The 69,047-nt window shown below is 42.7% G+C and overlaps 6 protein-coding genes across 7 annotated transcripts; 3 read left to right on the top strand and 3 right to left on the bottom strand.

Annotated features, from left to right (window-relative positions):
• The first annotated feature begins 112 nt into the window (after positions 1 to 112).
• Positions 113 to 1,235, top strand: LOC101780437 (putative nuclease HARBI1). Its single transcript, XM_004971899.2, has 2 exons — positions 113 to 676; positions 760 to 1,235. The coding sequence occupies exons 1-2, from the start codon at positions 139 to 141 to the stop codon at positions 1,233 to 1,235; spliced, it is 1,014 nt and encodes a 337-aa protein (XP_004971956.1). The 5' UTR covers positions 113 to 138.
• Positions 1,236 to 3,011: 1,776 nt separating this feature from the next.
• LOC101755848 lies at positions 3,012 to 24,869 on the bottom strand. The gene is made up of 35 exons (XM_004968999.4): positions 23,917 to 24,869; positions 23,331 to 23,475; positions 22,630 to 22,902; positions 22,343 to 22,510; positions 22,054 to 22,269; positions 21,765 to 21,859; positions 21,276 to 21,450; positions 20,472 to 20,875; positions 19,476 to 19,599; positions 18,579 to 18,671; positions 18,418 to 18,489; positions 17,518 to 17,655; positions 17,068 to 17,218; positions 16,625 to 16,986; positions 15,129 to 15,595; positions 14,755 to 15,057; positions 13,966 to 14,281; positions 13,592 to 13,669; positions 13,193 to 13,483; positions 12,885 to 13,082; positions 12,238 to 12,720; positions 10,491 to 10,652; positions 10,081 to 10,410; positions 9,919 to 10,001; positions 9,055 to 9,159; positions 8,120 to 8,351; positions 7,419 to 7,763; positions 7,238 to 7,339; positions 6,666 to 6,809; positions 6,383 to 6,471; positions 5,400 to 5,482; positions 5,159 to 5,274; positions 4,773 to 4,858; positions 4,473 to 4,572; positions 3,012 to 3,675 (listed from the first exon to the last, which is right to left on the bottom strand). Exons 1-35 carry the CDS (start codon positions 24,630 to 24,632, stop codon positions 3,610 to 3,612), a joined length of 7,311 nt encoding a protein of 2,436 aa, XP_004969056.1. The 5' UTR covers positions 24,633 to 24,869; the 3' UTR covers positions 3,012 to 3,609.
• Positions 24,870 to 28,143: 3,274 nt separating this feature from the next.
• Positions 28,144 to 37,288, top strand: LOC101755435 (regulator of telomere elongation helicase 1). 2 transcript variants are annotated; one of them, XM_004968998.3, is made up of 23 exons: positions 28,147 to 28,342; positions 28,458 to 28,783; positions 28,989 to 29,128; positions 29,431 to 29,518; positions 29,626 to 29,776; positions 29,897 to 30,059; positions 30,217 to 30,393; positions 30,588 to 30,712; positions 30,879 to 30,930; positions 31,258 to 31,399; positions 31,516 to 31,670; positions 31,745 to 31,836; positions 31,915 to 32,022; positions 32,103 to 32,171; positions 32,822 to 32,908; positions 33,310 to 33,369; positions 33,449 to 33,564; positions 34,744 to 34,801; positions 34,874 to 34,973; positions 35,927 to 35,982; positions 36,065 to 36,547; positions 36,673 to 36,818; positions 36,931 to 37,288. In XM_004968998.3, the coding sequence occupies exons 1-23, from the start codon at positions 28,241 to 28,243 to the stop codon at positions 37,007 to 37,009; spliced, it is 3,075 nt and encodes a 1,024-aa protein (XP_004969055.1). In that variant the 5' UTR covers positions 28,147 to 28,240; the 3' UTR covers positions 37,010 to 37,288. The 2 variants fall into 2 exon arrangements, with proteins under 2 accessions (XP_022682055.1, XP_004969055.1); XM_022826320.1 differs by lacking the exons at positions 34,874 to 34,973; positions 36,673 to 36,818; positions 36,931 to 37,288 and having other exon boundaries at positions 28,144 to 28,342; positions 36,065 to 36,158.
• A 718-nt stretch (positions 37,289 to 38,006) lies between these two features.
• LOC101780029 (transcription repressor OFP14) lies at positions 38,007 to 38,690 on the bottom strand. The gene has a single exon (XM_004971898.2). It carries the CDS (start codon positions 38,662 to 38,664, stop codon positions 38,008 to 38,010), a length of 657 nt encoding a protein of 218 aa, XP_004971955.2. The 5' UTR covers positions 38,665 to 38,690; the 3' UTR covers position 38,007.
• Positions 38,691 to 49,330: 10,640 nt separating this feature from the next.
• LOC101779633 (laccase-15) lies at positions 49,331 to 53,432 on the top strand. The gene is made up of 6 exons (XM_022827182.1): positions 49,331 to 49,459; positions 49,636 to 49,787; positions 50,577 to 50,824; positions 51,023 to 51,142; positions 51,229 to 52,290; positions 52,579 to 53,432. The coding sequence occupies exons 1-6, from the start codon at positions 49,346 to 49,348 to the stop codon at positions 52,767 to 52,769; spliced, it is 1,887 nt and encodes a 628-aa protein (XP_022682917.1). The 5' UTR covers positions 49,331 to 49,345; the 3' UTR covers positions 52,770 to 53,432.
• Positions 53,433 to 60,001: 6,569 nt separating this feature from the next.
• Positions 60,002 to 62,332, bottom strand: LOC111257340 (aspartic proteinase Asp1-like). Its single transcript, XM_022826684.1, has 8 exons — positions 62,223 to 62,332; positions 61,754 to 61,871; positions 61,288 to 61,505; positions 60,931 to 61,161; positions 60,655 to 60,802; positions 60,375 to 60,572; positions 60,216 to 60,282; positions 60,002 to 60,114 (listed from the first exon to the last, which is right to left on the bottom strand). The coding sequence occupies exons 1-8, from the start codon at positions 62,330 to 62,332 to the stop codon at positions 60,002 to 60,004; spliced, it is 1,203 nt and encodes a 400-aa protein (XP_022682419.1).
• Between the last annotated feature and the right edge of the window lie 6,715 nt (positions 62,333 to 69,047).

Raw genomic sequence — 69,047 nt, 5'->3', positions numbered from 1 at the left:
TTGGGTGCTGCACAAATTGCACAAATATATTCTGACCTTTACCTTGTTAAAAACCCACCGAGGACATCTGGTGTAAGTGGAACAGGATGGCTGCTAGAGACAATGAAAAGTCCTGGAGAATGTCATAGACAACTACGTATGAACAATGAAATCTTCTTGGATCTTCATGGTGTGTTGGTGGGAAGGTATGGGCTGCGACCTTCTATGCACATTAGCACAAAAGAGATGCTTGCTATGTTTCTATACACATGTGCTGGAAATGAGTCTAATAGGAGAGCTCAAAATAGATTTAAGCATTCTGGCGAAACTATTAGTAGGAAATTTGATGAGGTGCTAAATGCTTTGATGGCTATGGCGAAAGATTTCATTCGACCAAAGAATCCCAACTTCCCCACAGTCCATAAGAGGATAAGAGATGACAAACGTGCATATCCACATTTCAAAGATTGCATTGGTGCACTTGATGGCACTCATATCCGTGTTGCTCTTTCACCTGATGAGCAAGTGAGATATATTGGAAAGACCGGGGTAGCCACTCAAAATGTACTAGCGGTATGCGACTTTGACATGCGTTTCACTTATGTTTCCACGGGACAACCTGGAGCTATGCATGATACAAGTGTGTTGTACAATGCACTCAGAGTGGATGAAGAATTTTTTCCACATCCTCCACAAGGTAACATGTGTTCAATTTGATATATGAATGTGATTAACATGTAGCATTAATCCATAACTCATATTATTTTTTTGTGAATATAGGCAAATACTACGTTGTGGATGCGGGATATCCTAATCGTCCTGGCTACCTCGCTCCTTACAAGGGTGAAAGGTATCATTTACCGGAATGGCATAGAGGTATTGAACCTAAGACGCCTATGGAAAGGTTCAATCGGGTTCACTCATCTATCCGCAATGTGATTGAGCGATCTTTTGGACTATTAAAAATGAAGTGGCAAATTCTTTGGAAGATGCCACCATATCCCATGTACAAGCAAAAGATGATTGTTGTAGCTACCATGGTCCTTCACAATTTTATTCGTGAGCATGGAGGTCAAGATGAAGACTTTGCTCGGTTTGATCGTGATCCCAATTTTGTTCCTACAATACCGGAAAGATATAACAAATATGCAGTTTCGCAAGCGGCGTCAGATGGGACAACTTCCGCACTCAACGCGCCAACTATGGATGTCTTTCGTGATGAGCTAGCCACCGCACTCTCTCTTGCTTGGAACTAGTTTGTATTGGAAAGATTGATTTTGTACCGTATTTGTTGCGACCTTTCATTCGGTACAATTTTATTTGGTTCAATATTTTTTGCCATGGGAAAAAAAACTAAAGAAAGTATTGTACGCTATTTTACTCGGAAACAAAAAAATCAAAAACACCCACGGTACGTAGTAGCGGTCCGGTTGTAGATGAAAAGTTAAAAAAGAAAAACAAAGGAGAAAAGAGCTGCACGTACGTACTGGTATTGTGCAGCGCACATGCACACGTACACCGCTGGCCAAAGCAAAGATGCTGTAGAGCGAGGCTAGTACTGTACCACCAAGCAAAAGTCTGGACGCAAGAGTTTGACGGGGAATGGCACACCGAAGTTTTGACCGACTGGTACACATATACGTGCGCGACGGAGCTCATGCAGTACTAATGGCCGGGTTACTGTAGCAGGGGAAAAAAAGATGTTCTTGATGCTACAAAGTCAACCGATCCAACCACCAAGGGCAAAATAGAACATTCCCACTAAAAACATATTTTTCTGAAGCTGGAGCACAACAATATGCCAAACACGTTCAACAACTCCACAGTTTTCTGGAGTTGGTGGAGTGGAGCTGCAAAAGTGTGGAGCTGGTGGAGTGGAGCTGATTTCAGAAAGGTGGAGTGCTGCCAAACACCCCCTAAGATTATCCGACTCAATAAGTGCTTATAAATTATCTCTTAATCGATTTCAAGATCCGACGACTTGATATCTCGGCGTAGCTTGGTCATGCTCTCAGGATGGGTTTCGGAAAAGACAATCCCTCGGAAAGAAAAAAGAAGGAATATAAAGTGAATGACAATTGGGTATTGTACGTGCGGTACAGACAAACGGTGTGATAGAGCGAGACGCAGGGCCCTGTCCACTAGCGAACGGTGATGTGCCCCTATACGGGCGGCTATACATGTATGACCAAGACGGGTGTAGTGTACCATGATGTATGTGGACACAGCGCTACACACCCACCCACCCCAGCTTGCCAGCCAATCCACGCCACGCTACGGTCAAACCGGAACGGGCGGTGCAGCAGAGAGCAGACGCGATGACGCCCCGCGCGCCCGAGCAGAGCACCACACGCCGCCGCTGCTGCTGGAATGGATTTACTGCGTACGCTGCCGTCCCGTCGCTTCCAGCCACCGACCTCACGTGTTTCGGGTGCGACGCAGCTGCTCGGTGCGGTGCGCCCGATCGTCAAAAGTTGCTACCCAGCGACCCGCCGCTAGTGCTGAATCCGGTTCCGATTGCCGGTTCTCTCCCAGCCTGAAAACTTGGCCTTTCTACACGCATGAAATCCGGAAGCTTCCCCTTTACTATTTTACGCGCGCAAGAAAACGTCTTTCACATCACCGACGGGAAAAAGGGGCGTGGGGGGCGAAATGGGCTCCGGTTTTCCGTGCTCGGTCCCTTGAGAGACAAGGTAGAGCGGAGGACTCTCGAGGTGATTTTCGGCAAAAGTAACTTTGGCGATTCACCACCATGATTCAGCTCACCACCACCGCACGGTTCGCCGCTAGTGCCGCACTACATCTACCACGGCAAATCCAATCCAGCACCAGCGGCAGCTGCGCCACCAGCAGCAGAATCGCGCGCTTTTCGCCTCGAACGCAGGCACGCAGCCGCGACCCCGCTGGAGGAGTGGAGCTACCGTGAAATCGTGTGTTTTCGAGGCCCTGGCCTAGTGGTTTATAGCTCGAGCAACCGCCGGCCTAGTGGTTTGTTACTGGAAAACCAAACGAAAAAAAGACACGAACAAGAATACTATAGAATACCTATCAACTAACCATAGAGTACCTCTCAACTATAAAGTTTGTAATTATATTCACAATTGTATGCACAATACAAAAATGGGTTCTCTCAAGACGAGGACTGTGGCAGCTGACTCAGGCATACAGCATGCTAACAGCCATCACTCTTATCAGCACCAGGACTCTTTCAAGCTACTGGAGAAACACGCAGATTGAGCGAGCGAATAGGCCAAAATCTTCACAAGGATCGGTGGGGGCAGAGGAAAACTTGGCACTGGACTCTTTATGGGCTAAGCGCTCAAGGTCAAAATGCTCATCTCACTGGATGGGTAAGCAATGTAACTACAACTTCACATCACAGACCAGAGATGCAGCCCTCTCCCTGTGCAGAATAGCCACCTCACGAGAGCATGTATGTATATACATGGAGACATGGTGCCACACAAATTGGTGGAAACATGTCAAAACCCAGGAACGAGAATTGAACACCTTGGCGCTCCGGGGTGGTCGTACCATCACAGAAGAATTCAGTTCCTTGTTTCCATGGGTTTGTTTTTCTGTCTTGATTTGAAAACTCTCGCAGCATCTATTGGGTGAAAGCAATTGGAATCACATGTACTGAGCCAGCCATTGCTTACACAGATCAAGAACCGGCAGTGCATTTGCATGTAACGCCTATAAAAAAGAGTAAATGAAGTCAGGAAACAGAACCGAATAAAATAAAAGGGGAAGTGTTATTAGTAATGACCTCACTGTCACTTAACAATATATATCGCTTAGTTTACTTGTATTCCATACCTATGAGAGAAGTCTTATGTTTAGAGACTGCTATGAGGGCAGATCTGTTTCAGGCCGTAAACTTTTCATGTGTGTTATTTTGAGACTTTAAGTCATGCGTAAATCAAAACTATTAGATAATGGTTGAGCAACAAAATAGGTGGCCTCACATGCGGACTTGAGAAACCTTCACAGGCTTTAGCATTTTCTAATGGATGTGACTAATGGCACCATCCTTAAAAGTTTATGGACCAAACTAGTACTCCCTCCTATTCAAAACATAGGTCGTTTTAGGATTCTAGTTAGCCAAACTTTTTTTAACTTGGCCCATCAATACAAGAAAAGTTACATCAATTGACAACACATAGCTCTGGTTACTAGATTCAAAATGGAAATAAAAACTAGATTCAAAATGGGAAAAAATACTTTCATTATACATAATATTATTTATTTCGAATAATATACTTTTACAAATATTGCAAGTTAAAGCGTCATATTGGACACCTTTGACTTACATTAGGAATCAGAGGGAGTAACCTAGAAAATGTTCGGACTGATATTATCATTAAGGGAATAGGGACCAAACCAGATACCCCCATTACTTCTAGCAACTGATAAGTGCAAGATGCAACATGAAACATAAATTTATACGATAGTTAAGTAGGAAATATCTGTAATCTGTGAAGAAAACCGACCTGATGAGCAACATATTGAACATCAGCAACACTTCCACTTCGTGAAGCTATTTGGAATGCACTTTTTAGACGCCCACAGACAACACAAGCAAGTACTTTCCTGCAGAGTTTAGAAATTATTTAGAAAAGCAAAGGTTCAGAAAACTAATGCATAAGCACCAACGCTTACTAACAGTAAGCATTGTTCAGGCATGAAACAGTGAGATCAGACTCCCACAGACAAAAATGCTGCAGTCTAGTTTATAAATTCATCAAAAATACAAATTAAAAAAAATTGTATCTACTGTTAACAATGGATACCTGTGATTGCTGATTAGCATGTCAATAAGGCGGTCTGGTCTTTCTTTATGCTTGTTCGCATAAACATTTATAGCAGCACCAAGAACCTAGTAAATGCAAGTGAACAAAAATATCAGCAAAGAAATCTGGTAAACCAATCGCATACTTCATAGAACATCAAATAAGGATATTATGCTAAATATTTGACATACTGGGTTAACAGTAAAACAGGTTTCATACATTTTGATAAAGCTAGTATGTTAACAAGCACAATTTAAAGTTTCAAATGCACGTGCCATGAATAATACAAAGAATTTATATATATATATATATATATATATATATATATATATATATATTATTCCCTAGATTCAAATCCTGCTAGGACTGTAAAAAAAAGGCATCACCTGATCCCATTCATCATCATCTATAGTTCCCCTTATGTTCTTCAAAAATTCTGTTAATTGGCCACCTTTTTTCCTTTCAGCAAGGGATGCAGCTACACCAGCATAAATATCAACAGCTGACCAAAACAAGCGGTAAGTTAATTTAAGTGTCGAGATTTATACTTCCAAACGTGTTTCAAAAAGCATAATTGCTGAGTACCAAATCAACAGAATGAGGAAAGGTTGAGTCCAATATTTATACCTGGGAGATCAAACTCATGAAGCATTCTGAAAGCTAAATCAAAATGCTTTTCAGCCAGAGTTTCAACAACCATGCACCTTCGCCTGCAATTAATAATTGTAATTTTTTAAAGGGCAAAGTCAACTAAGCGCGTCAAAATGATATAAACCATATACACGATATTAGAATAAAAATTAAAACAGTGAGTCCACATACAACAAAACTCTGTTCCAATAAATAAAGTTCATAAATAAAGTAACAGATAAACCAGACAGATCTAAGGTATTAGGCCCAGTCTGAATGGGATCAATGAGGAGGCTGAGCTAAATTCCAGGGATGGAGCTTATGGCCAGAGGTGTTCAGCACAGGTACATTAAAGCTGAACCACTGAAAAATGTGAAATCAACTTTGCTATTGCCCCTTTTGTGATAGGATGAGAAAACGATCCAGCACTCCTGGTGCCGTGTGTTTTTTGCCAAGCAGTTCTGGTTCAACTTACTCCAAATAGTCAGCCTGCAAGCCCTAACTCCAAAACATGAAGACACCTCTTTTAATGATTGGTAAGCAAGGATAAATACTGTAGTAGACAGAGAGGTTCACAAAAGGGCTTAATTCCCTCGTCATTTTAGAGGCTTGGTCAATTTGGAAACATCAAAATCGCTGTGTTTTTTATGGTATCCCCCCAAACTTAGTTGGAGGCGCTACTGTTTGCTAAGGAGGAAATGCATCTTTGGAGTATGGCCAGGGCCTGAGGCTTCTCAAAATCGCAGTCATCGCGCCAGAAGAGGATTGCGTTTTATTGTAGTCAGTGTTTGCTTAAGGAAAAGGCATGAATGTAATCTAAGATCTGTGGGTGTGGGTGTTGTAAGGGTTCTTATCCTTCGTATAATGATATGCAGCTCTACTGCATGTTCCAGAACTTAGCTACTGTAAGGTGTTGGGATGTAGCCGTCCCTAGAGAAATTCAAAGGATTCAGCCTTAAAAGGTAATAGATGACACAAACCTCAGAGTTTCAGGGTCAGTTGGATTCCCGAAAAGGGAAGTTTTCCACTGAGGACCATCTATACTGTTGAGAGCCTTCACAACATCCATCTACAATGCCAACATGTACAATCAGGTTAGGTTTTGAACCAAAAATTGCAAAATCACATGAATCTAGGGCTAACAGAATCTACATTTGCTCTAGCTTTACGCAAGACAGCTGGATACCTATCTCCAAAAGAACCAGTCTCATACGTTGACAATTATTTCAATGCATAAGGAAAAGAAGTCAACAGTTCCCTCACCTGATAGGAAACACGAGTAGAATACTTCATTATTGTTTCTCTGGTCATTTTTCCTGGGGTGCTCTTATTCCGAGCAGACCGCAATACCAACTTTGTAGCCTCAATTGTTCTATCTCGTACAGATAAGGCTTCTTCAAAATGTGTCTGCAATCATAAGAAGCCAAGGCATAAACACAACCAAATAGTTATTTTTGCATTGCACCACGGTCCACTATTTTTCCTTTACTTTTTTACTTTCCATTTCCTTTTGATTCATCATTTGTCAGACTTCATTATTTGGATACTCTAAACACAGGTGGTATTGGAACATGAAACTATATGTAGGTAGATTGAATCGAGAAAACAATCAGGAAACATTTCGGCTTATTGATTTAGAGTCAAAACTGTTTTGATTACAAACTTGCAATTGATATGTCCACAAGGATCCAGGGATCCTGTTCAGATCAGCAGGCTAGACAAAAATCATGCTCCAAAATACAAATCAACAACACATGGTTAGCTGTGCTTTCATACATGTATTCCAAATAGTGCATTAGAGTAGTAAAAATCATGAGCATAAGATGTGAATATACCTTGGCATGTCCCAAATGCCTCAAAGCCTCCTCTTGAGACATTGAATTCATAAATAATTGGATACAACAAAGGCCAGAAGCAACATGGTCATCTTTTAGAACCTGACACATGTTCCATTGTAACTATTAATTGCCACGAAAGTGATGAAACTATTAGAATTCAAATGGTTATTGACGGTACCAAAAAGTTGTAGAGATAATTAAAATGCCGATGTGTTTCACAATAGTTGCAAATGCGGGTAAGAACAGTGTTCATGTACTGGATCACAGGTGTCTCATGATATGCCGGCGATTGTGTTATTGCCCGTATTGTGTTCTCCAGAACAGCCATAGCACCATATCCAAGACATAGATCACACAAGTCATCAATTGTCCCATAGTCAGTTGTTAACGGATCACTCCATGGAACTGAAGACAAAGAAGTTTCCCCTTCAGTGGTCTGTTGACTAAAAGGGAAGAACAGAGAGCAGGCTTCAGAGAAATGGCCATGCCTGAACATGAAAGCAAGAATTTGTGGCCGAGCATACTGCAAATATCCAGAAGAAATAATTAATTCATAATTCAATATAAACTGATGAATTATCGAATCAAAACCAATTTCCTAAAATGGATCCAGGAGTAAACAAGACCAAAAGCTAAATAGGGTTCAAGATTGTGGCTCTGATTGCTGAGATTCTGTAGGAAATTGGTCACCCAAGAGATGAGTAGGGTGAGAAGAATACATGATTCAGATGTCTACAGAGAAATATAAAAAATTGGAGCTGTTGCACGGTGGAACCAGGAAATCTAGAAAGTGAAAAGAAAACTCTAGGGTGACACTGTAGAAACGAGTTTGATCAAGTAAAAAAAAGATATGTACATATCAATGAGTATAAATCTTACATCTTGCAAGTAATGAATACACTCGGCATATCGGACACTGTCAAGATTGCTGCGAGGACCATCTTCAAGGTATGAGGTAGCAGATGTGAATTGGTTGTCTATAGGATCTCTGGACTGTCGGGAGCTCTCAGATCGTGGAAATGTGGATGGCATGTACAGAACATTAAGATAAGCATCAGCAGAAAGGGAATCATCAAAGATGGTTGCCGCGCTCTTTGCCAAATGCTCATACCTGCATTTGTAAGTTCACTACTAGAGTCAGAAAAAAAAATAGGAACAAAATGCAACAATCATGCACACATTTAGATTGCAAAAAATGTAAAAAACCATGTGTTGATTTACTTCAAAAGGTAATTCTATAATATTATAATCTCACTGGATTCTGTAAATACATTACAGTGAAAATTAGCTGTCTAAGTTATATTTTGGAGGCATTTTTTACATTCAAAATGACATTTTATTGCATTAGGAGGTGTAAGTATGCAGCAAACCCAAGTGAACTATGAGTGCTAATTTCATATCCACAGGTTAAAGTGTCACTGTTTACAAATTCAGCATGTTGCAGTGTTTCAAATATTTATCAAAAAATCATGTATCATAAAAGTTCGGTAAACCTGCAAAAAGTTGTAATTCATCCTAGATGTCAAGAATCAAAATAAACAAGCTGTCAATTCAGTATTGTTCATGTGCTAATAGTAGAACTTGTGCTTTTTTTTCAAATTTCAATATCAAAGATGATTTTGAAATTAAATCTTTCTGTATGATTACTTATATTTAGGTCTACTGCTTACATGATTTTTTACAGAATTCTTAAAAAATTGCAACATACATAATAAATCATATTCTCAATAATGGGATGCCAGTTCTCCAGGGCACCAACAAATTGTAAAACCTAGGAAGAATAAACATGGAGACATTGATGTTAATGCCTTTACATGGAACGGACAGAAGAAACATCAACCGGAGGCCCTCCTTCAATTGTGTTGATGATTTCAGTAACAACAGTAGCTGCATCTCCTTTGTACTGTTGAAGTGCTTGCCTGGAAAGAAAATGAACAAATGCAAAGGTTATACATAACAAATAATGAAAAGCACAATCTTGGTTGACAAATTAATGAAATGCTCAAGTTAACAAAGAGGTGAAAGTCAGTGTGCTTGAGATCAGCTTTGCAACCTCATCTCTTTCACAGTATGGATGCAAGTTACTCAAACAAAATTTTCCTCATTCTATCTGGACTGTAACTTTTTAAGCCATCTTAGCTCAGTGACGAATTCAATTAAAGATATAAGCATTTCACCATCTTTCTGAAAAAGAAGGAAAAACACACACTAACAGCTGAAAATCTATATACACCATTCTCAATAAGCATTCTAGCAAGGACAACAGCAGGAAAAAAAGCAGTACATTTTCTGGTAGATGTAAACAGATTAGATTATACTTGCAAGTCAGGAAGATTGTTTGCAGACAGTGAAGAAATAAGGTGGGGCACAATAAATGCTTAATGATGATGTATAAGTAATTTTCTGCTAGAATTAGTGCTCTGTGTATATTCAATACCCTAAACTAAGAAAATGCTTGGGACAACAACACTTCCATCTGACAAAACACAACAAAGGAAAATGATAATTGGTTTTTGGCAACTCAGTGGAGAACCAAATGATCACATACATTATTAAGTTAATCATTTAACTTATGTCTCTTTTCTTCTAAATGGGAACCTATTTTGTGGTTCCCCTCAATATCTGTTCTTTTCATTCTGTAACATGTACAGTGAAAAAGCAGAGAAATTTTCCCTTACTTGAACTTCACTCGGGCTTGAGCATAGTGCTCCATTCGTACTAAAGCATGGCCCCAGGCAATCCATACTGGAAAAGCTTCAATCTGCAATTGGTCACAATATTACATTATCTTATTACCCTGTATACAGTAAGAACGAGAAATAAGTTGTAAGATTCAGTACCTTGCACTTTCTACAAGTATATACAGCCATGCTGTACCGTTCATCACTGACCAATCTGTTACGTAGACTAGTTGAAGATTCTTTGTCAGCGATATCATCAAGCGAGGCAATAATACCTGATCCCAACAGGCTTTGAAGAAGCTCTGCACGCCCCAACCACATGTCTGCTTGAGCCAGGAGATCAGACAGCTCATCTTGATACTGGCTCCCAGTGCTTGAACTGCCAGTGTCCACAGAAATATCATCAACATCCCTACTTCTTTCAGAACCACTTGACAAATCACTACTCCCAATGAGCTTCTTAAGTAGATTTTTTGCATAAGAGAGGGCCTGAAAAATATAAATTACTGAGTTACAATTAATCTAAAGTATGATACACAAAGTGTCATTTTGCTAGTCATTTTTCAAACCTGTACATAAGTTTCCGTCGCATGATAAGCTCGAGCTATGTTATCCATAGAGGCATCAAGGGGCAATTGTTGGGAGCTAAGCACAATCTTCATCTGAGTCATACACAGTTCAAGTGCACCTTTTGCAGCTACTGACTCATCAGTGCACAAGGAAATTAATGCCTACAAATAGATTCACAAAACATACAGAAAAGATATCATAAAAGTTTTACTGTAAATTTTGGAGACTATGTACAGTTTTATACTTCATACAATCAAGGGTTTAATAAGGCAAGAGAGAGTTGTGCCACATGCGAGTTAGCTAACCTAATCTGGATGGGCATATGGGCCAAGTTAGCTTTATAATAATTTTACTTAACAGACACTACCATTTATGTCCAAGTCATAAAATTAGACCATTTATAAATTTATTAGAAAAAATTATTGTAATAAAATACCCTTTTTCTAACTTTATCAATCTATTAGAAAAACCATTTATAGGAGCACTTGCTCAATTATCTTGCCTGGAGAACACAAATCACAATGTAAAGCCAGATAACAAATCTTTGGGGAAATAAATGAAATCATAACACAAATCACTAGTCATTATCTTGCCCTGTCTGATGTTTAGTGACTTTCAGGAACAAAATAACTGCAATCTGCAGATCCTCTTTAAACCATTAACCATATTTGATCATCTAATAACTATACAGATTTGCATTATATATTAGTAGTGGATGATTGGAAAGTGTATGAAAGGACATAAACTATACACGCATATACCCTAGTCTTATCTTAGGAAAATTCCTTTCATAGAACAAGACTGAAACACTATCTACCTATAAAATATCAAACTAAGGTTAAAAGATTTAAATTAGGTAACAGGAATTGTGTAACTCCGCCTATGTTTGTTTTTTTCTCGAACACGCAGGAGAGTTGTGTATCATTATATCAGGAGAGCTGTGTATCATTATATTAAGAAGAAGAAAGGGTTTGGAAACCCATACAACACCACACAATCACATCACACTCACATGCAGTACTCGCCTTTTATACAACAAATAACTTGACCTCGACCAGATGAGAATAAACACAGAACCTAACATAGTCCACACTTGGCACTAGAGCGAGGAGATGGGAAATTCCTGAGCCTCAGTCAAGAGAGAGTTGCGCCACATGCATTACATCGGCACCTGGGTGTAGTGAAAAATGAGAAAGGGTCTTCACATCTGACTCGGTGGGTGTGAAGGGTAAGGAAGCTAGTCGAACCAATTAGGATCCATTTGTGTAGTTGGAATGTAGGGTCTCTTACAGGTAAGTTAAGGAAGCTAGTTGATACAAAGATTAAGAGGGCGTAAATATCTTATACGTTCAAGAGACTAAATGGAAGGGTCAGAAGGCGAAGGAGGTGGACAATATGGTTCAAGCTTTGGTACACAGGGACAGATGCAAATAGAAATGGAGAGGAGTTTTGATTGATAAAAGCCTCAAGAATGGTGTGGTGGATGTGAGAAGGCAAGGAGAGTGGACAAGCTTGTCATTGGTGATATGGTCTTGAACGTAATTTGATGTTGATGTTGTTGAACAGAAATTGTGTTTGTGGATCAGCAACACCAAACTGAATATCACTAAACTCGTAAATTAAACAACGCCCTAAACTACAGACAATTCAGACCAACGCAAATTTAACTAATGAAGAATAGTAGCACTGGCAGAACATAAAAGCCTAAGACTTTGCAGATATGGAAGTATGGAACAAAAGACGTACCTTGAACAGTGTGATGTCAGGAGAGGTTTCATATCTATGAGATGAACGAGTTGCGTCATCCTTGTCAGGTTCTCCCGTCAACACCCACTCATCAGGAGCAGAGACGAAAGGAAGTTTATCTTGCCCCTCTGAAGGATATACAGGTGTGCGCTCCTCCTGTACACCAGGCAATGCATCCCAAGAGGATCTATCACCTCCTGAACCTGAACTTTTTCTTTTCCGAAGGCTATCTTTTGGGGGTGTTTTAGTGCCACTGTCACGGGGGACCCACGAGAATGCTTTCCGTGCTTCTCTCTGGAAGTTACCAAAACTCTGCACAAAATTTGTTTTAGCTGGAGTGGTGGCCTTTTTTTGTTTTGCTCTTGATGCAGAGATGCTCGGTCGACGTTCCTTGGGAGTTGAACTGACATTAATGGAGATTGCTTTCTTGGCATAAGAAATAATTAACCTATCATCCCTCAGTGTAGGAAATTCTTTCAAAATCTGCAGCCCAAAATATGGAATTTTCCATTAGCAAAATAGCATAAACAAATGAGCACAGACAAAGTTAAGCAGCTAAACAGGGCTTACATAAGAAATAAGATAATATTTTTCTCTAAGATTCAGTGGAGATGAGAACAAGAACAAAAATAGTTGAGATGGAATACCAAAGAAGCAGACTGGAATTGTTTCATCATCAATAGTACTTCTACGATCAACTGAGGGTGTTCATGAAGAGAAGAGCAACGCTGTTGCGATGGCAATGGCAATAAGGAAAGAACACGAAGACCTAATGCCCATGAATTAAGCCGTGCAATCTCAGCATCTGATAGACTCCCAACTGTACGCTTGAGGAAAAAATGTACCTGAAACACAATTAATCAGTATCATTCTAATATAATGTTCAAAAAAAGTATCATTCTAATAGGACACACTCTAGTGCATTTAGCCCATGTGATCAGATCTGGCAACATACAAGAAGCTGCTTTGAACGCAAGTCAGGTAATAGCTTCATAGCACCAATGGCTACAGGAAGAGCGTCATTGGAATCTCTTAAGGTTGACAGAAATCTTGAAGCTGCGGCTGGACCTCCACCATTAAGTGGATCAGTGGTTAGCAGTTTGACAAGCTGGCGGCCTTGCAACTCTCTCCGCAAATCAATTGATAAAGAGGCACTTTCAGCAACCTCTAAAGCAGCGGAAACAGCTCCTTTGGCAGCAAGACGGAGTGCCAAGCCCTCTGGATCAGCTTCACAATCGGCTTCAACCTAACAATATTTAACATTTTCAAATAACAATAGCTTATGACGAGAAAAGGCAATTTATATTTTCAAAGCCAGTCCCTATAATGCAGCAAAAGAATATATTCGGTTTACCTCTTGCCATCTGGTGTAGTGGTCATCAGCACTCATAATATGACCATAACGCTGTAAAGATTGCTTCATGTGCAGCACCTGTTACATCATGATGCAGCCAAAATTATCAAGAAAGAAATGCTAAAATCAGATTGATAGAGCTTAGATTTTGAAAAATAAAATAGTTGCCCGATGGCATGGTAGAGCAGCCTACAGCACCGAACCCCAGGTTGTTATGTGAAACATTATTATTAGCTAGATAGGTCATTTAAGCTATATGTATTGAAATTTCTTTTACTGGCATGTATAATCATGGTTCAATCAGACACAGCATACAGTACAATTTTCAAGATATAAAGTGCTGACTTCAAAATAATGAATCCAAGTCAAACTACCTCACTCCGCATGGGATCATTCTGAGTTAAGTGGCACATGCACATAGTAAGGACATTAGAGGCGGGATCAAGGTCCCAACTGCGCAGATACTTTAGAGCAAGCTGAACTGCAAGTTTTTTGTCTCTTAGCCTCAAGCAGTACTGCCAAGAATCACTCCCAAGATTGTGAGATCCATATGCACGAATTTGTCCTGTGCCCTGACTTCTGTCTTCCTTTTGTTCGATGAGCAATTGAAGCAATTTATCAGATGCTCCGTTGCGCAAACAACGATCAGATACAGCAAGAGCATCAGTTAGTTTTCCTTCAGTAATTAGCCTGCAGGAACACAGTAATCCAATCATCACATACAAATTAACATGGATAGCCTTTTAATAGCATGCTAATTTTTGGACAAACAGAAACTGAGCCCAGCTCAGTTGGTGGAACTGGATGTACACCCACACCATCCAGGTTTGAGTCCTCTTTGTCTCAAATTTGGCCAACCTAGTTCATTCTAGGTTGGTCGAGGTTTTTTTTGCAACAAATGGTTAGTTCTCGTTCTTCAAATGCCACATTTATCTATGGATGGACAGCTATGAAGAAACTGCATGATACCAAAATAATAGGCACAGCTTGTTCCAAAGGCTATTTCACCAAAGGACATTTTTGGCATTGCAGTTAAAATAATTAATAAAATAAAGGTGGCACCCATAAAAACAAATGTATACCCTTAGAAGTGGTACATCAAAGAAAGATTATATGGAGATGCACAAAAGAGCAAGTAGCTGCCAAACATGAAATCCTGTTACCTCTCAACAGCTTTTTCATATGGTCCTTCATTCTCCCAATCAAATGAAATAAAAGCGGTCGGCTCTAGTCTAGTGTCTTCATGTTTAGGGGATTCTAGCGGACCTGAAGTAGCGTTCCCGCTTATTATAATATCGTCAAGCTCCGATTCACCATCACTATCATGCTCGCGGGCTCGCTTCATAGAAAACTTTCCCTTGGATTGATGCAAAGAGACTTCATTTTCAGATTTATCTGTCACGGACGACTCAGATACTCGATGAAGATTAGACTGCATCTGTATCCACCGGTTCAAGGTTGGATATCTACAAAGAACTTAGATAATTAAAAAATGAAAAAGGTTAGCATGTGATAGTTTAAAATGTCTAACCATCACCTCTCTGATTGCTCGAGAGCAAATTCAAAAAATGATCTCTCAATTTCAGGGGCTTGTGTTGTATCTTTCACATAAGTAGGAGATGATTCATTGTCACCAGATAGTATGCTACTTCCAAATACACATGCCAAAACTGCTCTAACTGATGATAACTGGGCTAAATGCTTCACCAAATTTAACTGAAGAGGATAGAGGGGTTCTTGACGAGAAGACAATGATGAATCATGTGCACTCCATCCTTGAGCAGGAGGAAGGGACTTTGGAATGGCGCATGGTCTGTTTTCTGAACTAATATTACAAAGGATAGGTATAATGGGAATGCAAGCCCATCCATGTCCTGTTCGTGGAGGTAAAACAGGTGGCACACATGCTGATATAATCTCGTGCACAAAGTCAGCACCCATTGTGTCAGCTACCTTTGCAGCCGCATCAGTACTTCCACGCTCAAAAACTAAGCGAGTTAATAGCTGCATGCCAAAACAAAATTGTTGAGTTCTGAGTGGCATTGAGTAAAGTAACATGTATTAGCTAAGTAGTAATGCCAAGAATGGTATTCAAAGAGACAATAATTTAGCTTTATCGAAATGACTATATTGTAGTTTTGACATTAGAACAATGAAGTAAGAGTTCATTTTGTACAAAATGCCAATATATTTAATGTCTTCATAATCGTATCTCAGTTAGCAACCTTTTTAGATTTTTCAGATAATGTTTTCCAGAATGCTGAACTCAACCAACGTACACCATGATAATTATCAGATTTTTCATTCTGATGCATATAATTGCCATTGACATGTTCCATTAAATGCTACCTAGAGATTCACCCACGTAACCTTGTGCAGAAACCCTATCATTTGCTATGTTACCAAAAAAAAATGATGGTTTGATCTGAGATCCCAAATTCACTCAGGACAAAGACGTATCTCAATATCTGAAAGCCTAGAAAGTTAATCATCCATTGACATTGAAACATGGACCACTACTGCTCCAGTTTGTTAGCTACAAAAACTTCCTTACATGTACCTGCAATTAAAGAATATAGAAGGCAAGTGTTCCATTGCAATCGGGTAGGGAGAAAGAAAATATTCAATATCTGAAAACCTAGAATCTTATCTATCCCTTGCGACACGGAACCCTACAAAAGCTCTGATTTGTTTGCTACAAAAAAATCCTTATTCTTTACTGTTAATGAATGAAAGTCGAAGACAAATGCCATTACAACAGGGTAATGGTTGACTATATAGAGTTCAAATACATGTCATCCTCCATATCTTCCAACTAGGAATATTAACCCCCTCCCCTGTAGTACAAAACAAGGTATTCAATGCCCCCCCCCCCCACCCCGGTTTTGCTGACACAGTGCTGATCCCACATGTCATCTTTCAATGCCCCCCTCTCTCAAAAAATCATTTCAAATATGCATATGTTACGGACTTTCATTGAACATATGAGTACAAGAAAAAAAAACATTAAAAAAGGTACGAATTTGAGCTTACATCTTTTGGCCATTCGTAGACTAATGAGAAGTAGTTGAAATCATGAGTCGTGTCAGTTCCATCGACTATGTCACCAATGGTTGCAATATATATTATGAAGTTTGATAAATATGTTGATGGCTTGGTAGATAGAGGACCCATGTATCTATTTGTAGAACCTTTGTGTTCTGAACTGCTTTCCGGAACATTTGACGATGCAAGGTCACTCCTAGATGCTTGTTTCAGGATCCTAAGCCCATGACCAAGGACTACACCTTTCTCAGAACTCAAAACATCTTTCTTTTCTAAGTTGACACCTTCTTTTGCATAAACACTATCAAAGTCTTCATCAACAATAGCTCTAGCAACATTGTGAAGTTTACCTAAAACAGAAATGTCAAACGTGCTGCCAGAACATCACAACAAAATAATTTAACATTCAACTGAATCAACTGAGATATTACCACTCAAGAATTGCCGCTTTCCTTTGAAGGCGTCATCAATCATTTGGTGAAGAAGCCCAAGAGGACGTTGCTTTTGTCCAACTCTGCTAGATTCAGTTGACGAAGAGATGCTCATCTCGGTAAAAAACACTTGAAGATATGGAAGAGGTTCCTAAATGAGAACAAAAGGTATATTTAAAAGCAAGTATATGGTTGTTTAGCTGTATCAAATGCTGAACAGAAATAAAAGCCACAAATATAATCAATTTGTGCTGCTTTTTTATGTAAACTGTACATTGGATTATTCTAAGAAGTATGTAAAGAAGTGATAAGCCTTTAATATAAGCAAAGATGCTGAAAATGTCACTGTTTTTTTCATAGGCACAATAGACAGAAACTAAACAAGTGGGGAAGTCGAGCAGAAGATCAAAGATCCAGTAGTTCGTTGATTACTTACAAATAAAAGCTTACCAGATCCACGATGTCATGCAGACGCTGAAGGATGCGCTTTATCACTGATATCGTAGCAAGTTCTTGGATCTGATCCCAGTAAGCTGCGCCTTCTTTTGGGGAGCTGCCTGGAAATATTTCAGATAGCAAGCTTGTTGCCTGTATATGAGGAAAAGGAGTGTGAACTTATGTCGTCATGCCAAAAGCAACAAAACCATGCAATCGAGACTGGGCAGATAGAACAACACTGCAATTGGGACCACTATTATATAGCAAAATTGTGTAAAAGGAATTCAGGCACAAATAAAAAGGAAATAATTCAAAGGATTTGTTCGAATTGATAGCTGGACAGGCTTCAGCAGAAAAACGCTTGAAGTTGAGCACACTAGGTTTCACTGCTAACAACTGTAATTATTTACAGTCAGGCAACCTCCTAGTGTAGGATTATGACTAGCAAAATCATATGTCAATGGGGTAGGGTGTTAAACATAATATTTTAGATGATAAGTATATGAAATAATCAAATGCACAAGCCAGATAAGGGAACTAGTATTCCCGTTTACTGGCACATTCATTCCTCCATATGCTCAATCTTCCAAGAAAATAAAAATTAGTTATGGATGTCCTAGTGCACAAGCAAATGGATACACATGCATTCCTAGTTTTTCCTATTTTAAACGTATAGAAGACACCATGCATCAGTTTCCTTTTTTTGGATCCTTGGTGACAAAAAGAGAAAAAAAATAAAGATGAGGCACTATGCTACACTCATACTCCAAAGCAAGAGTGAAATTAGCAGCAAACCCAATCCACATTAGTCTAATGGTAGAGTACACACAAAAAAAAGAAGATACAACAACGGTCATTTCCAATACTATATGCGAGAGTATGATGCAGAAATGCACAGCTGATAATGCTTACCTCATCAAGAAGAAATCGGCACATATCACCTGACCTAGCAGATGTTGCAGCAACATCAACACAAAGTAGAATCTGAAAGTTCAGATATTATTTTTTGGCCAAATATCAAGAATGTGTATCATTGATATTACTCAATGCAGATAAAAGAGAAAATTCCTAACCGTAGTTAGAGAACCAAGCTGAGCACGTAATGACAAAATATCCAATTCCTGTCCCGCATTGTTATTGGTAGCACGATTCACCGCATCTTCAACCTGAAAAGGACAACAAAAGTAAGGAAATGAGATGCATCTGACCTTGATACAAAAATGACATGTTTGCTATAAATAATCACATTCAGCTGTTTTACAGTTATTTTTGAAATATTAACTGAGTACCTAAAATTTGAAATCCAAACATTCTAACCGAATATGAACAATTGCAGATCAAGGTTCCAAAACCTAAGAGCACATATCAATATTTAGCTCAGCAGAAAAGCGAACGAAAGAATGTAATACAGCAGAAAGATTTACATGACTCGATGGCTGAAGAAGTACTGAACATGGCATGCATTGAACAGATGAATATCAAGCTAGCAGTCAGCCAGTCACTTTGTCAGTCTTTACAAGAAACAAGATGTGAGTGCATTTTTTTTTTAAGAAAAACTAACATCATTGTATTTGGTATGCTGCATTTTATAGGACGCCTCAATTTTAATACCATGGTATTTTCAGCTCCTTATAAAAACTCCAAAAATACCACGTATCCAAACAGGCCGTTGATACGTTTTAAATATGCTACGATAAGAGTTTAGTAGCCAAGTATGCACTCTGGAGGATGTAAATGTCACTTTTTCTGTGAATGAAACCAAGGTAGCATATGGCAGTCCATAACTCTCAAGCTTTCCCTGTTGCCGACTTATCTTCCCCATACCTCTCCTCCCACTGTTTGTGAGAGAAACTTCCAGCACAAATGGCAGAGGAGTAACTTAGTTCCATGTGCAAAGTACATCGAGAAAAAAGAAAATCGAGCACATTGTATCTACAAAGCAACTAATAAAATTGCATGTGTAAGCATACCAATGCTCTTTTATATGCGCCAGCTACCCATTCGGCTAGTTCAAGAGAGGCTTTATCCTCGGCGGGTAAAGAAAATCTCTGTACAGCTTCTTCTCCTATATCATAGTTTTCCCTTTGCATGCATCTGTCACGAATTTGAATGGTGAGAAGTTCCCCACAACCATGTGTCATAACATATTGACATGCCACATAGACGCATGCATACATGCACGTACGCACATGCACAGAGAACAGAACTCAGAAACAAGATAAATAAAATCTCACAAAAGTAAAAGAGTAAGTTACATTATATTAAAGAAATATTAAAGGTGCAAACATTTAACAATGTCAAAGAAACAAAAGGAAAGGTCAGAGACTCTGGAGATCAATATTATATTTTTCCAGTATTTTCTTCAATACAATAATGCTTTTTTTCATATTAGTCCGCAATATATTATTGACCCATTGAGAAAGGTTATACATCTCAGTACCCTTGGCCCATGGAATGTAAGCAACTCCCAGGATTTGAGTACAATAGCCCATTATATAGGGTTCAGATGAGCAAACATGCCAAATTGGAGATGATTACAGAAAAGCTCTAGTGTTTCAGATGAGATTATACAAGTCTGAGAAAATAAGTGTCACGTTTAATGCCAAGCTACCATCAACTCTGCAGTGATATGCATTCCCATGCATTTATATTATCCTAAAAGTGCACAGCCTACTGATGCTGTGAAGCATCGATGTAACATAAAAATTAAAAACTATTTTAGAATGGTAAAAAGCTAGGCCAGGGCCACAGAGAATAGGCAGGGATGCTTAGCTCTATGCAACTCACTGGCCTTAATACTTAAGATAAAACATGTACATACTTCTAGCCCCACAAAACTTCCAACTTAAAAATTATACTGGGAATTGCACAATGAGATCACACCAAAGCATAATCCTTTGGTAAAGCATAAAAAAGGTGAACACAACAGAATATAGAAAAAACAAATTATATCATAGAAAACTCACACATTTAGTAACTTTGAAGGAGCGGCATGTAGAAGAACTAATGCCTCCTTCCAACTCCATTGCCGCTCGGAAGGAGGTTGAAGGCGTTTTAGAACAGATAGACGCCAATCTAAGTCTTCAATGGAATGTTTGGCATGTTTGAGCCTCCATTCTAATGCTTGCCTACCAGCAGGTGACAGACTAGTACTGGACAGGTGATCCATATCAGGGCCTTTCACTTGGAGATTATGACTAAGTATATCAAGTAGAAGCCCAACAAAATATATCACCATGTTCTTTCCCTCAGATTCGATATTACTTTCATGGCATTCATGAGTGACATAGCACTCAGAAGGGACTGCTTGAGACAGTTTCACACAGTCATCCATATGTAACAATGATAATATAATGCTGACCATGAAAATCTGCAAAACAACATGGAAAAGTGAAGCTCAATAGCATAGGAACCCCATTGAAATTGCAGTTTGAGTCGGCATGATCTTCAAAACTAAACTTTTACCATCAAATTCCCTATAGCCTATTGTTCATATCAACAAAATCATGAAGGGAAGTGCTTTCAAATATGAGTTCAATGATGCCAATCAAAAAGTCAACAAATTGTTAGATTTGTTATTTATCAAAAATCATGAAGTCTGAATCTTGAAAAACATAAGCTCCTTTTAAAGGAAAAAGAATAAATATTAGGTTGCTCCTAAGGTATGTAGAACTGATAATTCCATGGCTTTGCTACTTTGAGGAATAAAAATATGCATTTGCCAAAAAAAAACATGCACCTGAATAAGAACATATCACAGAAGACCCAACCTTTCTTGGAGTACTTTTGATAGCCTCCATAAAATTTTGCATCTCCCTCAGATATGATAACGCTTTATGATAATAACACTCATTCCCATCAGCTGCACACTTCTCCATCTCTCCTAGAGCAAGCACAACTGACTGAAGAGAATATCGCATGTGCATCAGTTCAATATCATGCATCCTGTCACACGAAACAGACCGCTCATTGGAAAATAAAGCCAAACATAAGTGAAGAATACACAAAAATATTTCATTCTTCTTTTGGCGTAGTAGTATTAAGAAAACTTCTAACATGGCTTGACCGCTAAAGGCATTAGCAAAGTGGACAAAAGGCAACTCAACGACTGCTCAAGAAGGTTAAATATGGGAAGAAATTTATGCATCAGGGAGCATGAAGCATAATAGTTGAGATTACATTGCTGATTGTATAAACCCCAAATAAAGAAAATAAAACATAGCAGCTAACAGAAAATCGCAGCAGAGATGTTTATGAACCTCTTCCAAGCTGCAGTTGCTGAAGGAAGTGGCTGCATACCAACAAGCTCGATTGCATCTTGAAATTTTATTCCTGGGACTACGTCAAATAGCACCTGATAGTTAAGGAAAAGTAATTATGAAAGAACATCACGCCATCAGCTAGGAAAAGAAAGGTTCCTTTCGAGCCAAACAAGACACAAGAGGATAAATGATACAATCATACAAAAGTACTAAATTGGTAATATATGCAAATGAGCATGCAACATGTGAAGCACATGTATGAGATGAGAGAGAAATTAGAACTCACTCTCATGGGAGTCTGAACAGCTAGCCGCTCAAGTATCAAGTTCTCGACAAAAGGGTCTAATATTTCTGCATTGTTAACATCTGAACCTTGATCTTGTTGGGGAAACAATAACGAATTCCTCAAATTCCATGGGTGGCCAGAATTCACACTTGAAACAAAACATGCAAGATCCAGATGAAAGCATAAAAGATCACACAAGTACTCCTCGCAGGATGTCTGCAAAAATAAATTGCCACAATCCTCACATATCAAAGAAGAAGAAGAAGAAAATCAGTGACAGAGGAAGTACCTCATCTGTCTGACTACGGTAATTTGAATATTCCTGTAGTCGTAGAGCTTGGGATTTGCTTGTCCAGAACAGCTGCATTAGCTTTCTCCGTAGAGCTGTTTTACCCTTCAGAATATCCCACCCCAAGACAGCAACCAATGGCTGGAGAAGGGGGAACAACGAAACAACCTGCAGAAAGCCACTTGCCAGAAGATACTAATGAGGCGACTAACTGGTGGAATTTGATATGAAATGTTCATAGCAGAAGGAAAAAAACCATGGGGGTATCCCGTTGAAATTTGACATACATCAACAGCTTCTTGAAGCTGCTCCCTCTTAATTGATGACAAAGCAGTTTCCAAGACAACTTCAAGCATATGCTTTCCAGAGAGTCGACAATAATGGTAGAGATCTTTCTTGCAGGATGTTATAGCTGCATCCAACAAGGTCCTGTCATCTGAGTCAGTACCCCTCTCCAATGACAATGTTTCCACAAATTTTGTGAAAGGGAGAGGCATCCCATTAGCATCAGAGACATTATGATCTTCAATTTCTTCAGAAACAATGTCATCCAGAATGAGCTAGAAATAATATAAACGAAAATTAGCATCATCCAAGAGTAAGCATGCAAAAAAATGCAATCTAGAAGGTAATAATTGATATTATGTTAGAGGCAGTGGTATTGGGGTCACAAGAAACCTGGAATTTCAAGGAATAAATTCAAAACTGTGGCCATCTACATCTAAAATTTTGGCCTAAAGTACAAATAAATATCATAAGAAACAAACAAAAAGGCACTCAGGAGTCAGGATATGTGCTATTCAAGGCCTAAAGTGCGTATGAAAATGTTAAAGAGCCAAATTTATGTTACAAATGGGGGAACAGAATGGTTATATGACACGAGGTGCAGGTTATCAATCAGGAAAGGAAAAACTGGAAGAAATTGAATAGGCAAAGGGGTTCATAGTGAAGAATGCCAGCAAGAGATGATAGGAGAATTTGTAATTACCTGAACGAGTTGCACCAGCTGGGGACTAGTAGACTGAAGAGCTGCGCCGTACATTTTAGTTATTCTATCCCGCAACTGAGACCACCTTCCACCATAATTGGATGCTTTTGTCCAACCCTTTCTGAAAAGCTCTGATATGATAACCCTGTGCACGAAGAAGTTGATTTCAGCAATCTATTAAGTGTATCCATATTCCAGATCCATCACTAAACTGAGACCAGTACACATGATATGTAATTAGATTGATCGTTTTCATGTCTTAATCTGGAACCAATTGAACATGTCTAATCTGAAACCAGAAACATGAATGTGATGGTTCTTTCTCAAAACCTACAAATGTTATAGAATGCTGATCTGCATGGCTCTAGCCATTACCAGTTTACATATGCTGCTACTAATGGCTGTAAAACGATATTAAATCCTGGCCAACTCCGCTACGAAACACTAACTGTAACTCAACGCTACTACTGTCCTTACTATTTCCACAGATGATTCTACATGTTTATTAAATGCTCAAGTTGCACCAGCTAGTGTTGAAATGTTACTTAAAAAGATGTATACTCGATTAATATTATTTAGAGATTACTTGTAATCATCCTCCTCCACGCCATGATCAAGACAAAGAAACCGGAGATGACCAGCAGCACCGTCAAGATCATCCTCTGCAAGGAGTGTCTTCATGGAGTCCAAGTGGGCAAGCTGCACGTTCTGCCGCAGCCACAGGAGCACGTCCGCGCCGAAACCCCCGTCCAAGCCGATCTGCCTCGATATGCCCACACACAATGCGTCAAACACAAGGGCGTTATCGAGGAACACCCCCCACAGCCTCCTCAAATCCTTCTCGGTGACAGGGGCCTCCTCGACAATAGCAACGGCCTCCCCTCCGCCTCCCTCGACCTCGCGCCTCAGCCTCACCACCCCCAAATCAAGCAGCCTCGTGAGGGTCTCCCTGGCCTCGGCGCCAACGGCGGGGTCGTCGGCGATGGGCTGGAGGAGGACGAGGAACTCGGCCTTGAGGCGCAGCGCCTCGGGGTTGGGGGTGGAGGGGAGGGCGGCGAGCTCGAGCGCGGCGAGCCAGGCGAGGTGGGACGGGGACGGGCAGGCGGGGGGCGCGGACCAGAGCACGCCCGGGACGCGGCCCCCCGCGGCGACGACCGCGCGGAGGAAGTCCGCGGCGAGCCCCGGGTCGGCACGGCGGCGGAGGCTGAGGAGCGCCGCGCGCAGGGCCTCGAACTGCCCGAGGAAGAGGTGGTTCGCGGCCACGCGCGCGAGGAGCGCGGCCTCCCGCTCCGACGCGGCCATGGCGAGGAACCCCCGAGAGCGGCTAGGGAGCCCGGGATCACGATGCGGCGGCGAGCATGTCGGTGCGCCCGTGGGGATAGAAGCGGCAGTGAGAAGTAGTAGAGAGTTCGAATTTGTGAAGGGCCTGCTTGCTTGTGTGGCGCGGTTTGGGGGAGAGACGGAGGAGGAAGAAGGCGATGCGAGAGACGGGAGCGAAAGGCCTGGATGACTGGATCCTCAGGATCTGTGCGCGGTGAGCCTGTGCCGGTCCTTCCTCGTTTTTTTTCCTTTGAATTATTTTTCCCCTTCCATGGGCAAGAAGCCAAGATCTGCATATCAACGGATGGATGTCTCTTTCTGGTACTGGATGCCAGCTGGGGCAATCGCGGCTGTTGATTTGCGGATGTTTATGGGAGCGCACCTTCTATTGCATTCTTGATCCTACTTTGATCTCCAATTATAATTTTACCCTCATTTTTATCGGCTTTGTGATTTTACCACCTTCTTTTTGAATTTGAAGAGAAAGTTTACCCCTACTCCCTTAGCAGCATCTAACGGTGTCGAAAGAGCTGAGATGAGACAAGTTTGCCCTTACGAATATGCCTCTATTTTTTTTTACTTAGTGATTTTACCCCTATTTGAGATCAAATATTTAGACAATATTAGAATACTTGAAAAACAATCCCTACTATCCAAATTACCATCACTAAACTTTAAGTACACTCGGTTGCTTGCTTAGATTTGGCCCATGAACTCTTCTGTGATTATCAAAACTCCAGAGAACTAAAGTTAAGATGTGTTGAGATTCTAGAGAACTCTAATAGCCTTCACCCTGAAAAAAAAATAACGGCACCTTCAGATTGCCCATGCGCTGGCCTCGCACCGCGCCAAATCCCCCCGCCTGCCATGCGCCCAGGACCCGGCCGCCCGCGCCTCGCGTCCAATCCCACAGCTGCATGCGCGTAGGACCCCCGCCGCCCGCGCCCCGCGGCCAATCCCCCGGCTAGCTGTGCGCCCAGGCCCCCGGACGCCCGCGCCTCCAGGCCGCCTGCCCCTCATGTCGTTCGCCGCTCTCCAGCCACCGGAATCGGCCTTGGTCGCCTGCCGGCCGCCGAAAATCCCGCCGTCGGCCGCCCTAGTCGGAACCACAGCCGCTGCGGCTGCAAGACCAAGAGAGAGACGTTGGGAGAGAGACTGGGAGAAAGTGAGGCATCGAGAGGGGGGACGGGGAAGAGAGGGAAAAAGAGGCAGTTTTGTCTTTTCAACATATTATGAAGGATTTTTGTAATTTTTTTAAATCGTTCGTTCTGTATGCAGCTAAAAGAGTCAGAAATAGGAGTAAATAGAGCATTCATTTTGAAAAAGCAGGGGTAAAATTACAAAGTGGACAAAAATGAGAGTAAAATCACAATTGGAGTTTAAGGTAGGGGTAAGAACTAAGTACTCCCTTCTTGAAACGGCGCTCTAGTTTTCCCTTTCTTCTTCTAACGAAATTGAGGCTGAAGTTATAGATATATAGGATTTCTGAAAGTTTTGTTGATTCTAATTATGAGTACTGGACTTTTCTTTTACATGTTATTAAGTCTAGTTTAAGAAGTTAAGAACTAAGATTACACACATTTCTGCCTGTACTATTGCGGTTGTCAATTACAAGTGAGCCAAGAGCATAAAAAAGTTAGATAAACATCAGAGAAACCTCTATAAATTTCCCCATTGTAGCAATATTCTATTTATTTGTGATCACATATCATTCAACACTAGGTGCCATTTAAAATTGTTTTGCATACAAGTATACAGCTCACACTATGCAACCTGGACGTACCCTTGTTTTCCCACTTGTTCTCTTGTCATTGGGTGGATGGTTTGCAGTGATGAAAAATTACTAATGTAGGCATTTCCAACACGCCTTTGAGTTAAAGCTTAGGCCCCCTTCCCGACCGGCTTCACCACCGGCTTCTGGTCAAGCCCTGCCAAAGGGCTAGAGAAGAAATGGCTTCACCATGGGAGCCCTGCAAAATGCGGTGATCGGAGCCGTTCGATCGGGAGGAAGCTGAAAAAAGTGGCTCCCCATGGCTCCTCCCCGTCCGCGGGGGCAAAGTTCCAGCTTTGGCCCCTAGAGTAGGGAGGCGGGGGCGGAGGCGGAGGGGAGAGGGCGAGGTGGTCGCTAGCCGACGAGCGTAGTCGCCGACAGCCGATGGGGGGCAGGGGAGGCCGGACCCGGCGGATGGCCGGCACAGCCCGCGTAGGGGAGGTGGCATGCCGGCGGGTGCTGGGGAGGTCGGATCTGGCAGTTGGCCTGTGCAACCGCGTAGGGGAGGCCTGACGCGGTGGCCAGCAGGTACAACCGCGCAGGTGAGGCCGGCGCAGGGGAGGTGGGAGGCTGGCGGGCGCAGGGGACGACAGTGCAGGAGAGGCGGCTGGCGGGTGGAGAGGGACGACGGTGCGGGAGAGAATGGATAAGAAAGAGAGAGAGGATGGGAAATATAAGAGGGAAAAATAATAGGAAGGGAAAAGAAAAAAGGGAAAAGAGATGAAAAAAAGAAGAAAAAAGAAAAAGATACGGGTGCTACGGACATTTCACATTTCTATCCATTTTAAATAGTAAGGAGAAGTCATTTTGCCAAACGTTTTTCCAGCCAGATAAACCGGAAAAAACCCGCTCCATCAGACCGGATATAATGCAAGAGAAATTTAGAGTAAAAAAGTATGTCTCTAAAGACTTTTTATATCATAACACAACTACTAATATAAAAAATTAGACTATATTTTCGAACGAATGTAGTAGAACTGTACTCCAAAGTCAAGAGACAAAAAAAAGATCATGGTTCCTGATGCATCGAGAGCACCCCCTACTCAACTATACCTTATTGTACTTCCAATAATTTAGCATGAAATATGATAAAAATGGCAGTAGTAGACTAGTACTCCTTCCGTTCCAAAATATATATAGATTTTGATATGTATCTATATATAATATATATGTAGATCCATAGTAAAAATTATGTATACATATAATTTGAAATGTACGGAGCAGTATAATTGTTCTAATGGTAGGCGAGGATCACTCGAACTAATTTTTATTATATCAGCAGTAATTTACGGTTAAACATCCCACATTTTACACTTTTGTGGGCGCTTTTAACAATTTATTCGTAGGTCTATGATAATTTTTTTGAGGGGGTAGGTCTATGATAATTAAGGCATGAAAAAAATACTTTTGTTTCTTTAGCACACAGAGACTCTTCTCAGATCCTTAAGCCAAAAGTGAAATAAGGTTTTCCTTAAGAAAGAAAATGTATCAGATTTTATTTTGAGTAACACGGTAATTGCGTCGCGGGCCTTGCTAAGTTTCTGTTCAAACCCCGCTTCAAAAAAAAAGAAAGAAAAAAGAAAAAAAAGAGAAAGGGTTCTGTTCAAACCGGGAATTCGGACTGCAGCAGCCCCAGTCCGTGCGATGCGGCCCATGTGTGTGGTTCCGCGACCGTCCCACAACGCCGTCTCGGCCTCTTGGGTGACCAAAACCCCTCTTCCTCTTCGGCGCGCACTCTCGGACTCCTTCCCTCGCAAGCCTTGCCCCATTCCCGCCCACACCTCCTCCCGCCGCCGCCTCTACCGCCTCCGGCGGCGAAATGCCGGTCTACAGCATTCGCGGCGTCGATGTCGACTTCCCCTTCGATGCCTATGACTGCCAGATCACCTACATGGATCGCGTCATCGAGTCCCTGCAACAGGTAAGCAATCCCCCCCGCTGCCAAATCCTCCAAATCGACGCGCTAAACCCTACCAAAAATTTGGCTCGGTTCTGACTGCTTCGTGCTCGCGCCTCCCCGCCGGATCGATGGCCAGGGGAAGAACGCGCTGCTGGAGAGCCCGACGGGGACGGGGAAGACGCTGTGCCTGCTGTGCGCCTCGCTCGCGTGGCGCCGCACCTTCGGCGAGTTCCTGCGGGGCGGTCGCGGCGGCGGCCGCGGCGGCGGAGGGAGCCAGCAGCTGCACTACGGGAGCCAGCCGCTCGGGAGCCAGCAGTCGGGGGACTCCGAGTCTCAGCAGCAGCACTCGGGGTACCCCGCGTCTCAGCAGCAGCACTCGGGGTACCCCGTGATCATATACGCCTCCCGGACGCACAGCCAGCTCCGGCAGGTCATCAAGGAGCTCAAGGCCACCAGTTACAGGTCAGCAACTGAACTTGTTCTTCAGTACCCTGTTCTTATTTGAGAGCTAATTGTGTCGGACTGTGTGCTGTCAAGTAATTTCTCATGAATGCCATGGAGCTGAGGGCTGGAACTGTCTTCAATAGTTCCAGTTGTAGATTGACTGATCACAGAACCTCTGATGGCTCATAATTGATTTGGTGATTTGGTGCATAATGTTTCACAGGCCGAAAATGGCAGTGCTGGGCTCCCGCGAGCAGATGTGCATCCACAGCGAAGTGAGCAAACTCCGTGGAAGAGCACAGAACAATGCCTGCCACTTCCTCTGCAAGAAACGCCGGTGCCAGCATAATAATGTTGTCGCTGGTAATTGCAACAGAATTGTTCTTTATTAGATAAGCCATAAAATTGGCCCTGCAGCCTGCACACCAAGATAAATGGCAACCATAAAAGAAAACACACATGCATAATTCTTGCCTGTACCTTGATCCATTCTGATTGATACAAGGTGTATCTCACTGAATACCATGATTATTATTTGATTCTTGCAAATGACTCTTCAAGTGGGAGACCTGTCCACCTTTAGCTACTTAGTTTTCCTTCTTATTCTAAACAAAGCAAATGTCATCAATTAACCATATATTGCTCATGAATGGCACTTCCTGCAGAGTTCATGAAAAACAAACCTGAGCTTGGGAGCAAGCCTTTTGACATTGAAGATTTGGTTAATATTGGGAAAGGGAAACCTAACGGCCCGTAAGTTTCATATTTTTTCTCTGTAATTTCCATCTTTATAGATAAATGGCAAGCGTGTTTATGTATTTTTTTGACCCACTAGTGGCATCTTTTCTTTATTATTTTAGATGCCCATATTACATCTCCCGGGAACTTTCGAAGTCAGTTGACATCTTGTTTGCTCCATACAACTATCTTATTGATCCGGGAAACCGTCGTTCCTTAAATAGCATACCATGGGACAATGCGGTACTTATATTTGACGAAGCACACAACTTGGTAAGGGGCTCCTTCTGTTTAATTGGTTACTGAACTCTCAATAATGGCCTTAAATTGAGAATTCTGAATGCAAAAGCAGCCATACTTTGGACTTAAATTTACCATAACTCTTTTATGCAGGAGAGTATATGCGCAGATGCAGCCTCTTTTGACTTACATCCAAATAACTTAACTGCTTGTGTGGCAGAAGCTCATGAATGCATCAAACTGTGTTCAGCAAAGAGGTCCATTGAAAATTCTGCTGATAAACAATTTGACCCTGAAAATTATGCAATCCTCAAAGGTGAACCAAAATTCTTTCAACTTCTCGAAGTTGTACTTGGATCCACGTGATTCTGTACTCCTATGCCTTTATTTTGTTCTTATGTGGAAGCCTGTACCTTTACTTCGAGGATTTTGACAGTGATCCCCTGTTGGTACTATCAAAACATTCTTTCCAGCTCTCTTAATGGCACTTGAGAAAAAAATTGGTGAGTTGGTAATTGAATCCAAGGAGTTGGGTTACACAAAAGCTGGGAGTTACATATACGATTTTCTCTCTGAACTGAATATCACATCAGACACATCCAAAAAACTAATTGAGACAATTGATTGTGCTTCACTACTCCTAGAGGAAGGTAATTGATTTTTCTGGTATTATTCTTTATATTACAATACACTATTATTCTTGATAATTAGTGGGGGTCAAAGTTGTCCATTTTTGGGAGTTCTGTGCCTCTGTCGTGTTAGTTGAACACATTGAACTTTTAACAAATATCTCGATGGTTCATGCAAAGTGGTTCAGTAACGTGTTTTGGTCCTGCATATTTAGGAAATTCCGCTGAAACTGGACCAGGGGTCCAAGCAAAGACCACAGTGTCTAGATTGGAGTCGATTAGGGAAATTTTAGACATAATTTTTAGGGGTGGTGGTCAAGACCATGCAAAATATTATCGAGTAAGTTTCTCTTCAGTTCTGTGTTTCTCTCTGATCGCATAATCCATTCATTTTCAATGTGTGTTCATCCAATTAAGTTATTTCCATCCAACCCTCTCTATTTGTATTTGCAGCATAAGCTTTGCATACTTTACTGTACTCTTACGATCATACTCAATCTTTCCAGTTTCATGTGAACGAATTTCAGCAAACATCTGGAGACGCATTGAAAGTTCTGGGTAAGTTCAAAGTTGATGTGTAACATATGTTCTTTATATGAACGAAAAAGTCTGTAATCCCTGATACAGTTCATTGCTCACTATGGACAGCATGCATAGTATTATTCCACTGACTTCTTCCAGATATAGTCGATTATTTAAAGGAAAAAACACATGTGATACATGGTACATTTCATTGCTCAATTCTAAACTGCATGCTTAGAATAATTACATTGATTCCTATCAGACATGGTCCCTTCAAATAAGATAATGTGTACTCTTTACTTAGCCTCCTCAGCAACTGAATAACTATATATCCAATTGTCTACAATTTTCTTGTATTCGCAGGTAAATCCTCAAGAACCCTTAGTTGGTGGTGTTTCAACCCAGGGCTCGCAATGGAAGAATTTCTCAAGTTGGGTGTTCGCTCTATTATATTAACTTCTGGCACTTTATCCCCCCTGGATTCACTAGCCATGGAACTAAACCTGTAAGCAAATCTATTTAGTTAATCGTTATCGTTGACTTATAGCTTTGTTGGTTGCTTATCGATATTGGTTTCTCTATTTGATGTTGATTATCAAGATAAGTTTTCCATGAATCCAGTGAATTCCCAGTTAGACTAGAGAATCCTCATGTCATTTCCCCAGATCAAATCTGGGTTGGAGTTGTGCCTGTGGGCCCTTCTGGACATGCACTTAATTCTTCTTATCGCACGCGTGAGACTATACAATATAAACAAGAATTGGGTAATGCTATAGGTAGGCCAATAGTAACAAAATTCAGTTGCTTTTATTCTGATATAGTTCTGCTGACATATTTGCTCATTTTACAGTAAACTTCGCACGCATTGTGCCAGACGGACTCCTTGTTTTCTTCCCTTCATATTCTATGATGGATAAGTGCATCGAATTCTGGAAAAATAGGGTATTCCTAATTTCTGACTCATAGTTCTAATCACTTGAAGTACTTATCCTTAGACATTTATAATTTAATCTCTTACAGAACCATTCAAGTTCAGCAGCTGAGAACACGATATGGCAGCGAATCTGTAAGCACAAGCAGCCAGTTATAGAGCCTAGGCAGTCATCAAACTTTCCAAATGCAATTGAGGTTATGAAATATGTTACTACATACACTTGAACTTTAAACACTTCATATGCTCATATAATTGTGAACCATTTGATTTGCAGGATTATGCAGCGAAATTAAATGATTCTTCTACTTCTGGGGCAATATTTTTTGCAGTTTGTCGTGGCAAAGTTTGTTCTTTTTCACCGTAACAGCTTCCTTTGCTTTCTGTTCCAACTTCTCTTGATTTTAGGTTCACTTTCAATGTTCTTGTGTTGAATGATTTTTTTTGCAAGTCTGTATGATTCAAATTTATTTTTTATAACTGCTATGCTTACTTCTTTTTTTGTCTGCTGAAAGATAAAACATGCTTAACAGCATATAGTAAATCTTTGGGTGCTGTAATGATGATAAATGCATTACATTTATAAAGCTAAAAATTTCGTTAATGCTCTGCGGAAAGGATGAGTACGAGACCATGAACACAGAAGGCTTATTTCTGATCTTATGAGTAAAATACAAGTCATTGAGCTATAGAAGTAACCAATGGCGGGGTCACAAAAGAATTGATGACGAAAAAAGGACGGGGGTAATTTTCTAAGTCAGTTTAATTTGATGGCAGGGGCCAAATAGTGTACTAATGGAACAAAAAAGTCTCAAATTATGGCAGGGGCCAAATAGTACAATTGTGTGGTGTTGTATGGGTTCCAAATCCTGTCTTCTTCTTAATATAATGATACGTAGCTCTCCTGTGTGCTGGGAGTACCACTCCCAAAATGTTTCTTTTTTCGCTAATCTTTAAGTTTCCCTCCCTCATTTATGCATTTTTGTACTTTCACAGGTTAGTGAGGGTCTTGATTTTGCTGACCGTGCTGGGAGGGCAGTAATAGTTACTGGAATGCCCTTTGCTACCCCAACTGATCCTAAGGTTTATTTCTATCTGTATTATGCTGAATTGTCTAACTAAAACTTTTCTAAAAGGCAAGAATGTCCCTTTTGTTACTTTCCTATTGGTGCGTTTGGCACTGGCAATTATGTACCGAAAATATTCAATTTTGCTGGCTTTGTATGTTGAGCTGGGTTCATGTGTAGATATTCACACACACATACTTCATTGGGTTTTTGGATAAGTTGAATTAATGCTAAGTCTGGAAGGATTTTGTCATCATTTTTTGGGTTTTCTTCTGATAAAATACTTTTTTCTTTGCTTCCTTGCTCATTAACCTGCACGAGCTTTTTACCATATTGCACAAACTTTTATGCTCTTTGGCTTTCGGCAAGAGTAATTGGCCTAGTTAATCTTGCAATTTTCCTTTGTGTCTGTTCCAGGTTCGGCTGAAGCGTGAGTATTTGGATAAGCAGGGCGCAGCATCTAATAATAACACAAAGGTTCAATAATTTCATAGTAAATTGTCAAGCGGACCTTTGCTGGTCAATTTTACAAAAAGTTCTTGTGATTGTTTTGTAGATGTTGACAGGACAGGAATGGTATACACAACAAGCAGCAAGGGCTGTGAATCAGGCTGTTGGACGTGTTATCAGACATCGCCATGACTATGGAGCTATTATCTATTGTGACGAAAGGTAGGCCTAATTATAGTCCTCTAAGCAAGGAATCTAAGCATTGTTGGTTTTGTGCTCGACTTCCACGGAAATCTGTTATTTATTGTGCTGGGCTGTCAAATATTTCTTGATGTTCCTGGTGTAGTAGATGCTAGCACAGTCTTTGATCTCAAAGGGGATCTGCTATAATTTCGGTCATGGTCGGCGCAACCTGCCGTGACATTTCACACATAAGGAGTTGTTTCTTGGTTTTGTCCAGTCATTATAATTTGATTTTTTAGTTAATATTCCCTCCGTTCTTAAATATATGATACCATTGACTTTTTTTCTCAAACTTTGACTAACAATATTTATTTAATCAATCAGTTAAATAATGTAAAATGGGTACTCTACTGCTGGATCTATCATCGAAAGGACTTTTGGTTTAACTTGTAGATTTACTATTTGCATAATTTTTTGTAGAAAAGACGAATAGTCAAACTAATGAAAAAAGTCAATGGCGTCATATATTTAAGAACGGAGGTAGTACTAGATACAGAGAACATTAAGGGCAACTATAGCGTATATCCTTTACACAGGGTGCAAAGGGAGGCAGGTCAGCAGGTGCTTTGAAAGTAAATAAATGCTCCAGCGTTTGGTTTGCTTAAGAATTCTAAATGTGGGCCCTAGTAGAGATAAAATACTCTTCCCCCATCAACCATGCGCACTATCTCTCTCTGTTTGCATGCTGTGGTGGGTCCCGTGCGATGCCTTTTCCGCTCACACTGGGTGCATATTCAGGCTCCGGTGCTTCGTTAGCTTTACCCGAAGAAAAACGCTCCAACGTTTGCACCTCCTCAATCATTTTCTCTCTCTTCTTCGCACCTCCTAAAATCGCACTCTGGAGCTGCCCTAAGGAGTCCTATTGAAACCAAGAAAGAGTTCACTTTTTTTTTTCTGTTATTCATGTATGTTGCAATCAGTGTACTACACTTTAGGTTCCATATTGTAATCCCTAGAGTGATACCCAAAAAGGATCAACACTTTAAAAATCTCAAAATAGTCTTTCCATTTTTTTAGCTAAGTATGCAATTTTAAGGAACATGTGGTTATGCACAAGCTTTTGCATCTCGAACCATGTTGCTTGTTTCAGTCAAACTTCTACAGAACAATTAGCATTTCAAATTAACAAAGTTGCTTTACATTGCATGTTGGCTATAGGTTTGCGTGGTCAAATTATCAATCTCAGATGTCGTATTGGCTCCGACCTTATATAAAGGTGCATTTATTTACTGTCTTCCTACAATGCTCTTTGCTGGTATCTTTACTATGCTTTATATTCTTTCTGCAGTGCTACTCAAAGTATGGGGAAGTAGTCCAAGGATTGACCCGTTTTTTTCGAGATAAAGCTACTTCAGATCCTTTAAAGCTAAAACAAACAGATTGTAATGGTAAAGATATAGTTTTGAATAGTGTGATAGACTTCTTTATCTGTTTCTATCTTTTTTATACACAAGTTCACATACACTTAAATATTTTAAGTAATTTCCTTTTGAAACTTAACCCAGTGTGCTTGTTAATGATATTTGTTAAGGGTTGTAGAAGGTTACCCTGTCAAACTTGAGATAACAGTCCACAACTCCATGTTAGTATTAGTAGAAGTGCCATTAATTCACTAGCCATATGTTTGTAAGGGCCCATTTAGATATATGTAGGTAGTTTAGGATCAAGAAAATAGCAGTGAGCTAGAAGGGCTTGATTTACAAACTTGAACAGAACGGGACTAAATCAACAAAATTCACCTACAGTGGCTGCCTTTTACCAAATTGATGCCTGTGGGCTTACACTCCTTTCTATTTTCTAGCAAGCTGTGGGGATTCAAATTTTGCATCTTGTATACTTGTAATTTAAAATGCCATTTTTAGTTCCTCATGATGTGCTTGTAACTGAGAAGGATTTTTGTTAAATTTGAATACATAATTTGAACAACATTTAATCTAATTTATAGCTGTGCAAGTTACGAATCAACCTATGACTCAGAAGAAAGAATAATTCAATTCATGATTATACATATTTCAGTTTCTTATATTTATGATCCCAGCAAGAGTTTCTCTACAGATAGAAACACAGTGCCAGCTCTACTCCACCGAATGGTGTTGATTATGTTTTGAATATCTACAGCATGAGTTATGTGATCCAAACTGTGTTTTTTTTTGTATATGCAATGCAACTATATAAAAGGACAACCAGAATTTTGTGCAGCCTCACTTGATTTGTTTAATTTTGTTGACAGAATGCAATATGGAAATTTGGCATTTAATTACTTCTCTTTGTGCTGCTTTGCTATTTCTCTTAGCAATTGTTATTTATGTGCTACTTGTTTTGAAAATGTTGTTACATGCAGATTGTATAGCACCAGTTACAAACAAATGCATGCCTCAAGAGAATCTATCAGATTTGGTAAATCCATTGCATTGACATAGCTGAGCATGATTTAGTTTAATGCCCCTTTGGCTTACAGATGCTGTCTTTCTTGTGCTAGGCTGCCAGGGCACAAAATGAGTGCCCACAAATTACATTATCAGTAAGTTCGACCACGAAGAGGAGTAACTTTATGAAGTTGGCTCAGATCACTCCTGCCAATCGTTCTACCCTTACTACAAAGCACAACTCTACATCGATGTCGCAGCTCTTCTCTGAAGACCAACTGTCACAGGATACTAAGGTTGTTAATATGACTGATGATGTGGCAGTACATGGGCATCTGAAGGAACATACCTTCAAACCTTTAGGGCTTAAAAAGGCTAAACTAATGGATAGATCCAAAGATGCTGTTGGCTCGGATGACATCTCTGCCAAATCACCTCAAAATATTGAGTCAAGAACTTTGGCCAGATACCAGGGTGAAGGATCTACACCTCAATCAAAGAAATGTACCACAGAAAAAGCATGTGGAAAGAATGAGGGTATCTGTGAAAAATCTGAAGGCCAGGAATCTAACTCAGGGACAGCCTTCTTGAGGCTGGTATGCTGCTCTTTCACTGTACTTGGATCTCATGTCATGCTTTGTAGAATAAATGCTATATTGTTAATATGATAATCTTTGCATCATTTACATTGTTGTTCCTTCAATTTGGGTATGTTTACTAGGCTCGAGAAAAGCTTAGTGGCGCAGAGTACAAAGAGTTTGTTGAATTTATGAAGGCCTTAAAATTGAAAACTATGCATATCAAAGACTCACTTGAAGCAATAGCAAAGCTTTTCTCCTCTCCAGGAAGACTTCCACTTCTTGAAGGGTAACATTACATTTCTTGGCATTTTCCCTTGTTATTGAATCTTCCTTTGCTGTTTGTTCCCTCATGCTACTGCACCTTTGTTTATACCCAATTGTTCCCCTTTCCTTTACAGGTTCAGGGTTTTTGTTCCAAAGAACCATCTTCCATTATACGAGCAGCTTGTTCAAAAATATAGTGTTTGCAGTGCATGATGACAACCTTTTCTCTTGTATAAAGGCACTTCTGTTGTTTATGCATCATATTTTTATTAGTGATAACTGCAGGGCTGGTTGTACTTTGACACATAACTATTTGTCAACAGAACATGCTCACATTCTTGAGATGCATGCAATTATTTTTAGAATGTGATATGGCAGTTCTGGAATCCGAGGAAAAAAAAGCACATGCCAAAATCCACTTTAAGCTTGTTAAGCACATAAGAAGAGGATCCATGGACCTTTTTCAAATATAATGGGAATTCAGGCTTCCTATACCTTTTCTGGTTACACTCTTGCCGTATCATCCTTCATGTCTATGCCCGCATGAAATTTAATTTTCCCCTTGTATTCCTGAGAAATAAGTCTATCAAGTTCCTCTGACAAAAGATCGTCCTGTTTTTTTTTATCAAGCTGAATTGCAGACAATTGCAGGTATATTTATTAATATGATAAACTTCTGATCGGCAAGGTTTAGCTTATTCAATGTAAAAAAATTCAGATCCAGTGCTGTATTTGTTTATATATTACTTGTCTGTGGCTGTATTTTCTTCTCTTCACAGTTGGAATTATGCCTTCTGGGTAATAGAAGTATGCTTTATGATATGTCACTCAATGGCTGAAACAACAACATGATGGCATCCTGTGATACTTTGCTGTTAAACGCAGAATACCATGAGCAGCCTCCCGTATGATGATTGGATCATGAATCAAAGCATTCTTGATGTATGCTGTAAAACTGTTAGGAGGGTTAAGTTAGCTTCCTCTTTTTATCTGCCTGCTGCTCAAATCTGATTCGCCCCCCAAATTGATTCTCTTCTGTAGTATGGTCAGTTGACCGAGTGTCCGGAAACTTGAAGGTTGAAATGCAGCATGCTGCTTGCTGTTTCATGCCTGTACCCTTGAAGAGCAAGCACAAAACACTGAATGGATGTCATTTCTTGCTTTTGAGTTGTACAATTTCTGAATTAACAGTTACCATCCGTCCATCCTAACTAACGTTTCCTACTCCTAACGCTCTTGTCAGCCCACTGGGCTTTTCCAGGGGCTGAACTGCCCTTTTGATGAGTTCCGGCAGTCAAGTCAGCAAAGGCCTTGAGGATGTGCTTGTGCACAGCCTGATCGTTGAGCTGCAGGTAGTAAAAGAGCAGCTCCTCAAGGAAGTCCCAGTCCAGTGGCTGTGATATGCGGCCATGGTGCATCTTTATCATGTTGCCCATGGATCTCCGGAAGTCTGTGTACGGGTCCATGGAGAACACCACTATGGCCGTGTTGTCGCCGCTCTCCTCACCTGCCCTGCAGGCTTCCTTGTTGATGTCTTCCGCGACCGACTCCGACGAAGACAACGTCTCTGCCGTTGGTTGTGTCTCGTCGGCAAGCGATGTGGATGTGCCTGGCGACGATGACGGGAAGCATGGATCTTTGTTGTTGTTGTCGTGGATGTAGAGGGACCGGAAGTTGTCGAAGAGGAAGCGGTCGACGTCGGAGAGCGTTGCCGCCTGCTCCTTGCCGCTCTCGTTGTCGGCGGCGGTCGTGGCGGCGGTGATCACGCCGCCGTCCATGTCCACCGACGCGGTTCTTGGGAACCTGCATGTGGAGAGGAGGCGAGCGCCGGCGATGTTCGCTGGAATGGCCGAGCTGGGGATGTGCATCGGCGGGATCTTCTTGAGCGTCCTGCTAAGGTAGAGCTGCAAGGATTTGCGGAGCTTGGTTCTCTTCCTCTCATCTTCCATTTGCCTAGCGTGTGGTAGCGAAGGGAACAGTGAGGGATGTGAAGCTGCGTTAAACAAGAGGCACGACCGGTGGCGCCCTGCCCTTTTTATCGTGCTAGTGGGAGTTACAACGGGGTGTTTTATGGTGGATTGAATGGACAGGGTGTTCATCTGGGGCTGCTTAATGGCCCCCGTTTTCCTCCCCTGAAACGTATTTCCCTCCTGTGTGTGTACCCACCGCTACACAGATGTGGCATGTCGTGTCAACTCGGCAAAGAGGCCATATCATATTCCTAATTTAGCCAAGCCCAGCAAAGACTCCAGAGGAATTTTTGAACAAAAAATCTGACCCCAAAGGCTTATTTGTTTTTTAATACAATTTTACGATGCTCCATTTATTTCTAGCGAGTACAAAAGTTGAAATGTAGAATTATATTCAAGCTTTCAGTAGGTTATGATGTCATGATGTAGTCATATTGCAAATGCACCATTACAATTATGTGAACTCTTTAGTCGAGTCATCTATATTTCTCGGGGATCTCTGTACCAATCTTCTTTTTGTTTTTTTCTCATCTAATAAAATTCGCAGCAAATCTCTTGCCATCCTTTCGGAAAAAAAAACTATATGTAGCAACTAGGTCCGTCCACAGTAGTTCCTTGAGATGCCTTCATCACGAATGAAGTGCATATTGCATGAAAGACCAATATATAGTCCAATACTTACTATCTTTTTTTTTGAACGAATGGACACGGGACAGTGCCTATTTCATTGATAAAGTAGATGATTACAGAAGTGTTTCAAAATTTGTACACTCGTTACACGATTATTCTCTAGATGAAAAACCCGCTAAAGCTTTTGCCTCTGCTAGTATCCATGCACCGGCTTCCTCCTTGATTTTGGCCAGCAGTGAGAGTGCTGCCATCTCTTGTCGGTTGAATATTCGCCTATTCCGCTCCTTCCAGATTTCCCATATAACTAGCAGCACCATGGAGCATGTTCCCTTCCGAGTAGCTTCAGTTTTTGTAGTCATGTTCATCCACCATTCCAGGGCGTTGTCGGTTGGGCGCCATTCCGAGGGTTGTATGCTTAGCTGCGACGTCCATGTGGCTACTAGGCTCCATATTCGCTTGGTGTATCTGCACTCGGCCACTAGGTGATGGGCCGTCTCCTGTTGTGCTCGGCATAAGGGGCATGCAGGGGAGTGAGGCCATCCTCTTCGCGCAAGTCGATTGGCTGTCCATACACGGTTTTGGAGGATTAGCCATGCGAAGAACTTGTACTTCGGGGGCGCCCACAATAACCAGATTGTTTTGTAATGTGGTGCATTAGTGCATCCTAGGAACTGTGCCTTGTATGCCGAGGCCGCTGAATATTTTCCGGTGGACGTGAACTTCCATCGAATTGTGTCTTCCTGTTGCGGTTGCAGCTGCAACGTTGCTGCTAGACGCTAGAGTGTTACAAATTCTTGTAGATGCCGCGTTGTCAGTCCTCCGTGAATGTTTATGTCCCTAACCCGGCTGTTGTCGCATAAGGCCTCTGCTAGCTTTCTTTTTTCCCCCTGATAGTGCATATATGTTGGGCGCAATGTCCTTTGGTCTAACACCTTGCCCCAGGCTGAATGCTAGAAGCTTGTTTTGCGTCCATTACCCACTGTGATTGTTGTGCATGCCGCAAACAAGCGATGGTCCGTGTCGTCGCATGGTGTCCCTGTTCCAGTCCATGTTTTTTGCGGTGACTCCCACTCGTGCCAAAGCCATCGCAGTCTCAACGCTCGAGCAAACTTGTGGAGGTTTAGCACTCCTAACCCGCCATTTGCTTTTGGTAAGCAGGATTTGATCCAGTTGACCTTGCATTTTCCACCTGTGAGCGTTTTGTCTTCGGCCCAGAGGAATCTTTTCCTTATTTTGTCTAGTTCGTCTAGTACTTCGTTTGGCATTTTTATTACCGTTAGCAGGTATAATGGTTGCGCGGAAAGCACCGCTTTGGTGAGGCAAACCCGTCCTGCTTGAGTAAGGTTGCGTCCGTGCTATCCGGAAAGCTTATGTGCTGCTTTGTTCATTAGGGGCTGATAATCTAGTTTCTTTAGGCGCCTTATCGCAAGTGGTAGTCTGAGGTATCTTATTGGGAAGCCTGTGCAAGTTACCGGCAACTCTGCGAGAATTTCTTCGAGGTCCACGTTATCGCAGCTGATGTGAGCCACAATTGTCTTTTGTAGGTTTGTTTTAAGCCCAATTGCCTCTCCGAAAAGGTTTAATAACTTTGCTGCGTTTGCTACGTCCGCTTGTGTCGGTTTTATAAATATGACCGCGTTGTCAGCATACATGGAGATGCTTGTGCGTGGTGTACGTCCTCCGAGCTTATTGAGTAGTCCCATTTCCGTCGCCTTGTGTATTAGTTGGTACAGCGGGTCTACCGCAAGGATGAAGAGGAAGGGGGATAACAGGTCTCCTTGTCGTAGTCCTCGTCCGTGTGTGATTGGGTCGGACGGGAGTCCATTGACCAGGACTTTTGAGGTGGATGTGGCTAGTAGTGCAGTTATCCAGTCCCGCCAGCGCCTGGGGAAGCCTCTGTGTTGCATTAGTGAGAGTAGGCAATCCCAGCGCATGGAGTCAAAGGCCTTTGAGATGTCTAGCTTCATTAGCAGTGTTGGCGTTCTGTACCTGTGAAATCAGCGCGCCATGTTCCGGACATACAGGAAGTTGTCATGAATGCTTCTTCCTTTGATGAAGGCGCTTTGGCTTGGTGATATCAGTTCCTCCATATACGGCTGCAGTCTTATTGCAAGGATTTTGCTAATGATCTTTGCAATGGCGTGTATGAGGCTTATTGGTCTAAAGTCCCTAATGCTTTCATCACCCTCCTTTTTGGGTATAAGGACAATGTTGGCTGAGTTGACTAGATTGAGGTCCTTGCATCGGACGCTCTGGAAGGCGTTTACAGCTGCTATGACATCACCTTTGATTATGTTCCAGCACGATTTGAAGAACAAACCAGTGAAGCCGTCCGGTCCCGGCGCTTTGTTTTTTGGCAAGTCAGTTATTGCTTGTAGTATTTCCTCATCCGAAAAAGGGTTGTCAATTCCGTTTAAGTCCACCTCTGGGAATTGCAACTTGTCCCAATTTATATCTTTGGCGCGAGTGGTTGGTGTGGACATCACGCTTTCGAAGTGATTTTGGATTACCTGCTGTTTGTCCAGGTGAGTTATTGCCCAGCCGCTTTCTTTCTTTAGCCGTTGGATGAAGTTTTTTCTCTTTCTAGCGTTCGCCTTGAGATGGAAAAACCTTGTGTTAGCGTCGCCCTTGCGCAGGTAGGTTATCCTGGAGCATTGTTTTTTCCTTGTTTTTTCGAGGGCCGCCCATCCCAGGAGCCTTTTTTTGAGGTTGCTACGCAAGTCGTGTTCTGGTTCAGTGAGTGTTCTTGTTTCCTCAGCTATATCGAGGCGTAGGATGACTTCTTGGGCCATGTGCATTTTTAATTGGGCATCCGAGACGAGCAATCGGCTCCTGGATCGCAGTGCTTGGGCCGTTTTGTGCAGCTTGTGTCCTAGTCTGTGGAATGGTTCAGTGTGGACCGTTGCCTTTGACCATTCCTGGGTGACTACTTCATAGAATCCTGGTAAGCGCGGCCAGAAGTTTTCAAATTTAAAAGGCGTTGGCTTACGAGGACCAGATTATTGTGCCAGTAGCAAAGGGCAGTGATCCGAGTGTGAGGAAGAGAGGGCATGTAGGACATGATCATCGAAGTTTAGGTCCCAAGGTTCGTTGCAGAAGACTCGATCGATCAACGATAAGGTTGGTCGATGCCTTACATTGCTCCAGGTGAATCTCCTATTTTGGAAGCGTATTTCTTTGAGGCCACAGTGATTTAGCGTTGCTCTGAAACTCCTCATTAGCCTCCGGTTTAGGTTGTTATTATTCTTGTCTCTTGCATTGTATATTAGGTTGAAATCTCCTAGTACGAGCCACTTGGCGTCATCATCAGGTCTCATGGCCCGTAGGTGGCATAGGAAAGCAGTCTTTGCCGAGTGTCATGATGGGCCGTATACCGTCATGAGTCGGAAGTGCATGTCGCTGTATTTTACTGTTGTTGTTGCTGATATAGAGAAATGCCCCGTTTGGATGTTCTGCATGTCGAAGACCCTGTCGTCCCAGAGGAGGAGGATTCCTCCCTTTGTGCCTGAAGCTGGTTTGTATGTAAATTGATTTAAACGAGGTCCCCCCAGGAGGTTTGCTAGGGCCGCGTCAATATTTTGCAACTTCGTTTCCTGCAGACATGCTATGTGGCACGTTGTCGTCGCAATAGTTTTGCGGACTGTTAGACATCTAGCGGGGGCGTTTAGGCCTCTCACGTTCCAACACATTATTTCAAAGTTGCCGATCATCTAGGTGATTTTTGGTGCGCTTGCTTTCGTACGGCACGATTGCGGTTGAGGAGCATTTGTTATGGCGTTGACGCTACATCTCGTAGAGTATTGATTCCGTGGGTGCCGTAGGTGCCGTAGGTGGCGATCATTGGTGCTTTTTGTCGCTGGATCATGGTCGTTGGTGCTTTTTGTCGCTGGAGTAGCTGTTGTCCAAGTTCTAGGTTGATAGCTGGCGGGGCATAGTTTATAGTTCGCAAGTTTTGCCCGAAGGTCAAAGCCAGCAGGGCTAAAGTAGAGTCCTCCCCGAAGGTCGCAGCCAGCAGGGTGAGGTACAGGAATAGGAAATACATAAAAGTAGCGATACATGTAGCATTGATAAAACACTTGATGTAGGTGCAGTGTCATGATGATCATGTAGCCGCATGGTCATCCTGCTGGAGCTCTCCTGCGGCGTCGCCTGCCATCTGTAGAAGCGCGTCATTCATCTGCTCGGCAGCGTCGTCGTCGAGGTCGAAGAGAGCAGTCATAGCTGTTATGATGAAGTCTGGCAGCGCCCCCTAAAACATGTTAAGGAAATCCTGCAGTACCCGCTCAATTGGCGCCATCTCATCATCGCCGGCGCCTAGTTTCCTCCAGAGGTTTCGCTGTGCGCGTTCAATGGCCGGCATGGCTAGCTTCTTGGCCAGACGCGCACTCCACCGCACCTTGCTCATGTCGAAGGTGCGGCTCCGGTGCGTGCGCTGCGGTGGGGGCTGTAGTAGTGCTGGCGGTAGCGGGGTTGCGAAGAGGTCATCTATTTTTGGGGTAGGCACAACAGGGGCAATCACTGGTAGTGCATCGGGCGACTGGTTCGTGGGCATGTGTTGCTCTGGACTTGAAGTCCCATTTGTTGGCCTTGCAAGATGGCTGTCGTGCGGGACCAGGCAGGCCTCAGGTGATGGTTGTGTGCGGGCCGCCGCTTGCGGTGGGCAGGTGAACCCATTGACGGGCCTGGTAGGCATGTTTCCAAGCGGCGGCGTGTTGAGCCTGGCTAGGGGTGTTTCGTGGGCCGCCTCACTTGCAGTCACTGCTGAAGGCACTGCTGTAGTTGTGGTTTGGTGGGCCTGCCTCGGCCCAGCGGATACCTAGCCACCAACCTTCCGGTGCAGCCCAGCCATGTTGCCTGCTGGGGCGGCCCGTTGTGGCTCTTGCTCCTCAGCTCGGGCCGTGCTGATGGCCAGCTGAGCTGGGGCATTGCCCGCGGCCATCTGGGCTGCTGCCTGCGCATGGCATTCTTGGCCCATGTCGCTTGCGTCTTCCTCCGCCGCGCCGATGCACAAGATGTCCAGCGCCTGGTCGACATCTTGAATCGTTGGCGACGCCGTCAACGGAGCTGGGAGGAGCGCCGCCCGCAGAGTGTTGAAGACTCGCGGCAGCGGCAGCGGCACCGGGTTGGACCAGGCCTTTTCCCCTTGCGCAGCATCATCGATGCCGAGGCGGTCGGCGAGCCAACACGATTTACGGATGTATTCATCGGCGCCGGCGTGCCAGTACCGCTTCTTAGCATCCAAAGTGAAATTGTCAGTCGTATCGGGTGCCTCGATTACCTTCTCCTGCATGTAGTTCTTCAGCGTCTTGGCTTGTGCCACGAACAAGGCCTGGAGTTGTGCCGGGGCTAAGTTGCTTAGCCCCAGATCGCCGGCTTCATGGCGCCGTCCTTGCGGGGGCTCGTAGTTGCGCCATGGGAGGGATCTCATGCGGTCACGGCGCACCGCACCCGCACAGCCCTAGTAGTCGTCGCCGAGCTTGCGTCCCTGCCCTGGGTGGTCGTAATCACCGTTGCCGTCGTCGTGGTCATCTCCGCGGCAGGAAGGCCAGACAAATGGTCGGTCGTTGCAGTGCTGTCCGGCCGCTCGACGCTTGGTGTGATCAGCTTTCTCATGCGGATCTTGACGAGCTTGCGCGCCGCACCTGCTCCCACCGTCTCCACCGCCGCCCATGGCCCGGGTGCCTTGCGCAGCTCTAGGAGCGCCTGCGGTCTCGTGCCGTCCCCTGCTGTGGTCAGCAGGGTGAGAATCCCCGCCGGTCGGTTCCCGCGGTGGCCGAGGCAGGCGCGCCGGAAAACGCGATCTTGCATCCGGCAGCGCACCGTCGACGAGGCCGTAGTGCCATTCGAAGCGCCGCTGAGTCGGGGTGACACTCTGCGGGTTGTCGATGGCCTGCTGGAGATCGCGTGCCGCCGCCGAGTAGTCCTCCAGTAATGGCATGTGGATGAAGACTTCATATCGGGCCCCTTGCTGCCATGACAGCTGCGGGGGCTCGGCCGAGACTGCAAAAGCAGAGGACTTGGCCGCCGGGTTGTGGGTGAAGGCGAGCCATACCTTCTTCGGGATCTCGCTCGGGTCCACCGTCCATGCCCAGAGCTCAATGTGCTTGGAGTTCGCCGGTTGGATGAGGTCGGTGACGATGTGTTGCAGAGCGCACTTGTGGCCGACGACTCGCTCAACAATCTCCGGTGTCCAGGCGTGTGACGGGATGCCGTCGAGGTAGAGCCGCACCCTGTAGAAGATGCGGAAGCTGAGGGGGTGCGTGAGGCTTCACCATGTGCAGAGGCAGATGTCGATGCCCGCACCTATGAAACGCCCACGACGGCGTGCCTCCGCCATATGCGTCGCATGCTCGAACTGGATCAGATATGGTTCCAGCTGGTGTAGCGTGATGGTGACGTCACCGGGCCGCAGACGGAGCTCTCGGGTGAGGAGGTTGGCGATGTCCTGAGCTCCGGCGTCCGGCGGCAGGTGCAACGCCCACGGGACGAGCGCGCAGGCTTCCCAGTCCCGCGCATCATGCTCAAGGTGGAAGGAGCTGGAGACGAACACTGTTTCCACTTCTGGCCGCGTGTGAGGGTCTCCTATGGCCATTTTGGCTGTGGTTCTTGTTGGCTCAGATGGAGGGTGGCGGACGGCTGGACTGGAATGCGGTCGCGGCCGGCTGTCGACGGAGGCCGTGTGGTGTGGTATTGCAGGAGGTTGGTAGCGAGTAGAGGTCGGGGCTTTGTGGGTCGGCGGGCGGCTGGCTGAAGCTCTGGCGCGTGGCTCTGCTGGTGGCGCGGCTGGTGGTGGTCGTCGGGTGACTGGCGGCGTGGTGCGAGTGGTCGTCCTGCGTCTGGCGGTTACCTGTTCAGCTGGTGCCCGCGCCACCCTGCACGCGCGCTCTTTGTGCCTGAATTGCCGGCACCGGAAGCAGTGCACAGGGTCGCGGCACGCCGAGGCGAGGTGGTCTGTGGCAAGGCACCGTAAGCAGCGACCCGCGGTCTCGCGCTTGAAGGCGAGCAGCGCCTTGGTTGGTGGCCTCCTTGAATGGCTTCTGTGGCTTCAGTCACTTCCGCCGTCGCGTCGCAGCATCTCGAGCGGCGCACGCTGCCGCGTCCTTCGACGCCTCACTGTCTGCTAGTCATGGCGCGCCGGGGTGTGCTGAGGTGGTTGCTGTACTTTGCCATACCGGGGCCCAGAACGTCATGCTGTTGACGCTGGGTCTTGAATGCGCCGCGGAGCCGTCTTGTCGTCGGAGTTACTCCCTCTCCCATGGGCTGTAGCGCTTCCTTCTCCGTGGCGTCGCAGGGAGATTGGGACGGTTGGGGAGTTGAAACGCCAGCCTCTGACGACCTCCGCGTAGGATAGCACCGCATCCTCTTTGGCAGTGGTAGGTTTGAAGTTGCCAGGCCTCAGATCTTGCAAGGGGATCCTCAGATCCGGCGAAGTGACCTGCAGATCCAGCGATTCCGGCACCCAATTTTCCTCGAGCAGCGGCCCGTGGAGGTGGCGATGGGGAGGCGTTGAAGAACTGCTCCCAGGCTCTCCTTGAATGCGGGATGATTGGGGGGATGATTGGGGATGGGGGGTGTAGGTTCTGGTTGGTTTGTGGTCCTGCTGGAGCTCTATGGGGGTAGGCGGGGGCTGTCGCTGGCGGTGGCGGGTAGCGCGGTGGCGGAGGATGGTGGGGGGCTGGCGGAGAGGAACGGGGGGCTCTCATGGCACACACATTTTTTCCATCTCTAGATGTCTGTTGCTAGTGCGATGGGTTCCAATACTTACTATCAAAAGAGAAGAAATGGTTGATGAAATTGTGCAGCTCAGGTTATGAGAGCCTCATGCGCATTGCACACACAAGAACCCCCCCTCTCTCTCTTCTTGCTCTCATCTCCTTCCCTCTTCGCGACCTCTCTCATGTCGACTTCTTCATCTTTCTATTCCTGTTCTGCGCATTGCACACACAAGAACCCCCCTCTCTCTCTCTTCTTGCTCTCATCTCCTTCCCTCTTCACGACCTCTCTCATGTCGACTTCTTCATCTTTCTATTCCTGTTCATCTTTGAATGGACCCTTAACATGGTAGGTCGTGAGATCCGACGGATCGTGGTGGAGCGGCAGGCGGCGCGACAGCTTGCCCATGTCCAGCTTGTTGACGAGGTCGAGCTGGCGGCGACAGTCGATATGCAATAATCTTTCCTCTTCGTCAGGTACATAAAAAAGCTTCTTCTAGTTAACCGGTGCTTTTGATTTTTTCTTGTTCTGCGTACTTTTTTTCTAGTATCTGCGATCAGCTTGGGAGCTGAAAATTTTGTAAAAACATGGCTGTAAGCGGTCGAAGAGGCCGGAGACAATTCATTTTTCTAAAAAAAAGTTAACTGCCGCTAGATTCATCTTCTGCAGGGGCAGAGCTAGAAAATAAGGATGAAGGGCCAAATTGCATAGAAATGATTAAAACTGGAATGCGTAGGGGCGGATCCAAAATGGAGCTGCACCCTGAGCTAAGTTGCTGAATCAGCACCAAAATAGTCTAATCTTACCTCATAAATCTTCTTTTATTAGGCTAAATACCACATATGTTAAAGGGACTACATGGGCTCGCCCCGGGCTGCAGCCCGGGCAGCCCGGGCCCTAGATCCGCCCCTGAATGCGTATAATTAGAATGCTGGGTGTTTTGAAATATGCAACGTGATGTATGGAGGCTATTAAATAATTAACGTGTGCAATCTGGAAGTGAGGTTTACAGAAGAATGCCAAGTTCACGTGAAGAAAAATTCAGAAATCCTCTGATTCCTGTTTTTGGGCTTAGCCTTGTCAATGATAAGGATCCTTTTTGGTTTTATGATCACTTGTGTAACAATTTCGTGTTACATTCATCCTATATTGATTGGCAGGGTCATATTGAGAAATGACCATGTGCAGAAGAGTGGGGGAAGCGGGGATGGAGAAAGAGAGAGTGGTGGCATACATGCTTCCAGACCTGAGGGCTGGAGAGGAAGTATTGGATGAGTTGGAGTGCCGTGTCATTGAGTCAAGTATATTAGTAGTGTAAGGTTAGTCACTATAGGGTATTTGTGCACTGTGAACTTATTCACTGTCTCCAAGATCCTGTTTTAATTCGCTCAATGATAAACAAGGTAGTTACCGAGCACAAAATATGAAAATCATTGCAAAGCACGGACACTCTGCTAATCTTAATGAAAAATCACCTAGTTCTGCCACAAATATGTTTTATAATAATATAGTTTAGAGCAAAACTATATAATGTTGTGAACTAGAGGATCATCATCCTAGTATAATGAAACCAGTTCTAGTTTTGAAACGTTAGAGCTTTCATTGACGAGAACAACCTCCTAGAATAATGAAAGCTCTGCCAATACACTTGTAGAAAACTAGAACTAGCAGAACATCATGCATGCAGATGAACTATACCGACCACACATTCATGAACGAATACAACACTGATGACAACTACGCTTGCAAATGAATTTGGTAAGAACTAGAATATATTTTTGGGAATGATAGTACAAAGATGTGAGGTTTATTTATTATCGAAAGAACTTTGAAAGCGGCTAGATCAGCAAAAGCTTTATTAAGAAAGAGGGAGTATATATAGGACTGAAAAAATCTTAGTTTCGCTATAGCTTAATGTTAACACTCAGTGAGAAGCATCGAGATCCGCCCCTGATATGAAGCCATTAATTAATGATCAGATTGCCGATACTGCTTACTGCCGATTATTAATTCGATTACACAATTAAGAAACCACGAGGCAAACACTGCCATCTTCGGACTTCCCAAGGAAAACGAGTAAAGAAACCATGAGTGCTCGGAGCTTTGCCCACTTGCTTGTTCTCAGTAGTCAACGAAGCCAGATGCGATTTAATAGTTCAGATCCAAAATCCTAACCAATATATGCTACTATCTACGTAGGAGTACGTTGGAGGCAGACCAGACATAGTTCCTAACTATGAAGAACTGGAGCCTCCCTGCAGCATCGGCCATAGTCGCCGCCGCCATCGTCTTCTTCCTCTCCGCCATGGCCCTACCGGTGGCCGTAGCCGTCGTTGAGCACACCTTTGTTGTAAGCATTTTGCTCATTCATGGCTTTGACCTTCCCCTCTATCCTTTCTGCATAATGATTATTTCCTTCTGAGTTTGAACATGGCAAAGGATAATCTCTATATGTATTCTTGATTTGCTGGAATACGTAGACTTGTACTGTATGCTTCATTCATTAGAATACGCTTGTGTATACAGGTGAGCCAGGTGAATATGACGCACTTGTGCAAGGAGACTCTGGTCACCGTGGTGAACGGACAGCTCCCCGGGCCACCGATCGAGGTCACGGAGGGAGATTCAGTGGCCGTTCATATCGTCAACGAGTCACCCTACAACATAACAATCCACTGGTAATTATAAGCTAAACATCTAATAAATTGACTCCTTTAATTTGCTGCAGAAAAAAACCCTTCTATTAGTTACATTTCAAATAGCATAATTGTCCCTGTATTTTGACCCATCATTGTCATGTTTTATAACTTAGCATTGGTGCAAGCTCCTAAGGCGATTACTGAAAATACCACTACAAAAAAGAGTTCATATCAGATGCCTTATCTTTATGGTTTCTTTGGAACGGTATGAGAGTGTTTTTATCTTGAGTTAAGAATTGTGGAAGATGAGCCACATGGTTTGGAACCGTGAGAGATAAAGAATTTAGTCGGCTTAAAGAATTTTTTATAAGAAAATTGTAGATTATCACGAGATCTATAAATTCGTAGTCCATAATTTTTAATTTCAAGTCACTTAGATGCCAAATAATCATGCAAAAAATTTAGACAAACAAGGGCCAAAAGGTAACAAGCTTCACTTTGCCATTGGCAATAAAGCACAACCAAGGAAACTACGTGCAAATGTGTGAAGTGTGACACACGGCCATGTGGGTAGGTGGCCTTTGGCTCTAAAATTACTGTGCCACGTGAGAAGTTAAGAATCTTGAAAACAGTGTATAGAGAGCTTCATCTCTCTCTTCATAATTAGCATGTCATGTTATCAAAATTGCTGATGTATCGCATTATTAAATGAGAATGAAAATCCCACTAGGAATAGCCTAATAGTCGGATTTCCAACACTTATATATGAAAAATTAATTCCATCTTTGTATTCAGATTCTTTTCTTTTGACTTCTATATATGGGATAGGCACGGAGTGAAGCAACGGCTGAACTGCTGGTCTGATGGGGTGCCGATGATCACCCAGTGTCCCATCAAACCGAACCAAAACTTTACCTACCGGTTCAATGTTACTGGACAAGAAGGCACCTTATGGTGGCATGCTCACGTCCCCTGCCTGCGAGCATCCCTGCATGGCGCCTTGATCATCCGACCGAGAAACGGAGCTAGCTCGTATCCGTTTCCTAAGCCTCACAAGGAGATTCCCATAATTATAGGTTGAGAATGATTTGGAATTTCATAATTGCACGTCAGTTTTTTTTAACTAGATTCATTTGGAACTAGAAAAAAGATCTTCTGTTTCCATGGAATTGAACTTATTCTGAGTTTGGCATGGTTGCACATCTGGCTGGCAGAAGTGCAAAACGTTTTGGCAACAGCTTCTCAGCTCTCTAAAAAAATCTTTATGATGGCAGGGGAGTGGTGGGAGAAGGACCTTTCAGTGGTTGGCAGGAATATGAGGGATGGTTCCTTGGATGACGACCCTAGTGCATCCACAATTAACGGCAAGCTCGGCGATCTCTTCAATTGCTCCGGTAATCAATCATATCATATATACATGCCTGTCTCAAAAACAACGTACACTACCTGTGTTACTGAATGGAGTGCTTAAACTCTGAAGGGGCTCCAGAAGACGGGTACGTGCTGGAAGTGGAGCCTGGCAAGACCTACATGCTGCGAGTGATCAACGCCGCACTGTTCTATGAGTACTACCTCAAGATCGCCGGGCACAAGTTCACGGTGGTTGCCGCCGACGCCAACTACGTCAACCCCTACACGACGGATGTCATTGCAGTCTCGCCCGGTGAGACGGTGGACGCCATCTTGATCGCCGACGCGCCCCCCGGAAGTTACTACATGGTCGCCCAGCCCATCAAGGCGCCATTGCCAGACACTCAGACGCCGGTATATGTCACGAGAGGGGTGGTGCAGTACAACAGCAACCGCAGCTACGGCAATGGCACAACAGAACAACAGAGCTCAAGCCATGGTGCCAATGAAGGCATTTCATTTGGTGACGCTCCAGTGGTGCCTGAGATGCCAGGCATGCACAACACCGTGGTATCCTTCAACTTTCACGGTAACCTGACAAGCCTGCGCCACCCACGGCGTCCCATGGTGCCATTGAGAGTTGACGAGCACCTATTCATCGCACTTGGCTTGGGCATGACCCCTTGCCGACGAGGCCAGTCTTGCAATAGGAGAAAGGGTGATGAGAGAATCATTGTGGCGACAATGAACAACGTCTCCTTCCACCTCTCCTCAATCAGGACGCCAATTCTAGAAGCACACTACTACCATACCGGCGGTCGCAAGGACGACGGCACACTGCTAGAGCTCCCAGATAGGCCACCGAGGACATTCAACTTCACTGACCCTGCCTTGATCCCGGAGGGGCACAAGGAGGCGCTGCTGGAGCCAACGTCCAAGGAAACAGTAGCGCGATGGTTCCGCCATGGCGCCACGGTGGAGGTGGTGTTCCAGAGCACAGCTTTGCTGCAGGGCGACTCCAACCCGATGCACCTGCATGGGCACGACATGTACCTCCTTGCGCAGGGGCTTGGCAACTACGATGCAGCCAAGGACGTGGCGAGGTACAACTTGGTGAATCCACCAATGAAGAACACGGTGCATGTGCCAAATCTTGGGTGGGCTGCCGTTCGATTTGTTGCTGACAATCCAGGTAAGTACAAAGATTTGCTTGACAATTATATATGACTTACATGATTGGAACCCTGTTTATAGGTTCTAAACTGGCACAGAATAACCTACTTGACCTGATCTCGTTCGTAGCTCATGTGAATAACCTACTACATCAACAATTATGTTGAAAAATAACTCTTCCAAATTATTTTTAACAAATAAAAAACTTCATGTAATTCATGTTTTCTTTACATGTACACCATATTGGTCTTGTAGTTGGATGCGAGAGTAACACCCACAAGATCTAATATTTTTTTATGGCGTGCAGGTGTGTGGTTCATGCATTGTCATTATGAGTTCCATTTGTCGATGGGTATGGCAGCAGTGTTTATTGTAGAGGATGGGCCAACCGCTGGCAGGTCCCTCCCTCCACCGCCTATGGACTTTGCAACATGTGGCAATTACGAATCCTACCTACAAACTAAGAAAAGTGAAGTCTCACACGTAGATGGAGTTTGAAATATGGTTTGGACCACTAGCTTCTATTTCAAAATGATCTTATTAATTATAAATAAACATTTGCATTCAAAGAAATGTGTGTACACATATAAATATACAATAATGTTAATAGCTCATAAAAATAATACTACGAACTTCTGAAATTCCTCATTACAATTATCATATGCCAGTTGGCTAGTGAGAGGCTGCACCCCCTAGCATCATCATCTATAATGTCCAAGAATGGAAGAGCATCAACAACATCATACCCCACTGTGATAATGCATGGAGCCTTCTTGCCTAGTGGCTTAGCCGAGAAATATGTCACGGCACATAGGGATGATGCAAACCATTGAGGCATAGTCCACGGAGCAGACCCTGAACGCATACTCCGTCCAATTATGTACCTTGAGGCCACGAAGGATGCTATCAATCTCCACCATGATATTGTTGCTTTGGTGGTCAAGAAGGTCCAAGGCTATGACTGCCAATGTTGGGAAATCCTCCTCATGATGTGGGCAAATGGGGAGAGTAATTGCTCCTAGTGAGCAGTCCCACATGTAAGGGAAACAAATCCTAAGGTATGGACCAACTTTGAATGGTTTTAGCACATTGTGTGCTGCCTTACAATAGAAGGAAGAAGCCTCCAGAAACAAGAAGAGACATGTCCACGAAAATCAGAGTGCAACCTCCATAAGGAGAAGAACAAAGAGAGGGAGAAGAAGGGAGATTGGAGAGGAGAACTTGTGAGAGATTATTTGCTTACTGAGATAATTTGCTTCCGCTGCATGGTTATTCCAACATAAACTGGTATCAAAGTATAGTTACTGTTGGAGGTGAAGAACTCACATTGGCCATGGAAGATAGTGCCATGTCAAGTGGTATGATCCAATTGGATGCTTCTAATTACTCTATATGGAAGCCCGTGATGGATAACTTGCTGTATTGCAACGATTTATATAAGCCAATTGTAAGAGATAAAATTCCCATAGGAGTCAAGGAGGAAGATTGGAGAGTTCTAAATCGGAAGGCAGTAGATATGATTCGTTTGTACATCAATGATGATATTTTCCACCATGTTGCTAATGATACAAATACATTCAAGTTGTGGCAAAAGTTGGATTCTATGTATGAGTGGAAGATAGCAGTGAACAAGATCTCGGTGATAAAGCGGCTTGCAAAGCTAGAGTACCGAGATAGCAGCTGTGTTATTGAATACTTGAATGTCTTCCAAGGCCACATAAACCAGCTGTCAGCTATGAAGATAAATCTTGATGATGAAGAGCAAGCATTGCTATTGTTGAACTCATTGTTGGACAGCTGGAATACGCTTGTTGTGTCACTTAGCAATTCAGCTCCAGATGGTAAGCTGACTCTTGAGATGGTGAAGAACAACCTGCTGAATGAGGAAGCCGGAAGGGAAGAAAAGGGCAGCAATATGCCATCATCTTCTGATGCATATGTGGCTGAAAATGAAGAAGAAAGCCATGGTCGAAGGCAAGTTAAAATTCAGCATGGCAGAAGCAAATTCAGGGGGAGATCACAGTCACGTCCAAAGGCAACTATTATTTGCTACCATTGTGGTAAGGAAGGCCACAAAAGAAATCAGTGTAGATTTTATAAAAGAGAGCTTGCAATAAAACAAGGCAATAAAACCGAGCAAAAAGGTGAGACAATTCAACACTAATTGCAGTCGGTGAGGACTATCTCATTATTGAAGATGATAGTTGTTTTAGTGATGCTTGTGATGATAATTTGAGTTGGGTAGGACTCGGGTGCCTCTTTCCATCTCACATCTCATAGGGAGTATTTCACATCCTACACTAGTGGTGACTTTGGCTATGTGAGGATGGGAAATAGAGATTCATCAGCCATTGTTGGCAAGGGCACTGTATGTATTGAGATAAGTACGGGCTGCAAGTTGATACTTGAAGATGTGAGGCATGTTCCTGACATTCAGCTGAATCTAATCTGTGATGGTGGACTTGATAGTCACTTTGGTGAAGGAAATGGAAGCTCACCAAAAATTCCTTGATTGTGGCTCGTGGAGCTAAACAAGAATGTCTTTATGTGACCAAAATCAAACTATGCAAGCAAGAAGTGAATATTGCTGAGATAAATTCCAGCATTGAATTGTGGTACAAGAGGCTTGGACATATGAGTGAGAAGGGATTGCACTCCCTTGCTCACAAGGACTTACTTCCTAAGGTGAAAGGTATGACTTTGAGACCCTGTGTAGATTGTTTAGCTGGTAAACAACATAGGGTTATTTTTCGTACATCCACTACTCCACATCATGCAAATGATATTCTTGATCTTGTGCACATTGATGTTTGTTCCATGATAGAGAACTCACTTAGTGGGGCTTTATATTTTGTCACATTTATTGATGATAATTCTAGAAAGATCTTTGCATATGTCTTGAAGAATAAATATCAGATGTTGGATGCTTTCGAGGAATTCCATGCCAAGGTTGAAAGGGAAACTGGTAGAAAGCTGAAATGCATCAGATCAGACAATGGTGGTGAGTATAGAGGTCCATTTGAAACATACTGCAGAATGCATAGTATCCAGCAAAAGAAGACAGTGCCGAAGACACCTCAGCAGAATGGCCTTGCAGAGAGAATGAACAAGACACTCACAAAGAGAGTCACAACTATACTTTCTCATGCAAAATTACCAAATAAGTTTTGGGCTGAGGCACTGATGACTGCAAAATATGTGCTCAACCTATCTCCATGTGTTTCACTCAAGGGTAATATTCCACAAAAGTTATGGTCCGGAAAGGAGGTATCATACAAACATTTGAGAGTATTTGGGTGCAGGACTTTTGTGCATGTCCCAAAAGATGAGAGGTCAAAACTTGATAGAAAGACCAAGCAGTGCATCCTTCTAGACCACCTTGATGAGCAGTTTGGCTACAGATTTTGGGATCCAATTAACAAAAAAATTGTGAGAAGCTGAGATGTGGTGTTCTTTGAAGAGAAGACAATAGAAGATATTGTGAGGCTAAAGAAACAAATCACTACTCCTCGAGTTGCTAATTTGGATCCAATTCCTACTTCAATTGTGCATAAAAATCATGGGGGAGATGATAGTCGCATTGAAGATGCTAGTCTAGAACAGGGTGATGATCAGCCATCTGAGCAAAATGATGGTGATGTCGATGAGGATGCTAAATTGATGATACTCCAAAAGAAGGACAGCAGTAGGAGCAACTGAGGAGAACTAGTAGAGTTCATCGGCCCTCTACCAGGTATCCACCACATGAGTATTTGTTGTTGACTGATGGTGGTGAGCCCTCATGTTATGAGGAGGCTATGTCTGATTAGCACAAGGATCAATGGTTGGAAGCCATGTAGGATGAGATGAATTATGAGAACAATACATATGAATTGGTGAATCTACCAAAGGGCAAGAAAGTGCTGAAGAACAAGTGGGTGTACAGATTGAAGACTGAAGAAAATTACTCACAGCAACGATACAAGGCAACATCGGTTGTGAAGGGCTTCGGTCAGAAATAAGGTATTGACTTTGATGAGATATTCTTTCCTGTGGTCAAGATATCTTCAATCCGAGTTGTTCTTGGTGTGGCTGCTGCAATGGATTTGGAAATTGAGCAGCTTGATTTAAAGACAACTTTCTTGCATGGTGACCTCGAGGAGGAGATTTATTTGTTGCAACCAGAAGAGTTTGAGGTTGCAGGTAAAGAGCACTTGGTTTGCAAATTGAACAAGAGCTTGTATGGCTTGAAGCAAGCTCCTCGGCAGTGGTACAATATGTTTGAGTCTTTGATGAATCTTGGTTACCATAAAGCACAAGCTGATCAATGTGTCTTTATGAAGAGGTATGCCGAAGGTGATTTCATTATCCTCTTGCTTTCTGTTGATAATATGTTGATTGCAGGAAATAGCACAAAGAGCATTGCTCTCCTGAAGAAGACTTTGGGCAAGTCATTTGCCATGAAAGATTTGGGATTGGAAAAATAAATAGTTGGCATGAAAATCTCCCGTGATAGATCAAAGAAGAAGATTTGGCTTTCACACGAAGGATATATTGAGAAGGTACTGGAAAGATTTAATTTGAAAATGCAAAACTAATTTGCTCTCCACTTGCAGGACACCACAAATTGAGTATCAACCAATGTCCTACAAGTAAAAAGGAGAAATAAATAATGAAGAAAATACCTTATCAATCTGCTGTGGGCAGTTTGATGTATGCCATGGTTTGCACTAGGCCGGATATCGCCTATGCAGTTGGAGTTGTTAGCGGTTCATGAGCAATCTAGGAGAAGCACAATGGGCAATAGTAAAGTGGATTCTCAGATATCTCAGAGGTACTTCCAAGCTATGCTTATGCTTTGGAAGTGGTGATCCTGTATTGCAAGGGTTTACATACGCATATTATGCTAGAGATAAGGACTCTAGAAAGTCCACATTGGAATATCTGGTGACATTTGTAGGGAGAGCAGTGTCATGGCAATCAAGGCTGCAAAGGTGCATTTCCTTATCAACAACAGAAGCTGAGTACATAGCAGCAACTGAAACTTGCAAAGAAGTGTTATGGATGAAAAATTTCTTGCAAGAGTTGGGCCATAAGCAAGAGAAGTACAATTTGTTTTGTGATAACCAAAGTGCCATTCATCTTGCCAAGAATTCAAGCCTTCATTCTCGAACCAAGAACATTGAGGTGCGGTACCATTGGATTCGAGAAGTGTTGAGTTCCAAGTTGCTACAACTTAAGAAGATCCATACCGACATGAATGGTGCGGATATGATGACCAAGATCCTACCCAAGGAGAAGTTGCAAGTGTGCAACGAGGTAGCAGGCATGATGGTGCCCCCTCATGAGTTGGAGGGTAGATATGTTGGGAAATTTTCCTCATGATGTGGGCAAATGAGGAGAGTAATTACTCCTAGTGAGCAGTCCCATATGTAAGGGAAACAAAGCCTAAGGTGTGGACCAACTTTGGATGGCTTTAGCACATTATGTGCTGCCTTACAAGAGAAGGAAGAAGTCTCCAGAAACAGGAAGAGACAGACCCAGGAAAATTAGAGTGCAGCCTCCCCAAGGAGAAGAACAGAGAGAGGGAGAAGAAGGGAGATTGGAGAGGAGAACTTGTGAGAGAGTAAGAGGGATTCGTTCTCAAGGTTGAGAAGCAGCAGATCCTCATCCTTAGTGCCTCCAATCTGTTGTTCCACCACTTTATTGGTGAGGTCCTTCCATACCCTAGCTTATAGCCCCAAATCTTGTTGTAGCTGTCCAAGATGATGAAATCTTGATGTATGTGAGGTTCTACTGCTATCTAGAGAAGAACTTGTTGTATTCCCACAAGCATATAGTGGAAAAAGATTTGACTGGCTTGGTCCCGTGGTTTTTTCCCGATTTGGAGTTTTCCACGTTAAATCTGGTGTCTCTCTGATTGATGTATTTCTCAGTTGCAAGTTGCAACTGGTGATGAGATTTGGTTGCAATTATTGATATATTCCTGCTGCAATTTTCTCCAAATATGTGTGATGCATATGTTTCCCTTCATGAATAGGTTGACACCCTATGCTTGCTGATATTATTTGCTTCCGCTACGTGATTATCCCAACAGCCAGGTCACTGTGATCCTTGGCCATCAGGCTCCGATTCTCATAATGAAGTACTGACACATAGTTCTCCTCATCAAAGTGTACTCAGTTTAGCAACAAGTCACTCGACATGTTCTTGCATGCCTCAACCAACAGGCCCTATACCTTGGGCTTGTTGTTTGCCTTGTCAATTTCCTTGCCATCGCCGCAGGTTGCTGTGGTGATCAGCTATAGAGAGGAGCACAGTGGTGAGGACAATGACAAGAATTGTTGGTTGCATTGCCATTGTTCTTGCTGCATTGGTGGAGAGATGATGGCTCCTTTTATAATTCTTCATGTGGACATGTGTAGGTAAAAGTGGTATATGTTGGTTAAAGGATTTGATCATCAGAGTAGCGATTTGCTGGGGAACGCAATGCTAATGGGAGGCTGCATGGCTGGCCACGTGAATAGTGACAAGTTTCACGCAGAATCCTCGTCGGAAGTCGATGGGAATTATTGAGCTAAGGTACATGATTCACGATGAGGAAACAATAAAATAAAGAGAGAGGGGGCGAGGCAGTGCTCACTTGGGATTCATGGTGTGGCTAGTACAGGCTCGACGGCGACCGATGCCGACTGCCGATGAAGTAGTTGACGAGGAGGGGCAGCTGCCTGTGCGTGGTAGGGGTAGATAGCCTCTATCTTGCATCGGGGGATACTTGGGGCTGCATCCTGTGATGTGAGGAGATAAGCGAACAGAGGGTCAAGAGATAGAGGAATGGAGGGGGCGGCCGACAGCATGATGTACTGCACCACAGCGGCCTCCACGGTTGGAAGTAGAACGACGATGACAACGGGCTTGGTTTGGGCGGCATTGTGGAGATGTGAGGAGAGGTGGCTGGGGTGAAGGGCATAGTGAAAAAATGGATTGATGGAGGCGCTGCCTCTCCATTTTGGTGGATAGGAAGGAGAGGAGGAAGAGGATTGGGAGGGGGAAGCCATGGCAAAAGTGAGGGAGGAGGAGGCCGGCTTATGTTTTTCCTCGTGCCATCAAGTAGAGTAACTAAATGGGAAGAAAGGGAGATATTTGGGGTGTGGGCACCGTTTCGGTTTTCGGTAATGTTTATGATGCATTTTTTTTAATGTTTCAAGCAGTGATTTTTAATGTTGCAGCAATTAACTTTCAATGTGCGATGGAGCGCCCAATGGAAAAATTTCCGATATGACGTCCGAGTGCTAAGTAACTCCATAGTAATAACCAAAACAATACAGCTTTTGCATGCCCAAGAACTTCCTCTCTGTTCTTATACTATCCAATGAGCAAACTAGCCATGTTACTCATCCCAATTAAGCTTTCCCTCACATGATTATGCCCTCACTCCTAAAGTGCCAAATTTGACAATGAACAGCAAGGAAATGCAAGATCGACACATGGACCATCTGAAAATTGAAATCCTCCCTCAAGATCAAGAAGATTTTTTTATGGAAGATCAAGATGAATTGTTCACTCAGAGATGCATAACACAAGTCTATAATATATTTTTTCCGGAAATGGAAAGCACACGGTCTGTTACATGTTTTCATTGTCCATCAAGAGTTCGAGATTATGCTGCTTACAGTTACTTAAATTCTTATTGACTTTGATAAAGATATGAGCTCCCATCTCTTCCTTCTATGTTTGACAACGCTGTATATTCAGAGGCGCGAAGGGATCACAGATCCAGACTTTCCCTTGCACGAATCACGGAACCATCCAATCCGACCTGCCTCGTTGTCGTAGATCACTGTCCGCTCCTGCATTGTGATGGCTGCAAAAGCAGAATGCCAATGGGCATCATTAGAAAAAATTCATAAGACTCGTAGCTAGTTCCAGAGACTGGACCAGAGGATACACGTCTAAAATTCATACCTCCAATTAAGTTAGTCTCTCCTAGTCGAGGATGATCTGAGATGCCAAAGCATACATTGCCGTCTTTCTGCCGTAAACATGAAACAGAATATCGTTAGGGTTGTTATTTGCCTGGATGATTATTCGGTTGTTGTTTGTAATCTTTTGATCAGTTCTTACAATAACGAGATAGTTTTCTGGAGGGATGTCCAAGGTGGCCTTGTGGCCCTTGGCACCGCCACGGCCAAAGGTCAGGAAAATTGGCTTGAACAGTGGCTTGACATCGTCCACAGAATTGAAAATTTTAGTCCCTTTCCAGCATAGCTTGAACTCATTGTCACGCACCGTTGTAAGCGATTTGTGGAGAGAGCCTATCACCTGCAAGTTCCACGTATATGTCAGCTTGTGTTCCTGATATCAGCTTGTGACAAACTGACAAGGCTCTGTTATTGAGATATACCGCATCTTCAGTCGCTTTGTATGGCTGCCTATCAAAGTAGGTGTAGGTGGAACCACTGTCAAACACCACCTTCATTGGCTTCTCACTAATCCACTTCCCATTGAAGAACAGCTCTCCTAGGAGGACTGGTGAGTAGTGACCATGTTCCCTGGAAATACAAATGTTAGCGTTTCCTATATGTTCTAACATGTTTTACATGTATATGCTACCGTAATAATAGAGTTATTTGGATGATCACAAATATTCACTTCATGCTCATGTGGAAATGGTGCTTACGCATTCCGATCCATGGTGACCCACTCCACATTATTGGGGTGCTTGTAATCCCCGATGAAGAGGAAGCCCCCTCCCCTGATGCTGATACAATGGCTGATCACATCATTCTTGATGACATTTTGTTTCTTGAGCTGAAAGGCCAGGTTCACCGACGAGCCCCTCCCAAGCCCAATTATCCCATCCACAGGCAAATTCTGACATGGTTTAAAACCCTGCTGATTGTATCCGCACCTAAGCAAAAAGGAAGAAATTGTGGGTAACATAATCCAATGGACGTTAAATGTAGTATTTGGTTTAGTGCATGCCCTTAGGTTGAAATAAAAAAAAAACGTGGCGATGCTTCAGTTTGCGGCATACCCGAAGGGAATGATGTGATGGGCAGTCCTCGCAATGGGGAGTGTGAACTTGTCACGGATGAGTAAGCCGTGTGATACCCCCTTCACGTAATCTATGCTGTACTCGCATGTAGATCCTTCAGGATTTCCTGGGTGTTGAAGCAGCTCCACACAGAGTGGATCCATGCTTGGCACCAGCTTGTCATATTTTAGCTTGTACAATGGGTGTTGCTGTGGCCACTGTAAAAACCAAAACCAAGACAAATTACATCAAGCGTCAAAATTGTACATCTAGTTTGCAAAGCCAAACATTCCTTGAGTGTTCTAAAAAAAGATGACACACATTTGAAGAACTGAATTGCAGATCTTACAGTCTTTCATTGCAAATAAGAAAAAAAAAAGAATGATGGCATTCGAGTTGCAACAAAGCGCCCATTGATGGATTCAGATCATGTTATAAGATCACATATGTTTAATATTCAGCTTACCGTTTTGCAGGGTCCCTCGCAATTAGGAATGTGGCACTGCAGCCATGTGAGGACGCTACCAGTGTCGACATCAAGATTGTACACCTGATCTCCAATTCTCATGCTAACGTAGATGCAGCTGCAGAAGTGCAGGAAAGTGTGTCAGACACAGCACAGGAAGTTGATAGAGGAATGTGCAAATATAATAGTTGGACAAAGTTTTGTAGAAAACCCCATAAAAAGAACTATGACTTGCAGACTGACACAGAGAGGAACAGTGATCATATGGGTATGAGACATCAACTTACCCAGAAATAGTTCATAAAAATGCAGCATTTCTTAGGAAGAGATTGCACGCAAGAAGAAATAAATTGATGAAGTTAGTTCTTAAAGGATTCTAATCTGCATTACAATCAAGACAGATTCTTTCATCATAAACAACACAAGTGCAAAGACGAAGCTACCATAGGAAGAAGTTGCCTGCACGTACCCTCCAGGGTAGATGTTGCCATGGAGGTCGAACTTCACGTGGGAGGAAGAAGACGGCACGACTAGGAGCAGGAGCAGGACGCCGGTGATCGAGGCCATCCTGGAAGCCATGGCGTGTGGGGGCGAGGTGGAGTTGGCGGCAAGAAGGTCGAGGAGTGAACTTTCAGGCTTCTGCCATTCGTCTGAACTCGGCTTCTCTGTTGTTGAGAGAAGGGAACCTAGCACAGGGATTTTATAGGCGTACGTTGATCTCTGTGACTAGCGCACTGTTGGTGCCACTTTCATTAATTTAGTCATTTCGATTGGTATTGTTTTGGGTTCCAGTGTTGATTAACCTCTAGTATCTGTGTTGTCCTGTGTTTCAGGACTTCTGCAGAATCAAAAATAGTCCATCTCTAAACTGTTTTTGTTCGATGCAATTTGCCAATTTCTCTAGGTGCATGCTTCTGAAAATCGTAATATTGAATGGTTTGGGGGTTCTAGTTGAAATGCCAAACAAGACATTTCCAATGGAAATGGGAATTTCTCAGGTTTCAAATACACATGGAAAGAAAAAAGAAGGGAGAACAAAATTCATAGTATATACTAACAGTCTGCATCACTGCATGGTTGGTAGAAAATTAGTGATGACGATTGCATCCCATTGCAAATCCGATGTGGTTTCCTGTAGGAGATAAATCATCCCGTGACAATACGTGATAGTAGATATCGTGTCCCCAGTCTTGTTGAACAAGCTTCCTCTAATTCACATTTTTTGTAGAACAGGCGTGCGGAGTTGTCAAGCAACAATAAGTGGGTGTTCCAGATTTTAGATTCCATAAACAAAAATAATAGATTATGTTAAGATAATTATAATGTTAGTGCAGACAAGCAAATATTTACTGTATAACAAAAAATTATGTCTTAGTTAGCAAAGATTAATGAAAAAGACAAATTTAGAATATGTCTAAATAAGTCTTCTAACAGAAGAAAATTATGTAAATATAATTTCAAACACTTCCAGTGCCATGACCTAACCTCTGATAAAAAAATGAGTTAGGCTTCAATGATGAGCCAAGAGCAAATTAAAAAAATGTCCACCTTTTCTATTCTACAGTAACTAATTGAGCTGTCCTTTGTCGAGTGTGTGGCTATTTGCTTATAATATCTTCATTTGGCCAAGTCCTTTCATTCCTCACCCTTCTTGCTTTATGTTCTTCATCCCACTCCCAATTTATTCATAGATTTCAGATGTTGGGCTCATATCAACTGGAAGACTCAGACACCATATATTGCAGCTAGTAAAAGTTCGAGATCTTATTTTTACAAGTAAGAAAGACAGGGTCCTCTTTTTATCAATCCAAGAGTAAAATCACTAGCTATTGTCTTAACAATATTCATGTGTGACAACTTTGCGAAAAAAAGAATCATGTGTTACGAGTTTGATGTGAGAACTGCACCTTTCAAGTAACATATTCATGTGTGAAAATTTTGGAAGTATATGAGAATCAAATCTGGTTTATCTATCTCTATCAACCAACAAATTTGTGGAAATTATTTCCCATCAGAATAATCAAGATATCATGGGCATCTTCATACAGAACAAGCGAAGTCTTGCAATAGTATAGTAGGAAAAATAAGTGATGTCTTGCCATTAAAATATATGTGAGCAGTAGCAGGCATGGCTCATTTGATATGGATGCTCTTTTGTGCATGAAACAATGTCAGCAAGTTTTATCACTCACACTATTCTGAGAGCCATCCACTTGTAGCATTCCAGTTATATCAATCTCTAGGCTGGATATTGGCAGACATGGTAGTTTGCACAAATTTCCATATGACCTTTATTGTATTTTGAATAATCAGGGATACATTTTCTTCAGAGATACAGCTTGTGATATGATTTGAATATCCAGTGTGAAATTGTGCTGAAAACTTTTACTCCTGAAAACATCAGCACACAAATATATGGTGTAAGCAATATAATCATTTTTTTTCAACACTGACATGGAGCCACACATCTTTCCAGTAAAATAGAAGTGAAAACCTACACAGACTTCACCTGCCGTATATCACATTGAGTAGCTTAAGTAGATATATTACAAACAGAGATTGTACCCACTTTTTATTCCATTTCTTTATATATTCAGTTTTTCATAATTACTTGACACATGCATATTATTCCCTATGGAAACTAGCTAGTGTGCAACAAATTTGTCATCTACATGATGCATAGGTGGGATAAGCTTTGTTCATTTATAAGGTAGGAGTTTCCACTAAAATAATAGCGTGACGATGTCTAGCAACTCATGGTAACATATAATTTTGTAATATGACTTAAATAGACTCTGTACTCTATTTTCTCATCTGGCTTATGCAAAATATGAAGGAAAAAAGAAATACTCTTTCTGCAGACAAAGAAACAAAGCTGTTTTCCATCTCAATCAGCCAACAACATGTCAGAAATTATTCTCAACAACCAAAGTGGAGGCATCTTCATATGGAACTTGCAGTGCATTGCCATAACACTTCAGGTTTTGAGTAGTGCAGAAATTAGGGGAGATGTGTTTTTTCCTCTACTGATAGCTAGCGAAGTCCTATACACCAAGGACTATCAGGACAAGCAAAATAATTACCAATGTTATTAAAGTAATAACACCATGAAATTCATTTGATATTGTTGTTTTTAAAGGAAAAAAGGTAATGAGTTTTGAACACATTCTTTTTTCAAACTAACTACTTTTTAAATGAAATGACACTAAGGGGGTGTTTACTTCCACCTTGCTAAACTTTAGTTGCTAAAGTTTAGCAACTTTTAGCTGCTAAACTGCCAAACACCCTTGCTAAAACTTGCTAAAGTTGAGTTGCTAAAGTTTAACACTTTAGCAAATTTTTGGTTGCTAAAACTTGCTAAAAGGTGGGCTGGACAACATATACCGCTCATTTATTGCTTGTCTCCCCCCTCCTGCGCACCTTTAATAAGGGTAGATAGGTCCTTTTACAGCTCATTAAATGCTTTTTAGCAAGAGTATCCAAACAGCTTTTGCTAAAGTTTAGCAACTAAAGTTTAGCAACTTTTAGCAACTAAAGTTTAGCAAGTGGAAGAAAACAGGCCCTAAGCATCATATAGCTTGCACACTTATTCTTGAAATACTTGGGAATTTCTTGGTGTTATTAAATAGATCATATTCGCTCAAAATGTATATAAACATAGGTGCGCGTGGTTAATCAACATCAATGTATGAGTTTACACATAGTTGCAGCTACAGTTCAAAAGGTACAGTGATTATTGCAAAATATGTAACTATGAAATTCACTATAAACTTTGATTAGACATTTTCAAAATCCCATTAATTGGTAAGGTTATGTTTTACATCCATTGCAGTGGTCATCACCTAAGCAGCTGCTAAATGGAAGTGGCAAACCTAAGGCAATATGATTAGGCCCTGTGTGGCGGACTCCAGACTGGCAATGCTCCTTTTCGTCCTCCGAGTGGTCTCGTGGTAGCATGCATTCCAGTTTTGTGCTGCAGATAGACTAAAGGCCTGTTTGTATCCCATGACTAATGGGTGAAAGTGCTAAAGTTTAGCACTTTTATGCATTAGGCTATCCAAACGGAAGGGCTAATGGGAGGACTAAACTTTAGCCCACCTCCAAAAAGGTGTCAAAGCATTAGCTAGTGGGGAGGAGCTAAAAAATGCTAATGGCTTGTGAAAAGACAAAAGGGGAGAGATAAAGGGAGGAGGTGAGGAGATAAAAGGGCAAAATAACTTTCCATGAATTTTAGCTCAATCCATTAGCTATGTCTCCAAATGGAAGTGCTAATTGGTGGAAATGCTAAACTTTAGATAAGCTAAACTTTAGCGCTTGCTAAATTTTAGCAATAGCATATCCAAACAGGCCCTAAGTGGCCAACTGGCCATGCCTTCTAGAGATATCTGCATGCATTCCAGTTTTCAAACAGCTACACACTATGGTGTGCCTTGCAAGCTTCTTCTATCCCTTTTCCATCTGATTGCCTGATTTGTCAAGATAATAAGGCTTCCCTTTGCCCTTTCCTCTAGGGTGCAGACCGAACACAGAGACCAACAATGCCAACCACGCCTTCAACGCCAGTCAGCTGGATGATCTTCATCTGGCATTCACAGTGGAATACTTGATCAGTACGTCTTTGAAAAAGAAACTAATTAAGATGATAAGATCTCTTTTAATTTTTTATATATGTAAAGAACTTTGGTTGCTTTGTTACTCAGACGTACTATTTGTTCACGAACACCATGCCTTAAGATGGTAGCGATGTGTACTGTATCCTGCTATTGGGATTTTTTTCGTATTGTTGTGCCCTGTGAATATGATGAACTGGATGCAATGAGCATCAAAGTCAAAGCACCATATTGCAGTTTCCACTAACCCAACTTAGAATATATACTACCTCCGTTCGTGAATGTTTGTCGTTTCGGACAGGAGTTTTGTACTGGAAATAGGCTAAACTTTTTGGTCTGAACGTCATTTAAAAAGGAACAGAGGTAGTGCATAAGAGCAGTAGAAATGTTCACCTTTTTTTCCACAATCATTATATATAGAAACAAATTGTCCAGTGGAACAATTGACATTATTTGGATTGACAAATAGGAAACATGATCATCTCTTAAAGAGGAGGAATAATATGAAAATAGAATTTGGTTTCAGTCTCCATCACCCAATGTATTTGTGGAAAGTGCTGTCTCCCATCACAATATGAGACAGCATGGGGCATCTTCACTTGGAAGTTGCAGTTTCTTGCTATAGTACATCAGTTTTGGAATACTGGAAAAATTAAGGATTAGGTGTCTTGCCATTAAAAGGATATAGTCTATCAATGCACTATAAATGTTACAGCAGAATGTCCAGAAGTTTTGTACACTTGCTCAGCTCATGGAGATGAGTGATTTGTCACTCGCATGATCCTGAGAGAGACGTCCATTTTCAGCAATCATGTCTGTCAAATGCTGTACTAGAAATGGCCAAAACATGGTAATTTGTACAAGTTCACAATCTGATAGTACATTGTATTTATTTCCACACAATCTGCATATTTTTGTAAGCGATTTTGTTAATTGCAATAGTGTAGGATGGACCAATAGCAGACACGTCCCTCTCCCTCCACTGCATGTAGTAAAAATTCTGAGAATTCAGGATTGCATTCTTTGCAGAGGGCGTAAGCATTTGGTCCATGCTTAGAATGATCACTAATTTGTAGTTCTTACCTTTGCAAGAGCATAGGGGCAAACTGATACATTGTTCCCTGTGGTAAAATATGTTAAATTTTAATACATGGCAAGGCTCCAGTAATAAATCATCCTATCCTGAGTTTTCCAAAAAAAATGTAAAATATTTTAGAAGTGCTTTTCCTATAAACTTACTACATTCTCAAATTACAAGTTGTAATGGTTTTGTTGATGGCACTTTTATTTTTATGGGCCCTCAAATATGTAGGATATCGCCCCAGACCAATATCAAACAATATAACTACCAGATCTCGTAACTAAAGATCTGTCAAGGATGCTTTGCAGGTCGCAGATGGATGCAAGACATAAAAGGGGCACTCACTGTTCAAGTTCTCGTCCAATATTTATGTCTTTGGGACCGTCTCCAAGAGGTGCACCTTCACAGTGGGGAACATGACCATTTTATTGGAAAGTGCTCAGCTAGTGAAGAATACTCTGCCAGTTGCAGCCACCCTGCCTTCTTCCATGGTCGCACATACTTGCCTGGCGGGAAAACTATTTGGAAGACAGGCACACCAATGAACCTGAGTCGGTAGACCACCTCTTACTGGTGCTTTCAGTAGAAAGTGCCGGTTCAAGGTGTTGCGTATCTCAGGACACCAGATGCCCATGCTTGTTCCAGGGCCGGAGCTCTTAGATTGGTGGTTGCAAGATCGAAAATTGGTGGCCAAAACAATTGACACTCTAGTTGTGGATAAGTTTGGAAGCTTTGGCTATAAAGGAATGATAAGGTGTTCAGAGGCTTCAAGTGTTATTGAGGACGTCATCGACGAGGCGAGATGCTGGATGATGGCCGGCATGGACGCATGGTGGACCTGGCGTTTTTCATCCCTCCAATAGGTCGTTTCTTCTTCTTTATGGTATTGTAATTGCTTTCTATTTTTGTTTGGGTTTGAGGTCGGGTACGCTCTGTAAAACTCTAGCTTCTTCTTAATAAAAAAGCTTGTCCAGTTCTAAAAAAAAAAGAAAACAAATATATATGTAGGATGTCAGATGTACTGCGAGTGAAACAGATCGCACGGAAGGCATGGGTTGCAGGACCAGGTCAATTTTGTCCTGCCGTTTTCTTGCGCTGCCTCTCCCTGAAGATTTCTGCATGGGACAATTCCATCCACCCACGGCTTGGCATCCAAAAAGCCATATCACTGAACTGAACTGACGCAGATCGTGCAAAAGTGGGCTGAAATAGACATTCAGAAGACAAGAACCGGCCTTGCAAATGCAGTGGTTGCCTGTCAAAATCTCAAAAACATATGACGAGATGTTTCAAAAGTCCAGTCAATCCTGCCGAGCGAGACAAACAAATTGACCGACTCGTACCTTCAATTTCTGCTCAAAAGTCCTGATCAAACAGGGCGTGCAGTTCACCAAGCTTTTCCTGTCGTTCTGCCACTATAAATACGTAGAGCCACGGATTCCTCTGCATCGCCATAAGCATCAGAGAGTAGCACATAGCAGCAACTTCCTCACTAGTTATTCAAGGATCACAGTTCCAAGAAGCTGCGATATAACTTTCACCTTCAAAGACTCCGGCTAGCACAGCGATAGAACTAGAAGATGGCGGCCGTGAAGGCGTACGT

Source organism: Setaria italica, chromosome V (genome assembly GCF_000263155.2).
Source record: "Setaria italica strain Yugu1 chromosome V, Setaria_italica_v2.0, whole genome shotgun sequence".
Lineage (NCBI taxonomy): Eukaryota > Viridiplantae > Streptophyta > Magnoliopsida > Poales > Poaceae > Setaria > Setaria italica.
Note: the sequence above shows the minus strand (reverse complement) of the source record. Positions and strands in the feature narration are given on the sequence as shown.

What these genes read in the sequence shown, in the direction of transcription:
- LOC101779633 (XM_022827182.1), top strand. Translation starts at nt 49,346, where the DNA reads ATGAAGAACTGGAGCCTCCCTGCAGCATCGGCCATAGTCGCCGCCGCC. An exon ending in TACAACATAACAATCCACTG is followed by an intron (nt 49,788 to 50,576) that starts GTAATTATAAGC and finishes TATATGGGATAG; the next exon opens with GCACGGAGTGAAGCAACGGC. An exon ending in CGATCTCTTCAATTGCTCCG is followed by an intron (nt 51,143 to 51,228) that starts GTAATCAATCAT and finishes TAAACTCTGAAG; the next exon opens with GGGCTCCAGAAGACGGGTAC.
- LOC101755435 (XM_004968998.3), top strand. Translation starts at nt 28,241, where the DNA reads ATGCCGGTCTACAGCATTCGCGGCGTCGATGTCGACTTCCCCTTCGAT. An exon ending in TTCACTACTCCTAGAGGAAG is followed by an intron (nt 30,394 to 30,587) that starts GTAATTGATTTT and finishes CTGCATATTTAG; the next exon opens with GAAATTCCGCTGAAACTGGA. An exon ending in CATCTAATAATAACACAAAG is followed by an intron (nt 33,370 to 33,448) that starts GTTCAATAATTT and finishes ATTGTTTTGTAG; the next exon opens with ATGTTGACAGGACAGGAATG.
- LOC101780437 (XM_004971899.2), top strand. Translation starts at nt 139, where the DNA reads ATGAACAATGAAATCTTCTTGGATCTTCATGGTGTGTTGGTGGGAAGG. An exon ending in TTTTCCACATCCTCCACAAG is followed by an intron (nt 677 to 759) that starts GTAACATGTGTT and finishes TTGTGAATATAG; the next exon opens with GCAAATACTACGTTGTGGAT.
- LOC101755848 (XM_004968999.4), bottom strand. Translation starts at nt 24,632, where the DNA reads ATGGCCGCGTCGGAGCGGGAGGCCGCGCTCCTCGCGCGCGTGGCCGCG. An exon ending in ATGATCCCATGCGGAGTGAG is followed by an intron (nt 13,670 to 13,965) that starts GTAGTTTGACTT and finishes ATGATGTAACAG; the next exon opens with GTGCTGCACATGAAGCAATC. An exon ending in GTTTCTTCTGTCCGTTCCAT is followed by an intron (nt 8,352 to 9,054) that starts GTAAAGGCATTA and finishes TTACAAATGCAG; the next exon opens with GTATGAGCATTTGGCAAAGA.
- LOC111257340 (XM_022826684.1), bottom strand. Translation starts at nt 62,332, where the DNA reads ATGGCTTCCAGGATGGCCTCGATCACCGGCGTCCTGCTCCTGCTCCTA. An exon ending in GTCACCATGGATCGGAATGC is followed by an intron (nt 60,803 to 60,930) that starts GTAAGCACCATT and finishes TTGTATTTCCAG; the next exon opens with GGAACATGGTCACTACTCAC. An exon ending in CAGAAAACTATCTCGTTATT is followed by an intron (nt 60,283 to 60,374) that starts GTAAGAACTGAT and finishes TGTTTACGGCAG; the next exon opens with AAAGACGGCAATGTATGCTT.
- LOC101780029 (XM_004971898.2), bottom strand. Translation starts at nt 38,664, where the DNA reads ATGCACATCCCCAGCTCGGCCATTCCAGCGAACATCGCCGGCGCTCGC.